This window comes from Mixophyes fleayi, chromosome 11, assembly GCF_038048845.1.
Source record: "Mixophyes fleayi isolate aMixFle1 chromosome 11, aMixFle1.hap1, whole genome shotgun sequence".
Classification (NCBI taxonomy): Eukaryota; Metazoa; Chordata; class Amphibia; order Anura; family Limnodynastidae; genus Mixophyes; species Mixophyes fleayi.
Genome location: NC_134412.1, coordinates 38,334,669 through 38,406,757, shown reverse-complemented (window position 1 = coordinate 38,406,757; position 72,089 = coordinate 38,334,669). Strand labels below are relative to the sequence as shown.

At 38.4% G+C, this 72,089-nt stretch overlaps 1 protein-coding gene and 1 non-coding gene across 2 annotated transcripts; one reads left to right on the top strand and one right to left on the bottom strand.

Moving 5' to 3' along the window:
* Positions 1-23,434: 23,434 nt before the first annotated feature.
* Positions 23,435-50,056, top strand: IL11 (interleukin 11). Its single transcript, XM_075189603.1, has 5 exons — positions 23,435-23,808; positions 42,314-42,477; positions 44,316-44,402; positions 48,302-48,460; positions 49,647-50,056. The coding sequence occupies exons 1-5, from the start codon at positions 23,802-23,804 to the stop codon at positions 49,812-49,814; spliced, it is 585 nt and encodes a 194-aa protein (XP_075045704.1). The 5' UTR covers positions 23,435-23,801; the 3' UTR covers positions 49,815-50,056.
* Positions 40,583-40,685, bottom strand: LOC142108058 (U6 spliceosomal RNA). Its single transcript, XR_012680086.1, has one exon. It is a non-coding gene; the product is annotated as a U6 spliceosomal RNA (small nuclear RNA).
* Positions 50,057-72,089: the final 22,033 nt, after the last annotated feature.

The window sequence follows — 72,089 nt, the reverse complement described above, 5'->3', positions numbered from 1 at the left end:
CATGAGAGCTAGACAGGTGTACTCATTTATACCACAATTTCACTATGTCTCCATGTTGCCCCACGGCACAGTATTAATCCTGCAATTACACCATTTGTTGGTTGTGACTAAATTGTGTGGAAAATTCTATGGTTAAGTAAAAATCAAACCTCTGCTTAGCACATAAGGAAATGACAATCATGTTATTGAAATAGGTCTGTGCCAAGTGAGCAAATATGTAAAGCACAGTGTCTATTACTAATACCTGCATGTGTGCTATTTTCTTTATTACTTTCTACCCCACATCATCCATCTTTTGTTCTTGCCATTTGCACAGATTCCATTTTTTTATTACCTGTTACAAATAAATTATTGTCTCATTCATTTTATCCATGCAAAATGTAGTTTGTTCCTACTTGCCTTTTTTCTTGTTCTGCCCTCTCATTTTCTCACTGTGATATCATTCATTTCACTCCTTTCCCTCTATTTTGTTTATCTGGTTCCCTCTGTTTGTCTTCTTGCTTTCCCTACCTTCTTCTGAGAGAGGAATTTCTGATGGAGTGTTTACTTTGGCATTTTGGTGTTACTATGGAAAGATACTTTATGACCCAGTGAAACACACTAGCACCATTCACATAGCAGCCAGGCTGTTATTTGCTGATTTTTGTATGGTAAGGTTCTGTTTAGAAAATGTTCTAGGAATTTTATCAGACTGGAATAATATGTAATTCTTATAATTGCCATCAGGAGTCAGTATAAGTGTCACAGAGTAATAAATTAAAAGAAAACTGAATTATGTGACTTTCCAATTTTCCTGCCAGTTAGAAATGTAGGGAAGAGGGCTTAAGAAAGAGATTTAAAATATTTTCAGAGCAAACAATATGAGCAATATTTATTACAGATAATCTTTTAATCTTATAATATTACAATAACATGCTTGATAATTAAATTATGTCACACTCCTAAGGTGGATCTATCATAACATTAACTATGCCTTAATGGAAACCTAATGCAAAAGAAAATCATTTGCCCCTCCATTCCCACAGAAGAAGGTTTGGCCAAAAGAGCGACTAGCATACTAATCAGCCGGACTAACACGCTAATTGCTTTTTATCAGCTAGCCCCAGCCATTGTGCTGTACATCATCTATTTCAGTGATTCAGTGAAGAGCCATGAAAGTTCTACTTTTAAATAAGGGGTGCTAGTAGAGTGAGAGTACTACCCATCTGAACAAATAGAATACTGAAGAATGGGATGGAGGAACCATTTTTTACATTAAGTTTCCATGTTTATTTAAAACCGTTTCCTCCCTTGCTGACATATTTTCTATGATGTATAAATATTTGCATTTTTTAGCTACTTCATTATTGTTTTCCACACATTGCAGGTATCCGCCAGTGGCAATAGCCCGTCATGCAAATTCAACCAACATTTTGAAAAGTAAAATGGCATTTGTCACTATAGCTGTTGGGATAAAAACTACTTTGGGGGAAACAGATGTCATTGCTCCTTTCTCTCTTTAAACCACATTCAATTACAAACATATTTATTACACATTTACCCCCCCCCCCCCCCCTCTTCTTCTTTCTGTTTCCATTTTTTGGGGTTTTTTCTGTTTTTGTTTTTTTTCCTTTATATAAAGTGTCACGTTGTTACACTCCCTGTTTGGGTCTATTCTTAATTCCGTGTTACTGTTGCTAATACATTTATATATCCCAGACCTTCACTCTACTTATACTTGGTCGCCTCAACTTGGCTATATCGTTAGATATCTTTCGTTTATTGTATTTTTTGACCTTGTCGATTGTTATTACTTTTTGTGACGAACCTCAAAAATAAAGTCTTTAAAAAAAGAGGCTATCCACTTTAGATGAACTATCCATAAATGCCTGGCCTCAGCTTCTATATTTGGTTTCCTTGTAGCTATGGATGAAACACCCCATCCAACTGCCACCTCAAATTCCAGCCGATTAACTGGTCCCAGCGTTATTGCAGGTAACTGTGATAGAACTAACAAAAAGCATACATCCAATAATGAAACATGAAATGAAGGTTTGAAATCTCCATTCATAGCTGCCTGACTTGGGGCAGCAAGGAATCAATTTTAAATGGAACCCAGGGAATTGTTAAGGGCAACATATTATATTTCCAATTACTATTGGGTAGCAATTATTCTACTCCTTGTACATAGGGAGAACTAAATGTTCATCCAATGTAATCAATCCCTTTAAAGACACCAATACATATTTAAGTGTGAATGACAGGTCCACTTTACAAGAAGTGTATTTGTTACAATTAAAGTTTTAAATTAGTTGTACTACTATTATTACGGGATCATTTTACTGTATTTCAATTCATCTTTTTAAGCAGTATATCCATCTCTAGTGCTTATTGAATAGAGCTATAGTTTGACCTCGGCAATGCATATGAGATCACCATGATTATTTTTGCTATAAACAATGCCGGCTATGTATTGAATCTGCGTTTGAGACTTTCTGGTATCAATCGTGGTGTTTATTTCCCATAAAACTGTTAAGTCACATATTTGTATACCCACTTAATCGCTGCTACTTTGGTATGTGGGTTATGATGACATTCAAGCAGATCTGGGTCTAAGACTCTCATGCTTTGTTTTTTTGGATATGAGAAGAGGTGAAAAATTCAAGATAGAGAAAACAAGCATTGATTAAAACAAAAACTGAAAGCACCAAAAGGAGATGACCCTGAGTTGCTCTTTTCAGAGACAAAACAAAAATTGATAAAAGGAAAATACAAAACACCCATACAGACATTTCTCTCCAAGGACATTTGTTCAGATTTGCTTTCATATTCCTTAAAGAGATCTGTCTGCTCATCAGACCTTGGATCATTGACAGCAGCATACAGCAATGATCCAATGGTGACAAGTCCATAGTGAAAGAATCCAAAATTTATTTTGGTAATTTCATTTTAGGCTATCATACTATGGACAGCTGGAAATATTGGGCCTGAGGGAAAGCACAATTAGATATTATTCTATGGTACCATTACACCAACTCACTCACTTTGATAACCAAATATTATGAAAAAGAATACAGGGACAAGTCATTGTCAGTCATGTTTTCTAGACAATAATCTTAAAACCTGAAGGTTGATTCAACAAAAAGATTTTGTGTTACTGTCCTCTCCTTAAGGGGAAATCAGTCGTGTCAGACCTACCTTTACGATCTAGTAAAGAGCATCAAAGCACATAATTGGTGCTATATATAGAGTCTGCCAATTGCTAAGTGGTAAAGGTATACCATACCATATTAGAATATGGTGGGGACCAAGCCTTTCCTGCTTGAAACTGTATACGCAGACAGGCCATTCCATGTCTTCCATCCTCCCTCTTTAGAGGGGCCTTAGCTGGGACAAGTGGGACAGCTCCTTCCCTTACAACTGGAACACACCCTGGTTTTACCTGGATGTGTCCAAATTTGTGAGGGAGCCCCAACTGGAGGGGGTTAAGCCAGACTTGTGGAAACCACAAACAATCCATAAGCTCCTTACAGCTAAGGACACAATAGAGTCTATTCCAGGGCTCCCTGATGCAAAGCTTGTCTGGGAGAATGTGGCCCCCTACGGGCTAACTAACATACACAAAAGCTTCACCTTGATGTCCATCCAGAGGGTCTGCCCCGCATGACCTTGAAGAAGTCCTGTGCAGATATAAATACTGTGCTTGGTGCCTCATTAATGAGGAAATATTTAAGTAAATGTTTTGGGATTTTCTGCACAAGTACTGTTGGATGCCCAGGAACTGCCAATTATACAAGTACTTTATGGAATATGGAATTTTTATGGAATATTTCCTGGCACACACATTATAGGTCAATCCAGGAGGCCTGGACTCTTATGAAATGTGTTAAGGACAATTTATGGCTTGCTAGGAATCTCCTCATATTGAAAAGGGAGAATATGTATTTCCAGGACTGTCAAGGCTGATCAACAGCCTGCTAATAGACTATTCCATCATGGACAGTCCTGAGGAAGAAGAGGACTAAGTACCTCTTTCTTCTCCCCTGTCTCCCTATATGTGTCTGCATTTCAATAAAGCCTTGGGCCTGTGACTCCACCTCCCTTATCCTGCTTCCCTTCCTCCATCACAGCGCTTGAACTTTGTTGAATGTCTTGTCCAATTTATGCACCTTTCCGTTATATGTATCTTGCAATACAGCATTAGGCCTGTGACTACCTTAACAGTTGTCTTGTTTAAGTGATGAATGAATAGTACACCTCTTGAAGTATAGTGTAGGATGTCATTTCACATGCCATATATCTTGTGTTGGAAAATAAAGTATGACTGATTTATGTTTCACAATCCACTGTGTTTAGCCTGAGCGGCGATGTAGCACACTTGAATGTAATATCATTATGTCCCAGTTTATCTTTGCAAAAAAATATACATTTTTCAATTTAAAAAAAACAAACAACTGTAGGTTGCTCTTCCTAGTCTCTAAAATTTAATGGCCAGTCTGTCAATCCTTCCCTGGAGTCATCTCACGTTAGTCTGCAAACATTCAATTTTTTCTATATTTCTATATTAATATAGTGCACCCATTGGAGTTACTGGGAGGTGGTTTAGAAAGAATTTAAGAACCCTCCATTGTACATAATATTGTAAGAGCATTCTTACAACAAAAAGTATTTACATTCTGATCACTAGTGTATTGCAAACAACATTATCCCACAAAATTGCCTCCGTTGACCGTCTGTCCAGAATTGCCGGCTTTGTAGCATGGACACAGCCAGTTACAGATCTATCAATCCAGCTTGCATACAGCTATTTTAAGCTAATTCACGCTCAATATTGTAAGATATAGGTTGATGGCTTCTATAGGGCACTGATTTGGATTATAGTGAGGTTGGGTAAGATAGAGCCTAAGACATTATAAATAATGCTGTAAGAGTTCTCTAACAACAAATCTATTTAAATTTTCAGATCCGAGCTATGAGCAAAGATAGAGATTGTAAGTGAAGTATGTTCAATAAACAATAATGAAATCATGTAGTCATTATTATATATTAACACTTATATCAGTGGAATACGCAATACACCTAAAATAACTCAATTATTTATATTTGGCTAAATCTATCCAGCATACTATCTGCCCATAGCACTGTTGCTATTTTGAAACATCTATGCTTGTGGGAGAGTTTCTAAGAACAGAAAGATCAAACCCACAAATTGCTTTTATTTCTTTTCATCCAGAAAGATAACTTTATCCTGGAGAAAAATAAGATATAAATACACAAATAACAGTAGGTATGTGGCTAAATAGATAACAGAGTTGATCGTATTGGAGTAGAAACCCTGCACAAACTGAGCTCCTGAAAAATAATATTTTGCTATTTGTTGAATGTTTTGTCTATTAATTCCTGTATTTTTTATTTTTGTGCTATTATTAGTAGGCCCGTATGACTTGGTATCTGAGGCAGCAAAATAATGGTTGGTTAAATTACTATAATAATTTTTACATTGACGATCACCTTGATACACACTTTAAAGCAATGATGCACAACACAAGGCCACTTTTGCAGCCCGTGAGAAGCAGGACAGGTAGCGGGAGACCGGGGAGGCAGGGACGGAAATACTACTGTAGGATTTACATCCTGGGTCCCCACTATAACTATCCTGCAGCACAGTTATACTCCATTCATCAGTTAGGTCTGGCAGTAAATCACAGTAAATGCGCTGAATTCTGATTCGCTGCCAGACTGCCACTGTTCTGTGGAGTTGTGGAATATGTTACAACAGGGGTGAAATGTGTTATTGAGGAAGTCATGGGGGTTGCATTACTAAAGAGGTGATGGGGAAATTGTTATTACAGAGGTGATGGGGTAAATATTATTACATAGGTGATGGGGTAAATGTTATTACATAGGTGATGCAGGAGATGCTATTACAGTATTGATGGGCAATGTGTTACTACAGAGATGAGTTGGAAAATGTGTTATTAAAGATGTGAGGATGGGGGGGTGTTAATACTAACGTAATGAGAGCATGTGTTACTACAGGTGTAGTAACAGCTGTGTGGGGTATGAATGTGGACAGACGTTCCCGTGACAATGAGCTCTTGAGATCATTCAGGGCCAATGTATTGAAAGCGGGCAACTTGATGATGTCACAGGATTTTTCTCAGGAGCACAGTGACCATGTTCCAGATAGGACATAGGCTGTTCAATCGCACTTTAATACTCATGAATCTTCATAGCTGCCCAAATGATGGCTAATAACTTCATGCTGGCATGCAAAAAGCTGAATCTAGAAGAATCTACATAGCTGTAATGCACAGTAAATGTTTAGTTATGTGTTGTCTTTTCAGATATATGTTTAAAGTGCAATTTTGTGTAGGTAACATGTCCACTTTAAAATGAAAACATAAATTGATTTACTTAAATCTAAATTACAATTTAAATGTCAGACTAAATTCATATTTTACTAGCGTAATTAAATACACAACATGAACTAACAAAAAATTACTCTAAATTGTTAACTCAGAAATGTGAGTGAATTAAGATTGTTGGTATCAACAAGTGTGTGTTTGGACTAATCAATTTTCTCATCTATCACTGTTTATCATGATCTAAACATCAAATACCCAGATGTGCAGTGTATCTGAAGTCAAACATAATGTATATGCACCAACTGGATTTACTACAAGAACATTTACTTTTACCCTATTTCATCTTCTGAAAGATATCCAGGAGTTGGAGTGGGCTTATCCCAAACAGAGGAGATCATTTTTAGGATCTGTATATAACTGGAGTATCTTTAACATTAAACAGCGGAACAAGGGATTTCCTGTTTTGCTATTTAAAGCGCTATGTGTTTATAAGCCTCCGCAAACAACTCTGCCAGATCTAGAAGAACATATACTGCAAATTAATGCATGTATATCACTTTATTAATATATGTGTATGTATATATACACCCAAACATAAGAGAAATAGCTCAATTCTTCCAAAATAAAGAAAATAAATAAGATGTATCTATGCAACAAAATTAAGAAGATGCATAATGTTCATTATTGGTTCCGACTCTTATTTTATTCTATGTACACAAAATGTTGCACTATCCCTGCCCAATCAAACTTGCTATCTATTTTTAGGGCAACAAAGCGACTTGTCCATGGTCATAACAGGCTGAAAAGGGAACAAATCAGGGTCTTCAGTAAGTCCCTGCTATTGTTAATCAGGTCATGTAACAACTGTAAATATTTAAGGAAAAATAATTTTGAACCCTGTCTCATATCAACATTGCTATGGCCCATAAAACAATTAAATAGCTAGACATATAACTTTTGGCCAGAGAAAGCTTGGGCAGAGATTGATTGTGGTATACCCAAATTGTCACTCACCGGACTGTGAGTGCCATTTCCTGTGTGTCCAGGAACCGTGGCCGTCCGCCATCCTGAGGGTCTGCGCATGTGCAGCCCTTATCAAACCTTCAGTACCTGTTGCTTTTAATTGATTGGATGATCAGGCAACCCTCCCTATTTAAACCACCTGTGATCATTACCTGGTTGCCTGATCTTGGAGTCTCATTCCCCATGAGCCTCTGAAGGTGTTCCTGTGTTCCTCGTGTATTCAGCTCCTGCTGATTCCTGTTTACTGCTATTGTGGTTTCCAGACCACTTCAACTGTCCTGTGTTCATCGTGCCTGAACTCAGCTGATTCCTATCTGCTATTACTACCGGACTCCTGTTCGTTTCAACCCCCTTGTGTTCATCGTGCCTGCACTCAGCTGATTCCTATCTGCTGCCTCCGTTACTACTACAGAGTTCCTGATCGCCTCTACTCTCCTGTGTTTATCGTGTCAGCTCTCCGCTGCCTCCGTTACTACTACAGAGTTCCTGATCGCCTCAACTCTCCTGTGTTTATCGTGTCAGCTCTCCACTGCCTCAGTTACTACTACAGAGTTCCTGATCGTCTCAACTCTCCTGTGTTTATCGTGTCAGCTCTCCGCTGCCTCCGTTACTACAGGGTTCCAGACCGCCTCTACTCTCCCGTGTTCAGCGTGCCTTCTCTCCGCTGCCTCCACCACTACTACTGGATACCAGACAGCCTCAACTCTCCCGTGTTCATCATGTTTCCAGTTTCACTTACTACTGCTTCCTGAGTATTGCTTCGTTGATTCTGGATTACCTGCCGTGCGCTGCACCAACCTCATTACCGCTTCCACCCTCCAGTGGTCTCTCCTCCTGCCGGCCTTCAGCCGTTCAGGTATCCCTGCACGTCTCTCTGACAGCCTGCTCTCCTGAACCACGGTATGCATACTTTCCATTGACTTTGCTTTTGTATTGCATATCCATCTGGACTGAGTTGTGTTCTCCTCCGGAGCCTCCTATCCACTGAAGCTATTGTTACCATTGACTTTGTTTCCTATTGCCTGGATAGCTATTGTGACTTTGTATACTTCAAGCAGTGCTTGTCAGTTATTGTTGTATTGTGGATATCATCGTGGGATCAAGTTCTGTGTGCCCCGTGTATACTCTGCTATACATTCATATCCTCGTGCCCCTCCTCACATATATATATCAGTGGTACAACTTGCTGACGCAGACCACTGACTCCTGTTCCCTGTGACACCAGTTTCAAGTATCCTCTCACATAAGCAGTGGTACAACTTGCTATACGCAGACCACTGACTTCCCCGTTACCTACTTTCACCTGGATTCCATTCCTTCACTATAGACAGCGGTACAACTTGCTATACGCAGACCGCTGACTCTCACTACCTCCTCGCTACTCCTGGACATTCCTCCTCACTATAGCAGTGGTACAACTTGCTATACGCAGACCACTGACTCTCCTCACGTTTCCTTGTCCATCTGGTTCCTCGTGTACATTCATCTACTCATTACCAGTTGCTGCTAGTCATAGACTTTCCTTGAGCATTCTCTCACCATCTGCTGTTTCTCCTGTTCCGTTGTCACCCTGCTACCAGAGAACCATAGTACCAGCTATATTACTCTGGTAAGTCCATCATCTGGTGATATCCTGGGCAAAGACTCCTAGTGCCCGTGACACAAATCTTTTAATCTCAAATTATTGTTGGGACTGACAAAATGATAAACATCCTCCAACAGTGGTTGCAGATGGTTGATTTAGTAATGCTGGCAGAAAGCCTTGAAAGGCGACTTTTGGAGGGACAGCCTGATATAAGTTAAACATATATATTTTGATAATGTAAACCATTGTGTTATGAGCCGGCACGTTACCCACTATGGCTCACTCTGAAACCCTCTGTCCCAGCTGTTGCTAGCCAAACAGGACACTATCTTTTTGGTGGCTTGATAGTGAACCGCCATTCTGGTCATGATGGCTCACACTGGTTGTTGTCCCGGCTGTTGCTAAGCAGCAGGGATGTAGTTTCCTGTCGGGATCAAACCCCTTTCAGTCCAGGCTGGTTGCCTAGCAGCCGGGACACTCTGATCAGCATTATTCACTGTACATGCATTTTTTTGAAGCCCTCTATGTATTATACGATGACCAAGGCAGGGGTCTAAAAGTGATCTGCGATCCCTCAAGCAAGTTACTGACATCTCTGCCTTCCTGGATAGGGGATCCCCTGGAAACTTTTTGAACATTGGGATTGCTGAAACCCTTAAGATTCCTTTTCTGCAAGATGTATTCTCCCACACTATATCTGATCTTGATGGTAATTCCCTAGTCAGGGGTAAAATATTTAACAAAGCTCCACTTATACATCTAGCCAAATGGAGTCTGCATTCTGAGCAGCTGTCACTGTATTTGATTAATTGCCCCTTAGGAGCAGAGATTGGGACCACAGGTGAAAGCTCAGAAAGCTGCATACAGGCCCTAGGGCCACCTGTTGCCCATTATTGTGGGTCACAGCATGTGCATCAGATGCTTTCGCTCAATAGCACAGGTTGAATGGAGCCAAAAAGGAGCCACAGGATAATCATACAAACAAACTCCACCCAAATTATCTGGATATTTCAGAATAGGGGTTCTGAATATGGTAACAAAAATTATTCCATGGGAATAGCTGCACACTTTGTCCAAGTTGTGTATATGTATGTATGTGGCAGAGAGCAATATGGTAAAGATGGATATCTTCCATGTCTATACAATTCTCCACATTCTGGGGTGAAATTGTATCAAGTTGCAGTTTCTTCACCAGTTCTGAAACTGCCACACATCGCCAGAGAGTTTCATTTCCAAACAGACAAATGTATTATCTGGCAGATTGGAGGGTCAAACAGCATGATGTTTCAACTATCATGTAATTCAAAACATTAGAGGAGGCACCATTAACATGAATTATGGGGCAAGTATTATTTATCAAAGGAGCAATATGATTTGACTAACAAATGTACTAATTAGTTATGATGGCGGCACCTGCCACTTATAGTGCTGCAGTTGCAGCACTACAAGTTGCAGCATGCAAATGGGTGCACGTTTCTGAGAATTTTAATGATTCTAGGCAGATCTGCAATTGTATTCACACATTTGTACAAATTTTAGTTTTGGACCAATTGATTCAGCCATCTCTAGTCATTATTTCATTCCAACACACACTTTCTTAAAGGAACTTCATTACTTAACAGGACCCCCCAACATTTTGTTGGTGGGGTCCTATAAACCCTTTACATAATTAGCGGCACTAACTCAGCTTTAATTAACCAGTAAAAAAGAGGTTAGTTTACTTCTGCAATCAGCACACCCTTTTATAATTATTCAACAGAAATGTAGACAGATAGTTCAATATTGGCATTGTAGGGTCCCCCTTCCACCACACCTGTACGCATTGTGGGTAATGTTTAAATGTCACGAATATTGTCCACGCAGTGCGCTATGTGCATAATGTACTTAAACATGTGTAAAAAATATATTTTAATATTTAAACTATATACCCTGGTGGTCAAGTCGAGATTGGGTGAATCCAGCTGCACAGGGAGTTACAGCAACAGCAGCTGAAAGATTGCTGGTCCGGGATCCAGGTCCTATCCTCCCGCAGACAAATTTGGCTTGGACAATAGCCGTGAAAATAGTTTGAGCAGGAGATTTAAAGATAAAATCCCCCGCCCAGACTTAGTGGAACTATGGTTAAGGGGGGACTGAGCATCGTCCCGGCAGTGTGTGGGTAAAACACACGCCTCTGCCAATCAATGTATTTTTCCATTAGGACAGCGGTTACCAAACTGTGCTGTGGCTCCCTGGGGTGCCGCAGCGATCTCACAGGGGTACCCCGGCCAATGGTAAGCTGGGTAAGCAAGGCGGTGGACTACTTGGAAATTATTTTGGCTTAGTTGGCTTAGGGGTGCCTAGAAAAAATTATGGAGACCCTAAGGGTGCCTCGAACTGAGAAAGTTTGTGATCCACTGCATTAGGGTCATAAGCCCAAATGATCCTCATGATAGGTTAGAGGATTATTTTGATAGTGTTAAAGACAGTTTGAGTACCCCCTGCCAGCATGTACGTGTAAAACTGTATCTAAAGGTCTAAAAGATTCACTTAAAGTATATAACATCCGTACTACCTTTAAATCTGCATTACTACCTACCACCTAATTTTTATTAACCTGCTGATTCCTCTAGCTGGAGTCACAAGACAAAATTACTGCACAGAGCATTTGTATTTTTTATCCCAGTTTATCTTTTGTACTTGTATTTATCACATGAACAGATAGCGGAGAGTGGGGAAATTCCCAAACTACAGGCATAGTTTCAGCTTTAAAACATAATTGGTGTGTAAAAATAAATACTACAGGTTAACACTGCTTTCTAATTATCCTTACGCAACATACAGTAACTGCTGTATACATCTTGCTTTATTGGAAGGATATGTACTCACAGAAGCAAAGTTGCACGTGAGAGTGAAAGTTCTTCATGCTCCTGTTACATTTACAATCCTGGATATCCTCTGGCTCTTACTCATAATGTTCTGAGACTGCTGACATCACATTTATGATGCAGAGCATCATTGCTGGTGAGGATCAATAGGTTTGTGATGACAAGAATTTTACTAAGATTTCCTGGTGCTGACACTGCAAATGAAAATAAGGGTCATCCATTTATGAATAAGTATTTCTTAGTACATTTTGTCTTCTCAAGAAAATTGCAACAATTGCAATCAACTTTAGTTTTATTTAGAACTAGCAAAAGTTTATATATGGGGCTACTGTGTCCAAATTTGCAACCAGATATCAGTATGGGGTTTGTTTACATAACCAACTGGTATGTATTATATTTTATTATATTTTTTATAACTCAAATTTAACAGCCAGCAGAACGATGTACATCCATTTACTTGAATAGAAATAACTCTCAAGAGTTAGATGCCAGAAGTAATTGTTGGCTATTAGGCTCATGGGAATTGTCCAGATTTGCTGTAAAAAAAACCTTTCATTAAAAGAATAAAACAAATATTTATAGAGAACCAAAACTCACCAAATGCAAAAACCGAAACATCCAATCAAATAAAACACCGCTATGTGTTGAACTATATACACAATCATCCAAACAACAAAGAATGACCCTTAATGTACATGTAACATGTAAGTAGAAACACTATACTGTAATATAAACAAAATCCACCCTTGCTAAAATTAAAATTAATCAAAAATATCTAGAGCACAGCAAATTATAAGAAATGACATAGTAAAAAAATTAAAGTATACAATATATCAGGTATCTAATTTGTGTTTCTCTGCTGTGAAATTACATGTTCCATCAAATCCTGCTAGTTTTTCCTGCAATGTCACCTCTAGCTTTGCTAGTATTGTACTGTTATCCTTTAACTAACATTAGAGGATGCAGGCTAGAGCCCCTAGGACTAGTTTGGGAACGATTCGTTTCACACCAATAGCCGCTGGCCATCACCACCACTGCTATGCACCTATATCACTGCCCTGCCACCCACTAGGCATCAAAGAGGCTGAACCCCAGAAGTAGCCTGGAGTCTGTGCATTGTGGGGCACCAGAGAAAGTACCAAGGGTGGTATGTTAGGGCAACAACTGAAGGCTGGGCCTATCAATGCACCCTCTCCTCTTGGCATCAGGGCTGGGTGGGTAACAGTCCTTTTCTTCTCTAGGTTGGAAATATTTCAGTGTCATCAACAAAAACAAAACTTAATGCAATGATGAAATAAAAATGCAGCAATGTCAAAAAAGGAGGGATTCTTATATTATTTTAACAGGGAGGGTAACAGAAAAAGAATTAAAACGCTTCCAAATTTTGACATAAAATATTGACATGGAAGAAAAATATCTAGAACACCAGTGTGTGGCCAGGGCATCCCAGTGAGCAATGGAACAGAAATGTTTCACATGCCCACATATTCTGGCAAGCTTAAAACCGATTTTCCAATAGACCACTACTTAGAGTATGTTACAAGTGCCATTTATATACATTCGGTCTGAAGCGTTAAATGTAACACTGGAAAGAAATATTCAACATACGTCCAGGTACTTGATATATTATTTGGAATGCTTGGGCCTTGATTTCCTTCTCTTCTCCAAGCTTGAAGTCTAATAAAACAAATCAAAAATATAACCTGTCCCTCAGATTGCCCCCACCATCCACTGTAGTATTAGGGATTCCGCAGCATCTGAAGGACTGGTGATCATTCATGATGATAATGTCTGTGTGTATAACAAGATCAATGGGAATGGGGGCACACAACTTGAGAGTTTGATCGTGGAAGGAGTAGGCTCCACCACCAGCACAAAGTAGTGATATCAAGCTCTTGTAATACTCATGCATGGTGTCAAACGCCCCTCTATATAAAACAGAATTCATATGCCTTCCTGTTTTTTAAAAATTCCTGGAACCCAGATCTACAGAAAAAGCATCCTATACTTAAATAACAACATACAGTAAACAACTTCTTGCCATTTGTTACATACAAGCAGTGGATAAACTAAAACTTATGTTGTTATTGCACAAAATTAACTAACTTTACTCAAGTATTGCAAGCACACAAACAGGATAATATGTACCACAAACACACTAAACTAATACACACTTGGGGGTAAATGTATGAACATGCGGGTTCTTCAACACCCGCGTGTTCGGCGATTAAATTTCAAGCGGCGCTGCATTGTAAAGGGAAGTTTCCCTTTACAATGCAGCGCCGCTTGAAATTTAATCGCCGAACACGCTGAACATGCGGGTGTTGAAGAACCCGCATGTTCATACATTTACCCCTTGGTGTCTGCCAGTAAAATCAATTCAGAAGTCAGAAAGCTTTTCATTAATACTGCCATTGTCTATAGAGACTTTTATCCAAACAGATCAATACATCTAACCTAATAGAGGGAAGATTTGGAACAAAATAATGGAAGAGGAATTTATGTCCATACAAAGGACTGGAGGTCATATACCAACTGCAGAAGCCCTGGGAGCCTAGCACATTTTATTCATTATTTTATTTTGCGCAAAACTGTTTTCGGAACCTATGTCATTCGAGTGATATAAACTGTATAAATTACATGTGACCCTATTGTATCATTGAATGGCTTTATTACATAGAAAAGCACCTACACCAGTCCATCAAGTTCAACCTATTTTGGATCTCCTGCGATCCTGCACTTATATTTGAAATTCATCCAGAGTAAGCAACCGCCAATCTGTTTCAATTGTGAAAATCCCCCCAGCATCAATATTGCAGTCCTATTTTTACCCTATATCCACTACTATCCTTCATTTTAATTAACGGTCATATCCCTGGATACACCTTTCCGCTAAAAAATTGTCTAACCCTTTCTTAAACATATCTATTGAATCTGCCATCACAACCTTCCCTGGCAATGAATTCCATATCTTGACTGCCCTTACTGTAAAGAGCCCCTTCCTTTGCTGGTTGTGAAATTTCCTCTCCTCTAACCTTAGGGGGTGACCGTGTGTCCTGTGTATAGTCCTTGGGGTAAAAAAAAAAAATTCCTTTTTTAGGGTAAAGAAAAGGTCTGTGGCATTCGCAAACCAGAAACTCTCTTGTAAATGTGCCTTAACCATTGGACATCATTTATGTAATTCGTCCCAAAAATCATGTTTTTGCACGTAGACATAACATGAAACGCACTAATGCGCCTACCTTGCAGTTCATTATGAACGCTACCATCCAGCTCCTACCATCAGAACATGTATAGTTTAGTACCGCCACAGATGCTGTTATTTTGACATGCAAAGTTCATGCATGTTGCATAAACCGTGCTCATTTGTGTAAAAATAGTTAGAAATGTCTTGTACTGCAGGACCATACTTTGGTAAATATTCTCCTATGTGTTTTCTACTGAAGGAAAATTGGGATATATTTAATATTTACTTGAATTACATTAAAAACAAAGGAGCATATACAACAAAAGCATTAAAAAAAAAAAGTTATTTTCTTCGCAGACAAGAGGCCCACACTAGAGGGAGCTCTCTTCAAGTACAAGTGTCAAAATAACATTTTAATCAAACGTTCTGTAAGTTAACATGTTGTTTGCTTGAAAGTAACACATTATCATTTGGAGTCCCAAAGCTTATTTTTATTTCTCTGAAAAATAAATTTCTGCGCTCAAACAGTAAATGAAACATCTGAAAGCAAATTTATTGTACTGCTCTGTGAATACTTTGTGGGGCCTTACAAATAAAAGATAAAAAAATTAATAATAAATATTTGCATTCTCATTGTAATAAACAAAAGTCTTATTTAGCTTATAGCAAACTAATTATTGGATAAAAAGCTGTTTTACTAAATAGTTTCTATTAAGAATAATTAAGAATGCAATACTTCCACCCTAGCAGGAGCATTTCAAAAAGAACTATACATTGTTTCATTTAAAATTAGTTATATTAAACATGTTTTTTAGTCTCTTATATACAGTACATCATTACCATACTTGCCAATATTCTCAAGTGCCAATTTTGGTATGGGCGTGATATGGTGATTCATGTCATTTTGGCCCTGCCCCCTGCAGTACGAAGCTGCAATTGCGCCATTGGGCCCAGGGTCAAGCTTGGGTTAGCTCCCAGAAATCTGGGAGCCTCACGGTCATTATTAGAGAGTAGTATGATCACTAATATTTTTTTCAGCTCTTTTCAAGCTGTTTATCTGCAAATTAGTGGATGATGATATAGTGTAAAGAGTTTACCTAAAACAGGGGTGCACAACCCAGATCAGCTATAAACGAATTGGCTGGTCTGGTTCCCTCACATTTCCTGGCAGTGGGAGACTTCATGAGCATGAAGAAACACTGACCAAGTGACTCTTATCCACACTAAAACTACTTCCTGTTTCCTCCAACTTCCCTCCCCCCTGGTGGTAATGTGATCCCAATTAGGGGTAGGGTGGGGTTGTGAAGTACTACCACTCCAATCTCCACCAACCATCTGTAATGCAAACCTTATATTCCACAATCGACCCAAAAAGAAAGAGATGCACATAAAGGTGACAAAATAGTCCACCCTTTATTCACTGCAACGGGGCTGTGGTCCATCCAAGACCAAGAGGCATAAAGCTTGGTCACATGACCAATTTCCTCTTGAACTTCTGTTCAGGGTTAAACAAATCTGTACCAAACGTGGGGGCCAACTGCAAGCGGTAGGATTCAGGAAATTGCCACAGTGGGTTTGGTTAATTCAAATAATGCTTATGGGTTATCTAAAAGAAGAGCGATATTTTACACAGAAACACTACTTAACTAAATCAAGGGAAGAAAAAAATACAATATCTGTTACAAACTATAGAAAAGTAAGTACAAAGCTGAGCCATAGCTGATGTCAATAACAATATACTGAAAAATATCTAGTGCCAATTAGAGATAATGTATCCATATCTGGGGGTATATGTATCAAGCTGAGAGTTTCCAGGTGGGTTGGAAAAGTGGAGATGTTATCATTTATTTAGTACATTCTACAAAATGACAGCTAGAATCTGGTTGCTTGCTATAGGCAACATCTCCACTTTTCAAACTCACCGGAATATCTCAGCTTGATACATTTACCCCTCGGAGTCAGTTAGAGAAGCACAAGCAGGGGATTATGGGTGACTGACAGCATTGCAGCTTCTTCGTATGATAAGATCTTATACACAGGAACGGTTCCCTGTGTCTATAATATTTTTGCTATAAGCTGCACTTACTCCTTGGTGAATGCAGCTTAACCAGCACTGCAGATAGCATTCATTGAACCCTATGATAAAAGTCCTGACAGGCTACACAAGCGTGCAGAGTAAACACTGGAACACCATGGAGTGATTAGTTGGTTTTAGATGTGGTTGATTTTGTCTTTTTCTTTTTTCAGGAAAGTCAGGAGGTACGGCTATAGGATGCTTACTCACCAATCCTGTGAATATAATACATTTGGAGTTGCTATTAAAGAAAAATAAGAATTCTTTAAAATTTTCAGTCACAAAATATAGGACGGGCCTGATAAAGTTGTACACAGGGGCCCTAGTGATAAGTTAACTACATATCTGTACAAAAAACATGACAAACCCATTGTTACCATTGCTAAAAAGACAACATATTTCCTCTCAAATAGTGTGTGTCCAGGACATGCCAGGGAGCAATGGGACAATGAAGTTTTACATTCTTATATGTTTTGTAAATGTGTTTTCCAAAATACCTCTAGTTTTGTGGCTAGGTTTTCATCATGGACATTATAGAACATTGGCCTTTTTCAGCCTAACAACTGCAGAGTCCTGAACCTCCCATAGTACACACAGCACTGAACTGAGAACTCAGTTTCCCTGTCATACAGGAGTACTCCAGCTGTGAGAGTACTGCATGAAGCATCCTCACAGTTGAAGTTATCTGAGGTGCTTCTTGTGTGTCAGGGAAAGTTTCCCCTCCACTGCTGTGTGTCACAATAGAGTCCGTATGTGCATAAAAGCCTAAGATACACATGAAGTACAACAAACCTTCTACTTTGCATTTTAGACAACAAACAGAATGCTGGGTGCTCCGCCATTCAACTATCCAAAATATTTGACTACTACTTCAATCCTGCATACTTTCAAGGTTACAATTTGATGCATCAGGCTTCTTTTGACAAGTTAATTTGCATGTGCAAAAAGACAGAATAAACTAACTCACCATCTTCTTCGAGATTCTAATGCCAGTGGAGCTTTTGAGGGAGGGAGAGCTATCAATTGGCGATTTTGTTCAGAAGTTAAATTTTTCATAAATAAATCTTTAAATGGCTCTGCAAAATCTCCAATCAATTAAAAATCAGTTTATTTTAAATTCAGGTCAGTATTTGCTCTACTGAGAAAAATTGACACTTTTCCAAACCATTTGCACAGGAAATGCAATTTCAACGGATGCAAAAAGCCCATTGAAAGGTATTGCCCATTGAAATGAGTAAGGAAGGAAAAAAATTGAACTTGCGATACAGGAGTAATCAACTTCTTTTAACTTCCTCAGGAAATTCAACTGTGAAATAAGGATTTTTTTGCACTAATCAATGCATCAATACGCATATTGCAATCAACATTATTCTGTTTATTATTGCAAATTTACTCACTATGAAATGTGAAAATTCCCATGGATAGTTAGTGAACTAACTCCAAAGACCACCATAGGTGAAGCACAGAATTAAAAAAATGATTTTGGGATGATGTAGCTGTAAAAGGCAGGGTTGTTAACCTGCCCATGACATGACTCCCTGCGGCCAGTCCTCCAGTTTGATGACAAATGATGACATATGAAAAAAAAAAAATAGTGGACATTTCACTCCAGTGATCCACAGCAGGAAAACTAACAATTAACTTTGTGTGACACAATTAAGGCAACTTTGTGATTGCATGCTAGCATTTATTTTGCATGTTTTCCTTTAAAGTAGACACAAAATCACCCCCCATGACTAAACAATTGACAATAAAAATCTGGTATTATTATTGCCATTTTTTTGATATAGCACCACCAGTTATGTAGCGCTGTACAGAGGATATTTGTCAATCACCTCAGTTGCTGCCCTATTCAAGCTTACAGTCTAAATTGGTCTCTCCCATGTATGAGCCCATCAATCTGTACAGAGCATTTCTGTACTTTAGGAAACTGCATTCCAATGACTTTTATGAAGCATAATGCTTCTGTAGACCACTTCTGCTACAGTAAAAATTCCATTCCACAGTAATGCAAATGAGAGAGCATAGAGATAGCTCTTTAAATGTGTCAAATCACAAACAAGCAAATAGAGCAGTAATAATATAAACACTCCAATTCATTGATGTTTGTTATTTAGTTGAACACACAATAGGTCTTGTACTAGCTGGTTCAACTGGTATTTCACCCATTAACTGTTATAACAGGAAAAGGTAAATACTGAATATGAGTCTTAGATCACAAGAAGGTAGTAAAAGTAACTCCAACTAGTTCACATAAAAGTAACTACATGTATACAGAGGACTGTGTGAATAATGTCATTTTGCAATTTTGTATTAACTATGGAAATCCCTAAAACATCACAGTTGGGAATGTTCAGTATCAAACGAATCAGCCACCGACGAATCAGCCACTATTGTGGATGTGGTCATTTGGATTCACTCAGCTGAAGTGGTTTGTAAATACATTACATGGGTTTCACAGATGTTTGTGATTCTATATACTTTTACAGAGGGAGAAAAATGAAAATCCATGTGGGGTGGGGTGTATCTGTCTACTAGGTCACTACATTCTGGTGGATGGAATGTAATAGAAAAGGTGAACTCTTCCAGTACACCGTCAGGTGTAACAATTTGCTTGCAGGATTTTCAGCATGTTGGAAATAAATTTTGATTTCTATCTATAATCTGTAGTATCCTTGTTTAATAGACAGCTGTCCAAATTTGGCAGAACTAGACGTTTTAAGTTGACGTTGATGAGATTTGTATCACAAAAACCTATAATCTAAGGAGATTCTCATATAAAATGGGTCTTCAAAAAGCCAGCTACTAATTGAACAGCACCATTACATTAAATATTGTAGGTAGGGGTTTAACTAGACATTTCTGGGCTCCACAGCAAAAAATTTTAAGGGCCTGCAGCTGAAGAGGAACCCAATCACACTTGCATTTAAAGGCACTTTGAGTAGCACGTGCAATAAAAGCACAGGCATTGTCATGAATGTCTGGTGCAAAGAGTGAGATTCTTTCAAGGTACATTCTCTATTGACAATATACGGTACAGATAAGACACTCCGATTCAAGAGACTTCTGAGCAATTCCATTTTTGAGCCAATGCTTTAACCAAAGAGTTTTTTCGAATATTACATGGGCTTTTAAACTGCATTACCCAGAAATCTGTTTTCCTAAATTCAGACAGCTACAAGTTGTTGTCTGCTTTTTGCAAACACACTAAAAAGTGACAGACGCGTCTGGAATAATCAATGTTAAAATCAAATTAATTTAATATTGATCAATAGTCATAAAATTAATAAATACACGTTTCGGTATAAGATGTACGATATGCTTAGGGACTTGTCATGATGCTCTGTTTAACTGAAGTAACTTGTAAAAATAAAGTTCACTTAGATTTTGAGTATAAAATAATGGCGATCAAGGGTGAAACTTAATACCATGTGTCTCAGACATAAAAAAAAAAATACTGCCAGCTTTAAAGAAACAATCTGTGTGCTTGGAGAAGTATTAGCACAGAATACACCGCAGAATACACCAACTAGACAACACGTTTCTCTGTTGCATGGATGTTTGTATATCATGTACTTAACAGCATCTTATTAAACATACAGTATGTATGAGTTCTTTAAAACCAGGTGTCAAGAGTAAAAAATGTCAAAGAATGTTGATGTTACCCTGGTCTATACCATCTTATCACAACTCATAAATATACAATATCAGATCTCCCTATGTGTTCTGTGTTATCTTCAATTAACCAGTGTGAAGAGGCCTCCTACACTATGGTCACCATTACATTGATCCTTTATGCATATATCTTGTAAAGATAATATACAAATAAAACTAACTTAAAATATGAAGTTTCTTACACATTGAGGGATCAAGATGATATTAAAAGAATAATTATGAGTAACATATCACTTTGATTTGCAAACACCCACACACACCTAAATGAAAGGTTCTAAAGGTCTAAAAGACAAAACAAATTATATACTGTATCCAATAGGGGTCCTGAGTCAGATTTCACTTTCTTTTTTCTCTGTCAAGTGTCTCACAACCACAGGATATCACTGGCAATACCTGGTTTCTTGCAAGAAAATTGCAGGCAATACTTAAACAAGCATTAATAATCAATGAAGGCTCTGAAAGACCCATGACTAATACACAAACATATTAAACTGTAGTCTACCCAAAGGCTTTGCCATTACCAAATACTTATTATGAAATCTCTTTGCAGGAATGTGTGGTGATTATCTTCTGCTGGCTTGTAAAATTCCTCCAATCTTAACTTATATTTACACCATAGTTTTATAGGTCTCAAAAACCACAGTTTTTACCATTTACATTAAAGAATCATCTCCTGGTATTTTATATTGGAAACCATTGTACCACACACACATATATATATATATATATATATATATATATATATATATATATATTTATTTATTTATTTACACCTGCGTTCATGCCTGGAAGTCTGTTGAAGAGTGCAGCAGAGCTACTTGAAGCCTAAAATGAAGAAACGTAAAAGTAATAGTTTGCACTCATATATAATGTGAGGTTATATACTATTCCAAAAACCATTGGTTCTAACATTCTCTTTACCATAAAAAAATATAAGATCGCTGGTAAATTTCCTTCCATCCTAATGTGTTATTGCACTTAAATTACCTCTACTTTTATTTATGTGATGTTTCATGCAAATAATTAAAGAGGGGAATAACAGGTCACTTTAATACATAATAAAGCAGAAAACAAATAGATACGCATTTTCTGTGTCATGTGATCCACTTTATTTCCTACTGGTAAACTTGTTTAGGTTATTGTTCACTTGGGATAACATGAACTAACCTTCACTACACAGGGCCTGATTTTCCAATAGGCTGACTAGGCTGCAGCCAAAGGCGCAAGTACTTTGGGGGTTACTAAATTGTAACAAGTTGAGGTATAAACTGAAATTCATTTTAAAACAGTTGAGAATAGTTGTTCTCCAAAATAAAAACAAAAAACATGAAAGAAAAATGTAGTGAGGTTTAAATCTTGACGTAATCCCAGGCTGAAAACAATGAGTCATCCTTGGGCTTGAGGATAAGCGAGCAGGAGAGACAAGGATGGTGACAGGAGCAGGCGTGACATCTTCACCCTCAGTAGCACTCGTTCGTGCCTCCGTTCTGCCGTACAGTTCTGATCTTAATGAAATGAGTGACAGAGATTGCCGTGACCCTTTTAAAAAGCCACGTGGAGATGAGTTTCAAAAACAAAGGAACATAAACACTGTTGGGGAGTGGGGTGAAGGAAGCCAGATTTTAAATTAAGGACAAGTTTGTTTTTATCTACCACCTATTAGACTGGCGTGGAAGGCGAGGGAGCGCTACGAGTGTATTAACACTGGGCACCTGAACCCTTAATCAGGCCCTGTCACTACAGACAAAAAAGATAACAGTATTATATTTATTATCATTATTGTGTATTTATATAGCACCAATGATATTATGCAGTGCTGTGCAGAAAATATGTAGTCATTCACATCAGGCCCATCTTCTCATATAAAAATAAAACAATACAAGTTGCCTTTTTCAACCATTTTTTTTTAAAGAACAATAAATAAATTTGGCATAGATTGTGTAAGTTTATTAAATTAACGCAAGTTAACAAATACGTTACACCACCACAACATATTTAACAGGATATCTAGGGGTATATTTAGTTACTAAGCTGCGATTTTGAAAAAGTGGAGATGTTGCCTATAGCAACCAATCAGATTCAAGTTATCATTTATTTAGCACATTCTACAAAATGACAGCTAGAATCTGATTGGTTGCTATAGGCAACATCTCCACTTTTTCAAACACACAGTTTAGTAAATCTAGCCCCTAGTCTGTAAATTTTTAAAGTTTTGTGACTTTTTTTACATTTAATTTTGTTTTCTCTAGAATATCCTCATTTCAGTTACAATATGCCATTTGATTTGTGTACTTTATTTGTTTCTTTACTCATTTAAACATTATTATCTTCACCCTATGGTAATAGAATGCTCTTTATGAAATAAGAGGCAGTTTCATGAGACAATAATTAAATTAGTGGCATAGGGACAATGCAGTGTATCTTCAATGACCTTATCAACCTTTCCCCCTGCTTCATCCTGCACACCCCTCCTTTCAGACTTACATCTTAAAGAGAGCAAGTAAATTGCAGTAGAATGTGTCATAGTGTTTAATGCATGCCGCCCATGCAAATTTAACTTTAGAAGGAGGGGTTTGGGTATGAGGTATTTTTTTTTCTCAATGGAAAAGATGTGAGTCAAGATGTGTCATCTTTGAAAAAAACACACATACACATAGTGCGACTTGCTTTCCTCCATCAGTGGTGTATATAAACCCCCAATTTGTAGTGGTGTGAGTTCACATGCTCACACACACATACCCACGTCAAGTCACTCATACTCATACTCTCTCCCTCTATCAGACATTGTCACTAGTGAATGCAGGAATTGTTATCTGCTTTGGCTGCGATTTCTACCTCAGAGCTGGGGAGCAGGTGAATTAAAGTGGGACGCTGACAAACAACTGAAGTGGCAATAGAAAGGATAAAGGCGGGAAACTTTCCTGTGATAGCCAAGGTAAACAAATACAACCAACAACAACAACAAAAATAAAACAAAAGAGCCAGAAAATACAGAACAGAAAACACCTCACAAAAAAAACAACTTTTATCCAAGGGGGAAAATATGAAAAGTAAGTATAACTATTTTAAATTTATATTCTTCCGTTTTCCTGTTTACTTTTATTATGTGCATATTTTCACTTTATTATTGCTATAACGTTGTCAGTTGGAGTGCTTTATTGCTTAGGATATACTGGAATGCCTGAGATTTACACAATGCCTTAGGGAGAATATTTTGGGACATTTTTCAGTCAGATGTTGAAAGGAGTCTGAAATGTTGTAACTTGGGACATCATTATGAGGTCTATTGCTGTATGGTACCCAGAGAATAAGAAATCACCTCTGCAGAAGCAAAGTTAGAATGCTTTCTTAACTAGTAGCGCCGTCTGGTGTCCAGAGAGGAAACTACACATTGAACTACTTTTGAAAGGAGCAAATCCCAAACTAATGTCTAAGTAAATGTGCATGCTTTACAAAAGACACATCTGAGAAAACCCTACTTATGATATATATGTATTACATGAAAATATATATTTTAAAGGCTTTTCACCCAATTGTTTATACGCTTAGAATTATGTGTTGTGCAAACAATTGATTTTATGGGATAAAAATTGTTAATTTTATCAACACTGCCTGCATGTAGATTTTTAAAAATGCCGAAACACAATCATGACAATAAAAAAACAGAAAGCATTAACTAATGAATGCCCTGCCCAAAATCTACTGCTTTCCAAATAACAGCATTCTAGTCTGAATAAACCATTGTTGTGTAGTGGACCACATTTTACTTGGCACTCTGTAATAAGATTTTAAACTGCTGTACGCTGCTTTACAATATTAAACAGTTCAATTGTGTCTGTAAGCCTATTAATTAGAGCTCCCCTTACCATGCAAAACTTTAAACAGCAACAGTTGGCATGGGTCTCTGCCACATGACATGCTTAATGCAAGAAGAACTTATAGTTTGTTCCTTTGAAACCGGCATGACCAAGTTAAAGAGACAACACCCTTGCTGGTAGGTGCATGCAAACTTATTGAGACTGATGCAAATGTAGATATTGTAGTGTGTGTGTGTGTGTGTATATATATATATATATATATATATATATAGGTTCACACAAGCTAAAGCCATCTTAATAAGAATGGTAAAAATAAATTTTTAGAGGTAAACTAGGTTAATTTTGTGTTTTTTAGCTTCCTTGTTTTACATACAATAAAGAAGAGGTAGTTTTTTCCTGCACGATACATCACATAAAGAGCACTGAGCATGCATCCATTTATGGCATAGCCTCTCACTTCTGGTTGCAAGATGCAGGTTGGAAGTGGCTGGAATTCCCATCATAAAAGTATCTTCACAGCCAAGAAGCCTTAGTAGCAAGGAGATAGATAAATTGCTATTGTTTGAAAATCAGCAAACAGATATGGGAACATAGAACAATGAGAATACGTCTGAGTAGGTTTGAAGCCTTTAAACTGCTAGAGTTGAGCACTATTAACAGATTAACTCAGGGAACATTTCCATTTTCAAGAAGAACCTAATGAAACAACTATTCCCACAGGACCCAAACCCAGGCAGCGTTTCAAAACAGATGTATTTAAAGAATATATTTGGACGATGTCTAAAATAAAAGTTAATTAGAAAAAGTATATAAATATGTGAAGCAAAACTGAAAAAAGCAGTAAGAGTTACAAAACACATTTGTAAAGCAGAGTAGCTAAACATTTCAAGCACATCTGGAGATTATTGTAAAAAAAAAATACAGTATTACAGGCAGCAAAGAACGACAATCACAACACGCTAGCTGAGCCTGTAAACATTATAACTATATGTATACATATAAGTGAGCATTTTACAAGCAAATTAAGTATCTTAGGCACCCAACCATTATTTGGATATTCTCTAGAGTAAAAGAGTTTACCCACCCTTAGGAATTCAGAGCACTGAAACTCTTTTTTATTGTAGCAGTAAAGAGTGCAGATGAAAGTATTCTAAAATAGAATACATCAGCCTTTAAAACGCTCTTGAAGTATGTTCATACAGTTCTATGGCCATTACCGGAGCTCATGAGTTAAAACGCTTATCCCTTCTGTCAGTGTACAGATGTTGCTTTAAGCTAAAGGTCTACATTTTATTTTTTAGGAAGTGTTGCACTGAACTTTGATTGTACTTTCCCATCATAAACCCATTAGTGCTGTAATGTATTCTGTTTCATAATGATTTTGTACGTCCTCCAAAAGTTTTTGCAGAGAACTACAGCCTTGTGGGTTTTCATTCTCTGTTAGCCATCAGATTTTGGCTTCTTTAGAGAGAAAACAGAAAAGACTGCAGCTTCCAGCTGCAAACTGAATATTGTTAAAAATATGAAGCAAATAGTACTGTCCAGAACTTTTTCCAAACAAAGAACAGTAGCCACCAATGATGCTATATAATCTTATTAGTCTAGTTTAGGACAAGGCAATATGTGGCGATCCAGCTGTTGTTATATTACAGTTCTCAGCATATAACCAGCTGTTTGGCAAAGCGGGATGGGAGTTGCTGTACTTCCGTACTGCTTTGGTGAAATATATACTAAATGCAATGCATGAGATATATAATGTACAGCAGCTAATCATTGCGCAAGCCTAGAATAGTAAATAAACAATATTACATAACAAGAAAGAGCAACCTAATTTTGAGTTGTTAGGTATTTCATGTAGGTGCAGCCGTTTTTGCATTGTGGAAGGTTATAGATGTATAGCACATGTAGGTATAACTACTGACCTATGCAGGGTTTATGTGCTTTCATTCAGAAAAAAAGTGTTCATGTGTGACCTTCCATTTTGCTGGTCATATTTTCAATTTTTATATATCTGTTAAAAAGATTGCACTCTTTATGGGATATAAACATATTCCTTAATGTACTGTGGTGAAATGGCTGTGATGATTTGTTTATGACGGACAAAATGTTTCTGAGACATAATTCGGTTTGACATGGTGCAATATAAATCTGTTTAAGTCGCCCATGTGAAGCTGCCAATACAACCTGAAATGTGCACAGTTTGACCACACAAGCAGGGAATTCAGCTTTTAGTGAGGTGGGCCATTAATTGTACACGCTGGTAGACAATGACTATTGACCAATCGGAATCCAGATTTTCAAAGGTTGATCAGCATTGCAGGTTGTTTTGAGAGAAAACACACAGAGATTTTTTTTACCAGATTGGTGGAAACAAGCAAAGTATCCATGCAAATTGCTGCGTACATAGGCAGTTTCCACATTTAAACTTCTTTAAGATCCCTTATCCACTGGCATAAAAAATAATGCTTGTGGTATCACTTGTAAAAGCCTATTGGTTCCAATGACCTCATACCCAACTGCACCTGCAGAATCCATCTGCTTTATTTACTCAACGTTCACTGCAAGCGTCATCCATTGCACCTCGCCCCATCAACCTATCTCAAATACGATGACCGCTCACTGGTCTTTTTCTAACGCCATTGGGAAACATGCTTAATACATAATATGGCCATACTCTGAGTCTTAAGGGCATAAACACTGCAGCTGAGGATCATGGTGTTTGGTGGAATCAATGGTTGGTTTACATCACTGCACAATGATCGGTTACTATGTTCAATAGTTTGTGTCTGACATGACGCAATGCAATACAGTGCATATATTGTACAGCAGTATAGACATTTGGCAATAAAATGGAAAGGGAAAAATAGATAGATAGATAGATAGATAGATAGATAGATAGATAGATAGGCAGATAGATAGATATACAGACAGACAGACAGACAGACAGACAGATAGGCAGATAGATAGATAGATAGATAGATAGATAGATAGACAAATAGATAGATAGATAGATAGATAGATAGATAGATAGATAGGCAGATAGACAGACAGATAGATATACAGACAGGCAGATAGATAGACATACAGACAGGCAGATAGATAGATAGATAGATAGATAGATAGATAGATAGATAGATAGATAGATACACAAATGTAAGTAAATCTTCTCTATGTTGGCTTAATGAAAATAAAAAACAAAATAAAAAATATCACTTAGAAAGCAAACTCCACACACATCTGCTACATTGTGCACTTGTTTAATGATCAATAATAATAGTTCTACAGTACATAAAACATTTTAAACTTGAAAAGTAAATAAATTAAAAATATATTTCCAACTTTTCCTCACATTATAGTATGATTTTCTTTTAACTACTGTAATTAATGGAGTATGTATGTACTCCCAACGACACGTGTATTTATCTGTTGTATGCTCTGTTCTCTGCCTCCATGCTGCCACTAATGTCCATGCTTTCAGCCTCTTGCCAGTCTCATTAGACGCCATGCGTTCACTCACACCCTTCTCCTTATCTTGTATCGCCTGACTAGTATCTAGTGACAGCTCTGTACATCCCACCCACCCTATTTACATCAACTCTCCACATACCTTGTGACTGGAGATCGGGGGCTTGTAATGACGTCCTTTAGAGAAGGACAGGAAGCTTTCTGTCGGAGTGCAGCAGGAGAGGTGGAGAGGAGCCCACCCCTGCACACAGCACTCACAGCTGTTCAGTACACACACATCCAGCACGTTTCCCTTCACTCAGATGTGATCTGCCAGTAGACCTAGTTCTACAGCAACTCTACATCATGCAGATTATCTAATACCAAAAATATTTTCCAACACAATACAACAAATATTGAAACTTGTTTAAAAAAAGAAATGTTGTTAACATTCAACATTTTTATAAGGTTTTGCAATTGTTAACATCGTGGATTTTGCACTCAGCTACAGCAGTTCATAGTAATCAATCAAATATTGCTAGTCTTGTGGTGCACTAATGAAAGAAACTCTGCTCTGGATTATAGTACTTAATAACGTCTTATAGGCTATATCACATTTTGTAAACTTGCTTTCTTCATTAGGTATACTTGACTGTGTGTATCTAACAGTATCTGTAATTTACTTTTTCTGTCAGGAACACCCTAGTGTTTGAAATTCTTATCACAAATTGCAAAAAGGGAAACTTTTAGTCAGTTAAAAGCATTCTGCATTAAAAATAAAGAAAAAGTGCACAAAAGGGGACAGTTCCTCTAATAATATGAGATGAATATAAGATGTACTTTACAGCACAGCTGTATACATTGTGTTACATTTGGGAATGTTACTGCCAAAATATATGAACTTTGCGCACTTTAATGACTTGAGGCAACTTCATTGTCTGTAGCCATAGAAAAGTATTACAGAAATATAAATCTATTTTAGCGATACATAATTGTGTATTGAAAATGAATCAAATACTTATAATAATTAAGAAGAAAAAATCTTATTAGTGGAAAATCTTGATAGTAGAAATTGTGTTTTTTTATATTTTACAACATCTCTATGTGTTTTTAAAGATTACATTACAGTGAACAAATGCTACACAACCACAACTGTTTGTACACATGCCCAGTTCAATTTAATTACATTTTTTTATTTCGTTTCCAGTAGCAAAGAACAGAAAGTAACATTATTTAATTTAGATTGAGGGAGTCCCAGGTTTTAAAACGTTGTCCATGGAAAGTATTGTCCCAGGAAATGTTCCTGTTTTTCAATATTGTCAATTGTACAATAAAATTTGTTTTTTCTGCATGTTAAATGCAGTTCTTACCAACCATTCTAGGACATTAGGAGTGAATATTTGCTGAAAAGGCGCATTTATAATTCAAAATACTGTCGGTATTCAGTAAACTTAACTAGATGGATATTGTTGTTCTCCAAGGTCCAATGAGACAGTATTGCACGTAACTAGTATAGATGCACTGGCTCGGCAACAACATGTCCCTGGACATTTACAAATGTTGACAACTATACAATAGTTAAAACAAAAACGTAAATATACTATACAAATGTAATTACTAGGATGTTGGTTTGTTTGGTTTATCAATGTATTATGTTGGGTACTTTGTATATATCAATATGGTAAGCAGCCTGTGGCTCACCAGCTGTGTAGAAAGTAGAAATGTGCCTGGCAGGGCATGCTGAAACTTGTAGTTCACAACATCTGGGTTCATAGGTTTCCTATATAAATCCTAGTCATGCTGCATGGTATATGCAGACAAAGTAACATCTTGAGGCTAGCAGCATGCTTTTGCTCTAATAGCAATTTAGCATAGAAGCATAAGCATATGTATTGGTGACATAGAAGATTTTCTTTTGATGGATATCGCAGCGATAAAAAATCTTTCTCTCCAATATTTACCAATACATTTAAATAGGGCATTTGAGCGGTGCTTGGCTCCCCAGTGATACTGGCTGGCAGCAGATCTTTCTATACTGTCAGGCCAGTGGGGGAGCCTATGCATATATGAACAAACTTGCCTGACTCGAGTTTTAAGTTCCACTTTCATTCAAAATAGAAAAAAGTTGTAAAAATTTCTAAAAAAAAATAATAAATAATAGTAAAAAAAAAACTGAAAATGCTTTATTTCAACAAAACATTTTTTCAATCCTGAGATGGTGATAGCAATAGGAGGACAGCAGCGGTATACAGCTTTGAATAGTAAATAGAACTTGGCAAAAGTGATCGCTAGCAAAAGCTATCGCTGGAGATTACAGCGAAAGCTATCACTGGGAGGGAGGGTTTGTTACATAAGGAGAACCCCTATCTCTGTGAAAACACCCGTTTTTGCCAGTGAAATTGGTTTTCTCCTATTAAGACATAGGCCCCTAAATCTGTACAATTCGTCTATTAAATATAACATATTTTTGTAATAGGATGTGATCCATTTCTTTCTGAATTGCTATCCAGACAGTACAAATTGATCTCCAACTAGCATCTTGAATAGTAGTTTTGTTAGAAACAGCCGATGTTCTATTAAGGGATTGGCTATGTTGTTCTAACATTTCTTTTCATTTGAGTTTTGTAACACTTTGTGGGTTAATGTTCATATGTAGAATTGTTTCTCTTTCCACTGTGGAGAGCAAACTGTACTATACAGTGCACTCAGAGAAATGCGTGGAGGTGTGTTCCTTGGTTATATGTTCGGATTGGCTGGAAGCCCACTCACGTCTTTCATTGGATTTTTTGATTCAAGGTTGCAGTGTCTTAAAAGCTCTATTTTATTGGATGATTAACTATTTAAAAAATTGTTGGGAGTTTGTAAAAAAAAATAAAAATAAGATCCAAATATAAAAAAAAGTAGAAATTTGAAAATGCCAAATTATGTTTAAACAGTTGCAAGATCACTAAAGCCCCAAATTAAAGTTTTGAAATAAGAATCATGAAGGAATAAAATAGATTGCTAAGCTGGTTGTCCATTGCAACTTTGTTAAAAAAATAAAGTATTGACAGACGGAGGTGGGGCCCCATCCCAGTCCCCCCATAGGCTGGATATCTCCGACTCAGTGGCTCGTGCCTTGATCTAAGAAATATTTGCTTTTGGGCCTAGGTACAAGGATGGAATGGACTAGTCTCCGTATTGTAAAGTTAAAGTGACTTATGTTTAGAGTGCCAATCTTTAGTTTTACTTGTCAACTGACTATAATTATATTTAAATACTACAAAGTGATAGATGTCTAGATTGCTGGTGTTTTATGACATATTGTTGTGTTTCGTCCCCACTATGTACCCCTTTCCCCTTTATGTCCTACCCTATTTCTTTTTTTTTTTTTTGTATCCTTTGCAATTATCTTAGAAAATTCAATAAACTTTATTTCAGTTAAAAAAAAAAAAAAGTAAAGTATACTCCCATGCATGTTCAGAGGAACAGAGGAGAGCTATGGAGGGATGGAAGGGCAGACACTGGCCCTCATGGAAGTTCTGCTATGGAGCCTGGCGATTCCATGTTCTGCCCATGGCATGAAAGCCTGGATCCCACATGATAAGCATAGTTCTTGTGGTAACCACCGCAGAGATATATTGATCTCTGTCCTGCTCTATTTCCCCAACCGTTTTCTCATGTTACATTTGATTTTGAACACAACATGAGAACTCTGGCCTGGATAAGCCATAGTTGTGGAAAGACACAAATACTACATACTTAAAAGAATACTTACTGTTTTGTTGGGTGTATGAGTCAGATTGACAGTTTTCTCAGTGATAATTACATACAAAATTATACAGCCGACAAACTGCGTTTCTACAGAGAAAATAAAAAATCCTTACTAGGCCATTCATTGAATAATATCCTCATGCAGTGTTCTGCCCTGGTTTGCAAATGTATAAAGAATATAAGTCACAAAATGTATATGTGCTTTTTGAAGTAACATGTCCATAGCATAGTGTGTATAATATGCTCAGGACCAAATAGAAAGCAAGATAACCATTGCATCAGCCACTTTGTGCTGTTGCACAGCATATCTTCAGGAAAGCTTCTGGGATTTATTAGGTTAAGATAAACGCGAATATCAAAATGTTTATTTGTGCAGTTAAATCGAGAAAGTGTTTCGTGCTTTAATGTCCTTTTTATTGCTGAATCCTGTGCAATGCTACATGACAGCAAGCAAATCCCACACTGCAAGGCTGGGCTGGGTATTTGTGATCCACCCACTCTACCACAGTGATTTCACCTACACCGTGAACTTCTTTATAAAAGCTTTCATTATACTCAGTGATTAACTATCACAGAACTCAATGTAATAAAGGATTCTCTTAAACAGCAATGTGCTTATGGCAGCCTACTTAGCAGCAGACTAACTGTCTCTTCTAGTGGAAGAACATGAAGTGTTCCAATAAGTTTTTGGTTTGGTTTGAAAAAGAATGGTCCATTCAATGGCATCCCTCTCTAAATACCCCTTCCCTAGCTCTTAACAGTCCTGTTTCCATAAAATATTTGACTTCATCCAGCCTCGTCTACTTGGAAAGCCTGAACATCATCAGTGTTTCCGAATTCCACTTTAGCCTTTCTCTATCCCTTTTTTTCTCTCCTTTACATCGCTTTACCTTCTTTCTTTTTTTTACGGCTTGGAGTTATTGCTATGGCGACCTGAGAGAAGTTGGATGTTCTCACATGGCAAAAATTTTTTGGGACGTCTCTGGTCTGAATACAAAACCCATTCACCCGTCAACCCCACCCTGCCTAATGATGTCCTCATGGGTCTGTTCTAATAGGTACGTTGACTGACTGCCTGAAAGGCATGTCTCTGCGAGCTGGGCTGACAAAAGGGGATAGAGCTTTGCTTTATTCTGTTTGTCCTTTGCACAGAAACACTCTTTAACTGAACTATAGTGGGCCATTCAAGGCTGTTACTTTCCTCTGTGGGTACAGCCTGGAGGACAAGATTACATGATTATTAAATGCATAGACCAGGAATATAGAAATTCACTGCCACAGAATTATACATCTGTTCAAAGCAGGAGTATAATATGTACTATGACTATGGGCCTGATTTTGAGTTAGGGGCAAAGCAAAGAAAAGGAGCAAATTTGCACCTTGGCAAAACCATGTTGCATTAGAGGGGAGGTAAATTTAAAATGTAGGGACATATTTTTTAGTTGGGATATGGCATGTCATAGATCAACTTTAATTTCAGTATAAAAATTAAACTATCAAGTCTTTGTGTGCTACATAGCAAAACAGACAGTATTTTCCTTGCGTGCAAAAAAAATAAGTCAATTTGTACCCCTTGCATTGTAATATGGTTTGTCCAGGTGCAAAGTTGCTCCTTCTCTTTGCATTGCTCCTAGGTCAAAATCAGACCCTATGGATCAAAGAAAAGACAGACTCTGGTTCTCTGTAAACTGCAAAAATACAAGGCAGGGCATACTTTAGTGGCCCAAATAAAATATCTGTACAACACACCTCATTCACATTCTTTTTCAAATTAATTTTAGGTCTCCATCTTATATTGAAATAGAGATGATATTTTTCTTAAAAAGGTTGGACACCCCATGAAGTAAAAAAACGCAAATCACTATATTTTATGCAGTCAGGCCAGGACACAAATAGAAACTCAATAATAATTTGGTAAAGGCCTACTGATACCAAAAAACAGAAGCGAACAACTTGATTTTCCGATGCTTTCCATGTGACCCTTCCCCCTTTATGGGGGCTGTACATTATGGTCGTGAACATAGGACTACTACTGATGATAATACATTATATTCAATCCTGAATTACCCTGGTGCACTGTGATCTTTCTTTTACAGTATTATTAAACTCCTGCTCTGAAGGGCCACATTTAGGGCCTTGTGTGGGTTTTTGGATGTGTTCATCATCATCATCACCATCATTTATTTATATAGCGCCACTAATTCCGCAGCACTGTACTGCCTCACATGCGTTCTGATGTGAGCACGCACTCACATCAGTCCCTGCCCCAATAGAGTTTACAGTCTAAATTCCCTAACATACACACACAGACAGATTAAGGTCAAGTTAATAGCAGCCAATTAACCTACGTGTATGTTTTTATATTGTGGGAAGAAACCCACGCAAATACGGGGAGAACATGCAAATTGCACACAGCTAAGGCCATGGTCAGGAATGGAACTGATGACCCCAGTGCTGTGAGACAGAAGTGCTAACCACTAAGCCGCCGTGCTGTCCATAAATGGGTGTGTGTTTGGATGTGTTCCCACTTGAAAATGATTTATGTTGTTATTAGTTGGATTTTGGTAATTAGCAACAACATATTTATTTCATGACACGACAGTGATAATGTAATGTTACCTTTAAAATAAATCTTTGTGGGTGGGAAAAAACTTGATACGTTTATTAGACTTGTTTGGGTTTATGCATCTTATTTCTCATGATTCAGACACACTCAGATAGTGATCTGTCTGGTTTCAAGAAAATGAAAGAAAGGTTTCACACTGAAATGCCTACAGAGCATATGGAACTATTTCCCCTTATTATTTATTTACTCCAAGTTTTTATTTCTTAGTTATGTACAATACATTACCACCTTGGTGTTACTTGATGTAGAGCAGGCACTTTCATTTTAGGTTTAGAAAATCCTGTAGCCCTTATGGTATTTCTTCGGCCGTCAGCACTCCTTAAAGAAAACAATGTAATGGAAAAATACATTTATAACGGTTAAAAGGCATTCAGAACTTGTAGGCCTCTAATAAAGTGTTCTGTGAGTAGAACAAACAAAAAGAAATAAAATATACTTTCTGAGTTATTGTTCACTGAAAAAAAAGGATTAGAATTGGAAGATAGCCATCCATAACAGGAGGATTCCAGGGCTATAGCCCCACACATTGCTCTATGCTGTAATCCTGACAAGTAGAACTGCCTGTCATCCCATTACTGAGATCACACACAGACTTAGAATATGCATCTGTGTCCTGGCCTTGTATACCTGCCTGGCTCGCCAAGAATCAGCCTCTGCTGTCACAATCACATACAACACACTGGGCCTTTGTCAGCATATATTTCATGTTATACAACAGTAAATGCTCTTATTTCAGCCCCAAAAAAACAGCGTTTCATGTATGAGCATTCATGTTAATTATAATATGGCATTATCCCACTAACAGTAAAAAAACAAGAGTAAAGCAAATACATGGCAATGGTCCTGACTGAGGAGTGCAAATGCCTCTGTGATAGACAGGTTTAGTAGCACTTAATAGTTATGATGCCGACATTTTTATGAGGCTCCTGGGACACAGTTAGCAAGTGGCAGGATGTAATGTAGAGGTAATTGGTATTTAATCCTATTAAGTACCGCATGTCAGAATGACAGCGGGCAATCTGAAAAATGTATTCAATGCCAGAAGTTTACCCATTTCTCAGTTCGCCGGATGAAAAGTTTATCTCACTGCTCTTGAGACTGAAATGTTGGTTCAACAGTAAACTTGGAACATTAGTTAAAACTCCAGATAGAAGTTTACCAAAATGAAGACACACAGTTTACAAAATCACTTTGAAGTGACAAATACTTAACTAATGTTATCAAATAATTACTAGCTTATTTGTGTTTTATATAGGCAGACGTATGCAAAATAATAAAGTGTTAGCATCAGACATCCAGTCAACATAGAAATTTAAACCTAAAATAGAAATTGCTTAATATAAAAAGAGTTGCTAGCAATACTTCATCTATGGAGGCCTATTGAAGAAGGAGTTCACTCAGAGCCTAAAATGGAAATTTATAATATAATTTACTTCATCCTCAGTTCAGTCAGGAAGTGCAAGTTTCACTGTGTGCATTTTACAAGAAGCCTTTTAATGTGAACTTGTAATGTCCCTTTAGAAGACATTTAATCCATTGATAGTTACATGTTGAGCCATTTATTGGCTGTTATGCATGGTTTGGTGGAAAACTTATCTTTGCAACATTAGTTGACACTGAGAGTCGGGTATAAACCAGAAAAAGATACAACACAAGAGCCATAACTTCTTATTTTGTAATGACATGCGCTCATTTTTGCACAGTTGTGCCTGTGTGCATAGTTTTTCCGCACATATTTATGTGCCAAATTATTATAGATTGGGAGAGAAGCATCATATTTTTCCTCCAGTAGATTAAGGCATTTCATGAAGAATATGGGATAGCCACAGCAATGAGCACAAACGCGAAAATTATATGCATTTGTGTGCTACTAGATATTATATGGTACTTTAAGGGATAGAGACTGGAGAGAGAGAGGGAGGGAGAGAGAGAGAGAGAGGGAGAAAGAGAGAGAGATGGAGGGGTAGAGAGAGAGGGATAGAGAGAGGAAGGGAGAAAGAGAGAGAAAGAGAGAGAGAGGTAGGGGGAGAGAAGTAGGGGGAGAGAGGGAGGGAGAGAGGGGAAGGGAGAGAGAGAGGGAGAGGGAGAGAGAGAGGGAGGGAGAGAGAGAGAGGAAGGGGGGGAGAGAGAGAGAGAGGGGGGGGAGAGAGAGAGAGGGACTTAGAGAGAGGGAGAGAGAGAGAGAGAGAGAGAGAGAAATGTTCCCCATTTAAAGGGAGTCCAAAGATCCTTCTTAGACATTCAAAATTGCAAAAAAAATTCACCACTTCAGGAGTGGTGGTAATTGAATTTTGGCTATTACATTCAGTGGGATGTCTTGCCTTTAAAGACATTGTCATTTTAAATTTGCCCTCCGTTAAATACATTTACCCCAGGAGTAAAATAAAGTTGTAATTAATGAAGAGGTGGTCCAAGCGTGTTAGTGGCTCTACTATGATGATGGTTTTATTTTTGCCTATATGTACATTTCAGTCATGGATCAAACAATTGCAAAGCAACTTAGCAAAACAAATATAGAAGCGTGGAATGTGAGTGTGCTACTGTGTATGCACATGGCATACAGATAGGTGGAGCTGTGTACAATAAAATCTATAGGTAAAAACATACAATGCATATAAAAATAGAAACTGACTTACATTTACAACTGGCAGAAAGGGAAGAAAGAGCATGTGATGGGGTTAGGAATATTAAGAGCAGCAGATTGGGAAGCACATGCAAGTGGAAGGAAACTGTATATCTACTCTGTGTACAATGTATGAATAGTTGGCTCACCTCCAGAGTTTAAGTATGATTTAAATAGCCTAGAGGGGATTCAGTGATGTTTATAGCAGGTTTAGATTAGTCCCTTGGAGTTACTAGGGCAATTTAGGCAAACTACTAGTGAAAGTAAATTTCATGCTGTTCTGACCTTAAGAAGATAGATTGATTTTTTAAAAAGGAAATGATGCAAAGAATTTACATAAATAATGCTTCCTCGGAAAAAGTAAAAGACTTGCTAATTGTGGCAATGATTATCTGAAAACATACTTCCAAATGCCTCGTACTATTTTCGACTCAATTGGAAAACCTTGGTCCCAGAACCGTTTCATTGCAAACACTTTATTAATACTTTTGCTCAGTTTAGGAATAACCTTTATAAAATTGCACAACGGGAAGTTTGTTGCATATAACGTGATGCTGGTTACTCACACTCCTTACAGAGCTATGTGATGTTATAGGTGGATGAGAAAAAGAGTATCCCAAGGTGCAGGGGTTAGGGGAGGAGGGGTATTAGGGATAGGTTAGTAACGTACCCATCTAATGCTGCAGATGCATACATTTAAATGAAACCAATATCTTTTATTTGTACTGATCTGTCACAATTTGAATGGCTGTCGACAATGGCTAATACATAATCACAACAAAATACAAATATTCCTAGTACTTCAGTAGATATATAGATAATGAAATAGTACACGATAAACCATCAGATGAGCAAAAGTCCAGCATGGGATCCACACACTTAATGGTAAATCACCTTTAGTGATCTAGTCCTAGGTATTAATAGAGTCAGTTAGAGGGCCAGTGCTCAGATGGGTAAATAGTTGGCTTTCAAGACGTTAATGAAATAATCTTATAGAGTAAAACCCTTTTTGTGATACAGTCTAAGTATATTTCCAAACAGATGAAGAGATATACAGGCTAAATGAAATGCTGTCTACACTCACCCTTTGACACAGCAGTTCCACTTCGGCTGATCGTTTATTATTTCTCCCTCGTGGGGACAGTGGGGGGTGGTGCCATTTTTAAAGAGAAAGATTAGCAGCCAAGGGTTTCCTTAAACCACAGGCTATGTGTTGATATTGATACTGGTCTTTTCTTGAAGACCTTTGATGGAGGAAGTAGCTGTGTCAGCGACAAAGTACGAGGTGGCGCTGTGCACAAATAGGTGGTATTGGAGTATAACACTAATGACCTTTCACCTATGCGTTTCAGCCCTTCAGTATGGGGCTTCCTCAGGGAGATGTGTGTGTGGTGTTATAATTAAACAGTATTTAGCATCAGAAAGCTCTCAACTGTTTGTTTCATTGTTGCTGATAAGAAGACCGACGTGGGGAAAGCTGGTTTCCTCAACTAGTGGAGTGTGATGTTAAGGTTTAAAATAGTAATACAGGGGCAAATGCAGGATTTGTAGAGAGGGTTTTCCACGCTATGCCGCCAGTGGGCGTAACCAGCACGCATGGGGGAGTGGCTATAATTTTAGACAGTGCTTGGCTGCTCTCCAACTTTTCCTATCCACATCATATACACAGGCAATTCCTATCCCCATCATATATATGGAGATCCCCATCATATACATGGGGCAAGCCACCTCAAGCATACAGTGCCCCAAGCTTGGAGCGGCTTTCCAGACACTAGGAACCCCCCCCCCCTCAGTTTCCCTATGTAATAAAAACACTTTTATAAAAGACATAGGATGACTTTGGCCTCATTTCCCCTGCCATCCCCTCTTATTAAGTGTTCCCTCAAAACAGAGCAACTTATGGGGCATATTCAATTACGACGGCAGATCGCGGTTATACGTGGCTACACACGTCCCGTTACCGCGCCCCATAGGGTTGCAAAGGGAAATCTGTAAATGTTGCCGTACCGTACTAGTCACTTTATGTGCTCTGCCCCTCATAACCCCAATCTGCCCTCTTCATTGAATATGCCCCTATATGTTAGTTACTTGCTTCACTTTATGAATTGAAGTGTGATTATTACTATTAATCTGTAACCATCAAATATCAGTTCCACTCCAGGACACTTCATAGATTACACCATCCAGACAGATTTAAACAATGTCTATAATAACACAATGAATTTGCAATATTTAGCACAAAGTATTAGTAATTTGTTGTAGCAAAGTAACTTGTGAATAAAGTATATCCCTTATGAGTGAATGATTGGGAAGGGGGTGTTTAAACTCATAGCATAAGACCAGTGGACGCAATGGCCGGAATAGCATCCCGTGATTTTAATGATTGTTTCATAACTCATCCAAACCCAACAGGACACAAAAAAACAAACAAAATTTTCATTTGTTTCCTGTTACTGTTTTGGCAGCTGAGCTTGAGTACTCTGCCAAAGTTGCCAGGAATATACGTCACACAGAGGGGGAGAGCGCAGAACAAAGGCTTACAAAATATTGTCCATTCATACATCTCTCCATTAGTTCATATAGTACTGAACAACTTTTGAGCTCATCTGTGGTGAAACATTAATTTGAGAAGCTCCAGGATAGAACACAATTCTCTTTTTATAGGAAGCAGTGATGAAACTGAGGAGGAGGGGAATGGATAGCTTGTCCTGATTTATAATACAGTAGCTCTAATATGCAGCAATTACTTATTTGAGTATTTCCAGACAGTGCCTTAATCTCTGAGTTACAGTATGTGGGATGTGTGGCAAAACATATTAGGTTTTGAGATACATTGTAAACTTGTAACTTAACATTTTTAATCAGTATATTGTTACTTGTTCAGGCCTCCTTATTTAAAATGACAACAATGACAGACTTTTGCATATAAGTTATTATAACACACAAGTGATGTTAATACAGTAGCCTTGTGGTGTGAGTTCAATTCCCGACCATGACCTGTGTGGAGTTTGTATGTTCTCTCTGTGCTTGCGTGGGTTTCCTTTCCTCTGAGTGCTCCGGTTTCCTCCCACACTCCAAAAACACTCCATTGACTTGTACCAGAATATTTCAAAATTAATTTCCCGACCATGACCTGTGTGGAGTTTGTATGTTCTCTCTGTGTTTGCGTGGGTTTCCTACCAGTGCTCCGTTTTCCTCCCACACTCCAAAAACATACAAGTAGGTTAATTGTCTGCTATTAAAATTGTCCTTAGTCTGTATGTGTGTGTGTGTGTGTGTGTGTGTGTGTATGTTAGGGAATTTAGACTGTAAGCTCCAATGGGGCAGGGACTGATGTGAGTGACTTCTCTGTACAGCGCTGTGGAACTAGTGGCGCTATATAAATACCTAATGATGATGATGTTAATAACCTTATACATTGCTGTTAACTGCTGAGTGTTTGACCGGTACAGAGTTCCTTAAGACAACTTGTGATTTACTAGGAATGCCACCCCAACTTTTACGGATATTACAAGTTACCTGGAATTTCAGTGACTTATAATACCCTTAGAATTTATATAAAAAATAGGGAACGCTACACGAATTTGCGTGTCATCCTTGCGCAGGGGCCATGCTAATCTTCTTTGGATCGTTCCAATTTTAGTATATGTGCTGCGGAAACAAGTCTTATACTTTATATAAAACACAGCTTACATGTTATAATACATGGTAAATACAAATAAATGCCTAGGTTAGCTGTGAAACAAGGGACTTCTTCTGAACATGTAAGTATGAATGGATTTTCCTTACAGCTGCAATAGCTTGGTAATTGAGAGAAAATGTGACTTTTCTAGTATGCAATTAAAGTTTTATCATGTTCCATACTTGTAAGATTTTCTTCATCCCTGGTGTTCCCTAGAATGTAGAAGGAAAGTTGCATTCTGGGTGGATGACAGCCAATATTCTGTTATCCAGCTGTTCTAGACCACTTAAATAAACAGCATGGCCCACACACCTCCTTCTCTTTTAATTAGGTGGCATGTTTATAACAGTGGTTATGGCACAGGTCCCTTATTAGTTAGACCAGACCAAGGAAGACTTTAAATCTGACATGGTCCTTTTATCATGTTACTTGTCCGCAATGTATCCGGTGGCTTTCCATCGACTTGTACCAGAATATTTCAAAATTAATTTGCCCTAGCCGTTATGAGAAAATATGCTATAAAAATACATTTGGTAATGTTATTTTTGTGTAGTGCACATGAAGCCATGGCTGGATCTGTGGTTCAATAGTTCTAGGCTATTTACACAGCTTTTGACTGGTATTTTCCTGAAGATTATTGTATATAATACACATAAGTTGGCATTTTCTATTGATCTTTCTGTAAATAATATCTGTATAATCTACACGTTTTTTCTTGATTATACGCGTTTCTCACCTCCCCAGCTGCCACTATTACAGTATATCTGTACCCACTCCTAAAACCCCAGCAACAAAGAGTCCTTTCCGGTCTTATTACCATTATTTATTATTATTATTATTATTATTATTATTATTATTACTACTTATTTATATAGTGGCAACCATATTGCACAGTGCTGTACAGAGAATATGTAATCATTCACATCAGTTTTTGCCTCATTGGAACTTACAGTCTAAATTTCCCTACAACACACACACACACACACACACACACACATTTTCGTCAGAAGCCAATTGACCTACCAGTATATATTTGGACCATGGTTGGAAACTGGAGCACTCAGAGGAAAAACACTGAGAGAACTCCACAATAGATATGACCGTGGTTATAAATGAACCCATGAGCCCAGAGGCAGCAATGCTGATCACTGTGCTACAGTGCAGCCCCAATTAAATATCTGTGATGACACACTGTACAAAACTACAGGACATTTATCATACTATGTCAGTCATATTAGCAAACCGCAATTGGAAGATTAGGACTGTTTTAGATTGGCCACACGTTAGATACAATAGGTTAAAAAATGCATGTATTACGTATCATTGGCTGACTAGGATGTGTGAAGCTTTTTAGGATGTGATCAGACTAATCTGACCAAAATTTTACTGTCCAGAGATTGTGTCACTAATTTATCGCTATTAATAATATGATGATGAATGGACTTCATTTCTAAAGGTAGAAGTCAATGTCGCTGTTTAAGGTCTAGCCTAATCATGCTAGGCAAGACCTATTATCACACTACTGTCAATATTAAAACAAAATGCCTATTGTATTGTTTTAACATTTTAATTTATAGCTGAAATATTGAGGTTTTTATTCTGTTTGCAGGCAGTTTGTACCAGATAGCTCTCGCTATTATGAGTGTATGTGAAGGAGTATGGGCCATTCCTCTCCTGAGGCCGAAGCCTTCAGACCCTAAAGCAGAATTTGACAGCATACTACACATGGCTAAACATCTACTAAGTGACACCAAACATCTATACACAAACTTTGTAAGTATTGCAATCAATGTACATTCTGAAATCTGCATAATACATCACTGAGATTAAGGGGTATATTTACTAAACTGTGGGTTTGGAAAAAATGGAGATGTTGCCTATAGCATCCAATCAGATTCTAATTATCATTTATTTAGTGCATTCTACAAAATGACAGCTAGAATCTGATTGGTTGCTATAGGCAACATCTCCACTTTTTCCTACCCGCAGTTTAGTAAATATTCCCCTAAGTGGTCAAGGAAGGTTGTTTATAAGGAATTTCTTTGGGAAAAGTTCCTGTAAAATGATTTAGAAACCATGAGATTGCTACTCTCTGGTTGTAGTAAATCATTATACATTATGATAGCCTAAATTCTACTTATGTATTGGCGTGTTATAATATCCACTGTATTGCTGATATATGATCACTGACATTTCCAATCAGAATATACAGATTTAAGATTTGTATCTTTTAAATTATAGCTTAAAAAATGCACGGAATGACTAAATGTTACAATGGTTACTGAACAAAAGTAATTTTTCAAAAAGTAGAACATTACTACACAACTGTTTATTTAGAGTTCTGCATTGATAACTCAGTGGTAAAAGGAGCCTCTACAGAGTGATGTTTAGGGCAAAGGCTTTGAAAGAGACATTATATTCATGACTGAAGCAATGAAACAGATGACTATTCCTCGACAACCAGATGTGGGATTCAGTATAAGTCACAGTCTGTGGTGTGTGCAGTTCACTCTCTCCCCATACAGTGAGGGCTATAATTCCACTAAAGGCCATCATTTACACACACATTTCTTAAAGTGGAACTAAACCCATGAAATTAAAAAAATATCTTAAAACTTCATGTATGACATCCTAATTCATAGATGTGAAAATGATAACTCGTTAATACTGACTTATAACACTTGACACTGTGAGCTGCAACAATGTAAATGCACTACATTGTATAGACCAAGAGCAAAGACAATTGTTAGATGAATCTGTATGGGTTTATCTAAAAATAAAATTAATCTACACCCAACAATAAAAGTTTTTTTTTGTCTACATATTACATCCATTCATATAGTACAGTTTATAAGAACATTATTTTGCATAATTGTATGCTTATTATTAAACAATAAAACAACAGCTGTTTATATCCAGATATTTTAGAAAACAAATAGTGAATTAACCCTTTTCAGCTATTTATAAAGCAGCACATAATAAAACAAAGATATTTTTTATTTATAATATGTATTACAGACATGTTCACAGGTGATTGCTTGGTAAAGACGATGCAATTCCTACAATATCTTGGCCACTAGATGTTCTGTTGGCCAAAACTCTGAGTTTATGGCTGATGTAGCCATTTTTTTGGGCTGCATGAGACAAAAACTGATGTCACTCATTCATAATGAAGTGATAGATGGCAACCTTCAGCCTGCACATTGTCACCACCCAATCAATCATCATCAGTTATTTATATAGCGCCACTAGTTCCGTAGCGCTGTACAGAGAACTCACTCAGATCAGTCCCTGTCCCCATTGGAGTTTACAGTCTAAATTCCCTAACACACACACAGAGAGAGAGAGACACTCAAGTCAATTAATAGCAGCCAATTAACCTACTAGTATGTTTTCGGCGTGTGAGAGGAAACTGGAACACCTGGAAGAAACCCACACAAACACGGAGAACATACAAACTCCACACAGATAAGGCCATGGTTGGGAATCAAACTTATGACCCCAGTTCTGTGAGGCAGAACGGCTAACCACTATGCCACCTAACCCTTCTGATATTTTGTTTGTTTAGTAAATCTGGAAACTCCTGTTTATTTTGTATCTTAATTTTGCAGAAATCCAAGTACCCTTATGAAGGAGAGCATAAACTGGAGAGTTTACCTGTACTGTCTATAAATGCTGTGGAATTGTCTACTATTCAGGTAAACATTTTCTTGGTGGTTTCATGTTTCATGCTGTACCTTCAAATGACTTACTCTCTCGTTCCATCGTTACCTATGTTTTTTTTATTCATGAAGACTATTATTGCTAAATTAAAGTAATATTGGCTATTCAGCTCAGGAGACCCCTTCAGCATAATAATCTGATACATAATCTGTACGTCCTCACATTAAGGGGATGATGCCGACTTGGACTAACGCCAGTTTACGTAGAGTAAAATACGCAATCATATCTAGATCACCAGCACATGTGTAAAGTGTGTTCTCACATGTGCCTGTTAGAAAATTTCTTGGGAAATGCAGATTACATTTAATGTTTTTTCGTAGGTGACATAAGTATCCATGTCATAATATCATCAATTATAAACAGAGTACGTGTACAATGTGCATGAAAAGTCAATTTAAATATGAAAGTTGAAGTCACAGTGTAATTAATCATGTAGTGCAAAGGCCAGTTCTATTTTTGCAAATATTATGCATTTCAGATGATATCATGCTCGGAAAAGAATGACAATTACAGATTAAGCTGTGTCACTGAAGTCTAACAATAAATTGCCATTGGGGGGGCAACAGTTTCCCTATGAGCAGATGATGTCACATGGATACATGATATTATCCCAGTGTTATATTTCGTGCAATGTCAGGTTCAAAGAGCTTGCCGTCATCGACAGCTGGGACCTTTTAGAAACAACTTGCAAACACGGAGCTTCCTGCGCAATTCCTAACTCCAGGAAATGAATGCTTAGCAAACCTCCCACAATTCATAAGCAATGTTCATCCGAGCAAGCAGAGGAGTAGAAATGATTTCCTGTCTCCGCTTACTATCATCCCCGGCTGTATGAGGCAAATGTGCATCTAAAATCACAACAGGGAAATAGTCAAAACAATATATCCCCATATGAAAAGAAGAGAGAAATCTGAAAAAAATGTGAACTTTGCCTGGACACGCACAGCTGAACACATCAACACAGACAGTGAGCTGTGCTGACACCATGTGGCCACAGTAAACATTTGTAATTCTCTTCCATAATGCTGTCATAGTAAATAAAACAGACATTCATAACATTTAGCTGTACATGCTCATCTAGGAATAAAAACAAATCTTCTGCTATTTATTAACCAATATGATTTGATCACCAAAGGCCTGATCCTGAGTTAGGAGCAAAGCAAAAACAAGGAGCATTTTTGCATCTGGAAAAACCATGTTACAATACAAGGGATCATAATCACCATTTATTTATATAGTGCCACTAATTCCGCAGCGCTGTACCGAGAATGCACTCACATCAGTCCCTGCCCGATTGAGGCTTACAGTCTAAATTCCCTAACACACACACACACACACAGACTAGAGTCAAGTTGATAGCAGCCAATTAACCTACCAGTATGTTTTTTGGAGTGTGGAAGGAAACCGGAGCACCTGGAGGAAACCCACGCAAATACGGGGAAAACATACAAACTCCTCACAGATAAGTCCATTGTTGGGAATTGAACTGATGACCCCAGTGCTGTGAGGCAGAAGTGCTAACCACTTAGCCACCGTGCTGCCCAAATTGATTTTTTTTTTGCACTCATGGAAAAATACTGGCTGTTTTGTCATGTAGCACACAAATACTTGATAGCTTTATTTTTATACTGAAATTAAAGTTTATCTATGACATGCCCTACACCAACTATAAATCTGTACCTACATTTTATATTTACGTCCCCCTCTAGTGCAGCATGGATTTGCCAAGGTGCAAATTTGCTCCTTTTGTTTGCTTTGCTCCTAACTCAGCATCAGGTCCCATGTAACTATAATATAAATGTATGTAGATGTGTATGCGCTCAAATGCAAACTACAGATCTCAACAATAGACTATTAAGCAAGTATATTATGTTGCATTTTAACAAAGATAATGAGAGAGGTAACCCCATACTTGCCAACCCTCCCGGAATGTCCAGGAGACTCCTGAAATTCGGGTTGGTCTCACAGACTCCCGGGAGAGCTGGCAAGTCTCTCGCGTCCCACTACTGTCTTCCCAAATTGACGCGATTTGCAGCCAATCGTGTCATTTTAGCCCCGCCCCCACGACAAACCGGCATTTTCGGCGCAGGGGCAGGGCCAAAATGACGCGATTGGCTTCGCCCAGCCCCCTCCCGCCCTCCAGTGACGCCCCTCTCCCGGAAAGAACTTTGCAAAAGTAGATAAGTATGGGTAACCCAGAGAGTTCAGTTGCTTTATATAAAGAGAAAATTCAAGCCTTAAAGGGCCTCTATAGTGAAACATTAGTTATTTCAATTGTTCTAATAATTTGGCATTTTGGGCCACTATTTGGTATGGTTATAATTACTGAACCTGCGTTCTGTGAGAATCCTATAACACTGTAGTTAAAAGTGAATGGCAATAACGCCGTTTTCTTAACAATTATGTTGCATCTGTATCATTGCAGAAAACAATTTGATTATCTACAGTGGTGCTATATAAATAAATAAATAAATAAATGATGATGATGATCATGATGATGATGATCTTACATTATTGCATAATTTGAATGTAAATGAGTTTTATAGACCCCAACATCATTCTCTGTTGCCCCTGAAAAAAGCGAACATACTTCCAAACAAATAAAACGACCATGGTTGTTTCGTGAACATGAAAACATTAAACTAATATAATGCTTCTACTTATCTTCTTAAGTTTATCAGTAGGCATATAAAACTTGTGTTATTATTATACTGGAGCTATGTTGGTATATGCTCTGAACTTCTCCCTATCCAAATCTTCTGCAGAAATATACTGTAAATCTATTAGCAGGGTCTCTAACAAAGATGTTTCAACACGGCTTCTTAATGCCTGGACTGCTACTAGTTCGTTCTGTGCCATTTTTTCCCATATTAGTCTCAGCAATGGATAAACGAAAACCTTTTTTAAAATAGGGCCCTGTGCCTTAAGATTTTCCATGTGGTTGAGTCAGTCTCTCCTTGGGCCTCGAAACAAGGTAACCCTTCATCTGCCAGCAGTTTTCTCATTTCCACCAAATGAATGTAATACTGTGTCAGTTTAATTTCCATAAGCGCACTGGAAGCATGGGAATTTTTCCCAACTTACTTTAGCAAGTTCTAATGTAATAAAAGTGTTCCACATTCTGGCTTCTTGGGAATTGGCTTCTGATCAAAGAATGTTTAAAAGCTCATATTTGCACCATTTCTGAAACTTGTGCCTTAACATGTAAGTGTGCTTTCATGGTGCAGCCCTTAACCCTTTTGGTTGGGTTCAGAACGCCGAGCCAATGTTATGCATTTTGAAAAGATTTTATGATAAGTTAGTAAACATATGGAGGGTGCTAAACATTTCAATTTAATGACATTGGCATTCGCTAGGAAAAGAACCATAAATTGAAGGAAAGGATGACATAAAGGAGGTAACTTACCATGGTATTTAAGAAGGAAAAAGAGGATATGATGTGATTTACAGAGTGGTTTGTAGATGTGATAACGGATCAGTAAACCATTAACACAATCTGAGTGCCAGTGTGTATCCAGTACAACCATGACGTAGTTGGATTGGATCACGTTGTGTCTTATAAACAGAATTAGAGGATACATTCATTTGCAGGAGTTTTCCTGTTGTTTAAAAGGTCTACTAGGGTGAATACGCCAGTAAATAAATTTGGCAGAAATGTTTGGGGTTATTAAGTGGTTTTTCTCACTAAGGAAAAAAAACCTAGGATTGGTGCAGCATTTTCCTATTTAGTGGTTGCAAGGGTAATATGACATTTAAATAAAATATGACTTTGTGTTAGATGCATGTCCTGTTGTACAGACTTTCATGCTCCATTACAGATTTGTTGGCAGTTGCGTGAGATGTAGTCTGTAAACTGATTGACTTTCTCTTTCAGGTACCTGCCGGTCTTACAAAGCTCAGCTCCGAACTCTTCATATACCAAAAGCATTTCGATTGGCTGAAGAAAGCTGCACATGTTGTCCGTCCCTTGGATCATGAGTTTACCAGCATTCATAATCGTATTGACAAACTGGTGAAAAAAGTTGACTTTTTGGTAAGAAGATGGTTAGAATCGACAATTGGTTATTATAGTGAAATGAAAAGGTTAATAGCCGCAAATAAGTCACAATGTGTTTACAGGAAAAAAAATTAATTTTATTAAGGTCCGTTTGATAGGTCTGAGTATGTTTTTGTTCTCAATCTTCCTCTCCTGCTAGTCTGTAATTTCACCCATTTAAGGGAGATGGGGTTAAAAGGACACTTTGCAAGGAATTGAAGTTAGTGGGTAATCTAATCAGGTGAAGTAAGGAATTAATAGGTACTTGTCAGGGGGATAGGTAAGAAACATTTATAAGAGGGGAGATTATTGTTGAAGCACTGAGGTTGTGCAGGAGTATATTTAGGGCTAGATTTACTAAGCTGCGGGTTTGAAAAAGTGGGGATGTTGCCTATAGCAACCAATCAGATTTTAGCTGTCATTTTGTAAAAAGCACTAAATAAATGAAAACTAGAATCTGATTGGTTGCTATAGGCAACATCCCCACTTTTTCAAACCCGCAGCTTAGTAAATCTAGCCCAACCAAGAATTTCATTAAAAGGACATGTGTGGCCTCCTACCTCTACACAGAAGACAGAAATTGGTATAAGAGCTCTTCTGATAGTGTTGATTCAGCCAGTCCAGGATGCCATTGACAGCCAAAAGATTGAGAGGGGTTGCAAAACTATTTCATTTGTTTCTTAGTGCTCCTATCACAGCACGCAAAGTGAATGTTATGTGCGGCTTCCTCTTTAAAGGAGGTAATCCTGTGTTGTCACAACAGAAGGCAGATCCAGTGTAGTTCAGGAGAAATATGCACTAAGTCTCTCCTGCCTTCTTGCATCATCAGGTCCATGTAAACTGGATCTAATAGAAACAACTCTGTGATATCAAGTTTATACTCAATCCTTTAATGCTGGCTAAAGAGAAGACACATGAAACCCCATGTTCACTAATATAAGAATTAATGAGGGTACATAGAGTAGTACTATATACTTTTACTGAGTATTACATTATGTAGTTTTTCCCTCTTTATTATGAGATTTGTACATTGTTATACATTTACATGAAATTTATAGAATATTTTGGTTGTCCAACTGAAGGCTGACAGAAGTAGTGAGCAGTACAGGCATAATGCCTTTAAAGCCTATATATACACACATCCTAATCATACAATTCTCCCTGCTTTTATTATCTCTTTCAGATGACAAAGATGAACATAGCACGTGTCAGTGACCCACCTCTGCCACAGCTCCCTAACTCAACCACCCAATGGGGAGTAGTGCAAACCGGCCATGCCATCTTCCACCACTTTCACCTGTTCTTGGACTACGCTACACGTGTTCTGGTTCTGATGAGAAACAAGTTGTGAAAATGTCTCCCTGTCTCTCCCAACTTGAACTTGTGCTCCAGGAGTGGTAGGAGTGCTGCAATAAGACCAAAATGTTCCTGCCTGAAGTAGAATGAGATATTGCTTCCATTGTGACGGTCCCATGGATTTTCCTGGACACAATCGCCTATCTCCTCTTACCGCACCTGATTTATGCCGGAAATGTGCGATGACTCTACATACTTTTTTATGCATGGTACACTGATGTGTCCTTTCTATTTATACTGCCAGCTATTTATTTATTTATTTATTTTCCTGGATACTATTTAAATAGTTTTTTTTTTTTTTTTTTAAGAAAGCGTATGTCTGGCCTCAGTTTAAAGAAGTGTATTGACTGATTTTTTTATTCTTTTAAATTTTTTTTACTAAATGTTATATTTAAATACTTTTGTTATACATTTTGAAAAATACAGTTACTGAACTTTTTGTTTAGATTCGTTTTGGGAAAGGCAGGCCTCAATTTACAAAAGTGCGTGGGCTGACACAAACTATATTTTTGTGTGAATTATTTATAACAGAATCAATTTGTCTTCCTTCCTACTTTTTTTAATCATTGTTTATTAAAACATTACAAAAATAGATACAAAAAAATATATATATTTAAGACATTGTAATTGTACGTATGCAGTTCAGCAATGAACATTCCATTGTTTACACTTTAATACAACGCTAACTATTAAGTAATGATAACAGTTAAAAAGGAAAGATTAAGCGTCAACCATTTGTGTTGACTCTGGCATGTTGAGGATTAAATAGTGAAATAAGACAACTCAAATATAGTCAACTATACCTATTTGATTAATAATACCTGTCCCCGAATATAATAATTTCAGGAAACACTAAAAGTATTGCTTATATTTCTATTAAAAATGTTATATTGCAAAGCTACTAAAACTATATTGTATAGTTTCAAACAGACAGACTTCTTTACAAAAGCTTCTTCCAACAGAGCAATTTCACTCACCTTAAAGCTGGCCAAACATGCACTGGAACACATTTGGGACCCCAAAACAGGCTAAAAATTATACGATTGAAATCAGTCATCATTTTTGACCATTCCAAAAATCGGGTCAGCAGATGCCTGCTGAGATAGCCTCTGTGTTTGGAAATCTACTGAAAAGCCAGAATGGACTATATAATCAGTCTGAAAGCCAGCATCTGTCTAATTTGGCCACCTGCTTGTCCCCAAATTAGAAACTAACCCTTACATTTTAAACTTTGCCCAAGAGGCCAAGAAATAGGATGAGTCCAACAGCATATTTATCTTATGGTAGACACTGATTCGGAGAACAGCGTTCCTATGTAAGTTTAGGGGTAGATGTAGGGATGCAGCCCTGATACCTTGTGGAAGGTGGTCTGTATCCTTCTTTGATATGAAAACTAAATGATTAAACTCAGGTATGTGGGCGCAGGCCTGAAAGGGGTTGTGGTGGGAACATCCCTGCCCCCACCCGTGCCCACATAACTGATTTTAATCATTTAATAATTATCTTATGTTCTATGAATGTCAATGTTGTACACTAAGTATGGTTGGTGAATCATTAAACAACCAAACCATAAAAATATAAATTAATAGAATGACGGGTGGATGTACTTATAGTAGCAGTTTTATATGAATAATATATTGTTTCAAGTCAGTGTGACCTTTTAGATCTTAACGAGTTGTAACTTTGCTTTACTGTTCTTTTACATTTATGTTTTACAAAGTGCCTCTCAGGTTGTTGAAAAAAAAATACCTGGCACCAAAGCAATACAGTACAATACAACATTTCAGAGTTCATTACATAAATTATTTTAATATTTATGCTTGCCTGATTCACCTAACATTTGGTTCACAGTCTTTCTATGATTTTCCTCTTATTTTCTTTCTGTCTCTCACTCGTGGACTGTTCTGAAAGGGTGTGACACACCAAACATACCCAGCACTCAATCCTTCCACTTAGAGATGTGCAGAAATATTATGCCTTGTTATAACAAGCTGTTTTTTCTCAGCCAAGCTAAGTGACAGATCTACAATGCCAATGATACTTTATGAAGCACTGGGGACACCTTGTGGCTGCTTGTGTAACTTCACATTTTTCTACAGCATGGTTCACAAGTGCCTTGATTCTTTTTCAATGTGAGCACAGCTTGTTACGCAATGTTTGGTCTTTCACATGTTGCTTGATTGTAATAGCTTTGTTGACGAGAGAGTTTTTACAACTTAAACATTTACGTTTTAACTGTCAGTGTCATGACCAAATGCCATTCATTGTATTTGACCTTACAGACTTTACCAATTGCTTGAGGTTTCCTCTAGAGAATATTTTCCAATTTATTTGTTAATTGACAAATAATACTAAGATTCCAGTACATCTCCCTTGTGTGGTGTTGGAGAAATCATATTGTATTGATTAGTGTACGCGGTAATCTGGTTTACAAGACTAAAGTTATAAGATTTTTGTAATTCATTCCTTTCATGTCTGAAAAATAATATCAGATTGTTTTGTAGTTTTAAGTTAATTGTCAGGTAACTATATGGGTATTCAGAATACTGTTAAATCAATGCAAATACATTACATCTCAGAGATTTTACTTTTTAGATATTATGGTGTTTGAATGCAGAATAGATGTAGACTGTTCAAAAACCTTTGCACACAAGTGTTTTGTAAGATTTTCAATGTTTCTTTTATATTATGTTATTTATAGTGGTAGTTATTTATTAACCAATTTGAGGTGTGGGACAAGAATCATTTCTTACTTTCCAATATACCTCACTCTAGTAGTGCTATTTATATTCCTAATTCTTTATGTAATTAGCCACAGACACATCAAACAGTATGCGCGTTTTTCAGCATATTTAAGGTCAAACTTTGAGGTATTGGTTCCGTTATTCCAACACAACAAAGGAGCTCCCTACTGTAACGTTTTCACTGGATAATATTTGTGACCAGCGTTAGAGCCAACCTACTATGGGGCCTATTTATGAAGTCCTAAACCATGCGGAAACTACTTTTTCCGCATGGCTTAGGGATTTTGTAAGTAAAATAGGAATTTAAGAAAAGCCTTACGCAGGAGATATTGAAATTTCTCCTGCATTAGGCAAAGTACTGCACAATCCAACAGTAATAATACTCAGTGGGGACTGTGGTGTGGGCAATTTTATCCCATTGGCAGTAAAGACTCTGGGGCAAAACCAGGAGACTTCATTACGAAAAATCTGAAATAGGCCCCCATATCACACACATCACAATATCAGTTGAAACTTTCAACCATACCTTCTGTGTCAGATATTAAATGTTTACAAAATATATAATTTTCCATATTTATTTTATCACTTGTTTAATATTGTTCACCTGTTTTGTTTATATTATCGCAAACGTGCCTGCCTTTTCTTCCCTTGGCTGGAATGGTACAGCATTTTGTAAGATTTTGTTTTGCCTTATTCTGCAAAAGAAAATCAATTTACAAAGTTTGATATTTATATGAAACTTGACTTGTGTTATTATTAAGGAAATATGCAGGTTAAATTCTAAATGACTTAACACTTACAACGTTCCTTTGGCTTGTTTTATGTTTCTGTTTAACACAGAAAAGTTATTTACATTATTACTATTATTGTGATGAGCAGCACTGACAATTTTAAAAAGTCACAATGGTACTTCCGTAGGAAAGATGCTCATATTACCAGCCACTTGCTTATGAGACTTATGGACTTATCAGCGCTGACTTTAACTTGCAGTAAAAGAGAACTTATGATTGGTTGGTTAGTGGGCTACGTTGTGTTTGACTTGTCAAGTGTAAAAATGTTTGAGAAACTGGGTGTGAAAGACTCACAAAGTGTATAATTTAAACAAATCATTTTTTTTAAAAAAAGATGCCTTATGTACTAAGCAAAGGAGGACTGCTTTAATTTGATCTCTTTTTTATTGTTTTTGTAAATTATTTAATTTATTACATTTTGTAATGTAGTTATTTATTGTTTGTAAAATGTAATTTTTTTTATATCTGATTGAATAAAATAATTCTTGAAATCATTGAATATTGTTTCTTCAACCAATTTGTCTCCTAATATATTGCCTGGGGCATCCTTACATCTTCTGTCTTTATTACATGCTTTTTATGTAGTGAAATCTGTTGGTTATATTAGTTAAAAATAAGCCTTAAAATGCTTACCAGTATAAAGTGTGCAAAAGGCATTTTGCTAATATTGTAGGCCTATTCCTAATTTCCAGCAAGCTTTGCAGCCACCGAGTAAACGAGGGAAAGCCTCCAAGTGCCCCTTCTCCACCCTTTGCATCTCATTTAAATAATGTTATACTTGAAGACCAAAATCTAGTTTTTGCATTTGGGTTAATAATTTGGAATATTCACATGCTTTGTCCTCACTCAGCCAGGACCACCCCTGATCAGCTCAGCTCCTCCCACCAGCAAATGCAAAGCATCTTTCACCCACGCAAAATGGAATAATGGCAAAAGCACTGTGGGGACTGTGTTTTTTGCATTTTTTGTAAATTCCCTTTAATGGAGGAAGCCATTTTGTGGGCTAAACCAATGTTCAGGAGAATGCATGTCCATAATTAATTATAGACCTAGTATATAAAATAATAAAAAAAAAGAGAAAGGAACTTACTACTGGTCATTATGTTAAAATCAGATGATGCCATTCCATAAATATTTCCATAAGCAAATATTCCAAAACCAGGGACAGTTGTGGATTAGTATACACGTATTTATTCTTTAACTGTATCCTTTGATACATTTAACACCAAAAAATAAATTCATAATGACAGTGTTTGACTGTGCTGCAATCTTGTTAAAAATAAATGGTATAAAATGGCATTTGTACAGCACGATTTTTCAGCATATTTACAGTCTCCTGATGTGGTACAACTAAGGGTCTGAAGGAATTTAATCAGAAATGCAGCTGCCCAAATGGTACAATGACTCAAACATCAACCAAAAACTGAAGATAAAAAGAGGAGCATACAACACTTTGGTTTGATGTCTATGCAATGATCAAATAAAGCCCCAAAATAAATAATTTCAAAATAAAGCAAGATATAGTCACCAATAAGATGTAATCACTCTTCTCCCAAGTTCCAAAACTTACTACCCACAGGACTGAATCAGCTATTTCAGACCAATTCAGAGCTGGACTTAACTTACAAGGGGTCTTACTGAATACAGTAATGCTAATTAAGCAATAATCAGGGAATCAAATATAGTAGTTACTTTACACAGATAGTACACAGATTAATACATATGAATATATTCCATAAATGCTGAAAAATCAATAAATTCCAAAAGCAGTTAACATGAGGGTGACAATGAGGATGTGATGAATGGACGATGGCCAGGAGACATTCACAATAAAAAAAAGAAGTATCAGGTCCAGGGTTGTGGGCACAACACCAGCTGAGATTGACAGAGTCAGAGAGCAGCTGTGGAGTCTAAGTTACTACTGGTATTCCCCAGAGCCCAGTGAAAAGCAGGGTGGATGTGACTGCGTGTAGTAACCAGGTCACCATCCACCAAACTGGTACCGTAGTCATCAGAGCAATACAGATATGTAGCTCTGGAGGCAGAATAGTCAGACAAGCTGAGGTCAGCAGGATGTAGATAAACCGAACAGAATCAGCAAGCAAATTGATAGTCAGGAAAAGTTAAAGGTCAAAACCAATCTCTCAGCGGAGAACAAAGTCAGAATCCATGTATCAGTCAGGAAAAAGCCAGGCCAATAATTAAAAATCAGGCAGTAAACAGGATAAGACGGGGAATGACAGGCAGAGAAGGTTTATATATTATTTGGAAATTCAATCCCCCCTCCTGTACGATGTCAGCAATCACTTGATTGCAACTCAGAAAACTTTAAACAAATATAGGGGACTGCGCTCCTTCTTGGGTTGCAAGAGCAGCTCTATTAAACAGGGTTTCCTCCCTTAAATGTATTATTAAAGATAGAAATAGTCGCTCATTAACTACGAAAATATTTTTTATGTTTAATATAATGACTTTTTTAACGATATAGATAGATGTCTCTAATAATGGCCAATGCTTTAGGGGCATTTAGTTTAATGGTTATAATGACCTTCACAGATATACCACTTTTTCTAATGATACATTGAAATTGGTTTTATTAACAAGAACATAAAACAAATACAGATACCCCAATATACTCTAGAATTGTTAGGAACCCCTTCAGCCGGCACAACACAACCCGGAGTCTACTCTGCCAATCAGGTGTTCACTGGAGCCCCTGCTTATTGAATTCTTTAAAAAATTCCCGGGAAAACCAGGTTAGTCTCAATATAGGTAAATCCTGATGGATAAAGTAATGTGTCATTCTGTACTCTGCCACATTAAAATAATCGATCCAGTAAGTCCCATTGCTGTCCTATGAGCTTGATGTCAAAAACGAGAATTTGTTACTAGTGTCATTAATTTACAAGAAATATACTTGCTATTAGTAGTTAGTTCACTATCGCCGAGTACCCAGTCCTTGAGAGCTGCTGCCGGATGCATCAGTTGAAGTTGCCAAGGTGCGTTCCAAGGTGGAACGTAGGCATCCCTTAACGCGTTTCGTCTGTGGTTCAGACTTTCTCAAGAGGATGATATGCACGGAATCTCCCTTAGATGGTATTAGTAGTATGGACTCAAGATTGATTGGTTTTTGAATGTGCCTTTTATCTTAGGGTGACCAAATATGACTCTCTAGGTCTGGAGAAGATATTCAAATAACTTGCTTTCTATTTTAAATGGCTTAAAATGCGAACATAGCATTAATGATCCTAATATCTAAAACATATATCACACAATAATTAATATCTAAAGTTGATGTTTTGCATTTTAAGTATATTAAGCAATTGTGGACCAGTTCTATTGTTTATCTGCTTTGATGAACATATTTTGTATAACCACAACAACGTTAAAATTATAAATAATAAATAAACCATGTTTCCATAAAAGACCTCTCACTTTTCCTGTCTCTATTGTTCTTATTAGTTTGATTCTAAGTAACCAATATCTTATATTTGAAATAAACGTATCCTTTAACCAATGTGGTAGACAATGTGTCCAAAAGGTGTTTTATATATTCAGCTATTTAACTTAATGGGGTTTAGGGCGGCAGTTTATGAGGAGATAATTATTATTGGGGTTTGGATTCCACCAGGCATTGCCTCATTGTGACTTTAGGGTAGAGCTTACTACCTGGACACATTGTCTACCACATTGGTTAAAGAACAGCAATGGGACTTACTAAATTGATTATTTCAATGTTGCAAGGTACAGACTGACACACTACATTATCCATCAGGATTTACCTATATTGAGACTAACCAGCAAGCATTGTACCAGTATGATTTTGTGACAAAACAGACATTATACATTGGACTAAGTTAGCTGTTGAATTGAATGTATTGAGCTATATTAGACATTTCCTAGCACCTTGAATGTACATTATTTTGTTTATGTGCAGTCACAATTTTATGAATGTTTTATGTGTATAGGAGCTTCAATAAGTATGTTTTATCCATTTTTATTATTCTAGGGTATATTAGGATATTTGTTATATGTTCTTGTTAATAAAAAACAATTTTAATACATCCTTAGAAAAGGTGGTATATATGTGAAAGTCATTATAACCATTAAACTAAAGGCTCCTAAAGAGTTAGCCATTATTAGAGACATCTATCTATATCGTTACAAAAAGGCATTAAATTGAACATAAAAAATATTTTCGTAGTCAATGAGCGCCTATTTCTATCTTTAACTCAGAAAACTTGCATCAACTGTGCTTGCCATGTTGTGCAGTGAGAATTGAATATTGAGTTCTGAATGTAAATACAGGATTTCTGACAGTACAACCCCCCTCTTAATGGTGGGCTCCAAAAACCCAATAAAAGATTTACCTATATATTTCTTATGAAAAGCTTTCAAGACTCTAAATGCATGTATGTCCAAGGCCTTAACCAAGGAACAACCCTTAGGACCATTTGCAAGTGATATGGGAATCCAGTATGTATGTAACCTCATTCGCCTCCTGTTGTTGAACAATTATTGGGGGGGTGGGGGGGGGGGCAAGAAGAGGAATATCTGTTGATGGCTAATGGTTTCAACAATGAAAAATGAAAGGACTTGGGTATCCTCAATGCTGCAGGTAAGTCCAACTTATTTGCTACTGGATTCATCTTTTGCAGTATCTTAAAGGGTCCTATGAATCTAGGTGCAAATTTCATAGATGGTACCCTGAGTCTGAGATTATAAGTGGATAACCATGCTCTATCTCCAGAAGACAATCAGGGTGCCTGATGTCTTTTCTTTTTGACACATACTTTATACTATCTGGAAGTCTTTTCCAGTTATTTCCTGAGTTGAGCCCAAATATCTGCAAATTTGAAAAAGCAGAATTTGCTGCAGGAACCTCAGGTGCTAGGAGAGAAGACAACATAGGTGGGCACAAATGATACTTATAAAGTGTAAAGGGGATCTGACAGTACTACCATGGTATGGAAATTACGAGCAAAGCTGCCCATGGCAACAACTGTACCCAGTACTCTTGATGAGCGGAGACATAGAATTTAAGCTATTATTAAAGTAATTGTATCGTTTTCAAATAAGCATTGCCCAAGCGATTGTATTGTGTTTCTAACGCACAAAGTGATTTATTTTAGCAGATGTAAATAGTTTAACAGTTCAATACATTATTATATTAAAATACAGTACAGTACAGCCAATACCAAAAGATAAATACATACCGCTGCGCTAACCACGGGCACCAGTGTACAGTAATTCACCCTTGAATACTGTGATCAGGCTAGACTGAGATACTGGGAGCACAGCTATGATCATATATACACATTCAGTGTTACAGAGAACAATGCAAATGATGTGGCTTGCTTCTATAGGTCCAGACTTCGGGTGGTTCCAGGGTAAACAGGTCAAAGGCCAGTTCAGACTAAGCAATCCAAAGGTGGGGGTCGTCTCTCCAGGGGATGTGCTCCAGTTACAGTTAAACCATTAGCATTTCATAGCCAGCATCATACAAAGGTTTATTCCCTAACATCAATAACTAAAGTATGCAGTGTGCGATCTCTTCGCCAAATGCACCGGACAGCTGCTGATGAATAGGGGTTTAATATGATATTAGACATGACACATTTCCTATAAGCTGAACCTTAAATATCACTGAAGTGTACATATAATCATATTATATAAACTAATAATAAACCAAATACTTTCTGCTCATAAATTACAGTGTAACGGACTAGCATGAATATGAATTATATAAATAACTAAATGTTGTAATGCGAGTGTGTAAGTGCGTATTTTACTGTGCGATCGCACCACGTGCTGTGTTAGGTGGTGTACGAATCGCAATCGCACGGCAAAACAATATTAACCAATATACTTTCGTTCATCCAATTATACGACTTCGACACTATTCCTTAGGATCTTTGTTTATTCTCTCGCTTTGCCCATTTGTGTGTGGGTGATAGGCCGAAAAGAATTTGAGTTTTATAGGCATATTTTTGCACAGAGCTCAACAAAACTTGGAAGTAAATTGTGTAATTTGTCTGAAATTATCTCCTCCGGACATCCATGAAGCCTAAAGATCTCCTTAATGAATAGATTGGTTAGAGAGGCTGCGAAAGAGAAACCCTTGGGTGGCTCACAATCACCCATTTTAGAGAATCAGTCTACCACAACCAATATAGTATTACATCCTGCTGACAATGGGAGCTCAACCACAAAGTCCATAGAGATGTGGCTGGCTCAGTCTAGGTAAGGTTGCAATGTTTCTGCAGTTTTATGATTGACCACTTTATGCTGAGCACAAATGTTGCAGGAAGCCACAATCTCTAGGATATCTTTGTGGAGAGTATGCCACCAGTAGCTTCTAAAGACAAAAGATAACATCTTCCTGACACCAGGATGACCAGACAATTTAGATTGATGTGCCCACACAGCCAATGTCTTTATTTGTCTTAAACAAAGGTGTTTTCTTGTGAAAGTTCTTTGGGTACAATAGTAGTACTTCCCACAATGCAAGCTGGATTCAATATGAGTTAGAATCATCAACATCATCTGAATCAAAGGATCTAGAGAGAATGTCGACTTTAATGTTTTGAGTACCAGGGCAGAAGGTAATCTCAAAAGTTGAAAAGCGTGAGCTGTGTGACCACCTAGCCTGTCTTGGATTCTTATGGTCAGTGTACACCATGATTTTATGATTACACTCCTCTAGCAGATATCGCCACTGTTCTAATGCTAATTTGATGACCAATAGCTCCCTGTCCCCAAACCCATAATTTTTTCATCAGGGAGAAACTTATGGGAGAAGAACCAACAAGGATGAATTTTCATAAATTCTGCTTTTTGGGAAAGCATGGCTCCAAGTTCCACAAAGGATGCATTAACCTCCAGAAAAAAGGGTTGAGAAAAATCTGTCTGTTTCTGGATGGGACTGGGCGTCAAGACTTGCATCAACCAATCAAAAGCAAGAATAGATTCCAAAGCCCACTGTTTGCATTAGCATTCTTGCTAGTAATAGCTGTAATGGGAGCTATTAGGGTGGAATAATTCCAGGTGAATTTCCAGTAATAATTGGCAAAACCCAAATACTCCTGGGTTGCTTTAAGGCCCAGTGGTTGAGGCCATTTCAGAATGGCATGTAGTGTGACTAGGTCGATACAGAGACTGGAACCCAAATTATAAACCCAGGAAGGGTACGCTGTCAAATTCGAATTGACACTGCTCTAGCTTGCAAAACAATTGATTATCTCTTAGCCGACTCAAAACCTCCTTCACATGACATCTATGGGAGGAAAGGTCTCTAGAGTGTTAGGAACCCCTCCAACCGGTGCAGCAAAACCCGGAGTCTACTCCGAAAGTCAGGTGTTCACTGTTGCCCCTGGTGGTGGGGACAGACTTGGCCGCAGACTATCGGAGGGTCGTGAATTGTGCACCGGCTGGGGAGAACCCAGGAAAGCGGAGTGAAGTCCAGGCAAGAGATCAAGGACACAGGAAGTCCACCTTGCGGTCTGCCAGCAGGGGACAGGTACAAAGTAAAGACAAAGTAAGTTAACTACTTTTCATGCATTGTTTGGAACTAGTCATGCTTGATTTAGGGGATTACTGCCTACAAGTTAGTATTCACTGCCATTTCCTGATTATCAGTGCAGTAGGTGGGGTCTCACTGGTCCTTTACTCCTATTGGCCTCCTCCACTATTTAAGGCAGTGAGGACAGAGCCTCATTGCCAGTCATAGCTCCCAGTGTAGCTATGGATGAGCGGGGTAGTTCCACGATAAAATCCATAGATATGTGTGTCCAGGGTCTCACTGGAACGGACAGCGGCATAAGAGGACCTGCAGGAAGTCTGCGAGAAGACTTATTCCTGGCACAGGATTCACAGGATAAAACAAACTCTTTGGTATCCGCTGACAAGGAGGGCCACCAAACGGAACGGGACAGAAGTTCCAACGTCTTGGATACTCCAGGGTGACCTGAGGTTTTATTATCATGGCACTCGGCGAGGACCGTCCTCCGCAGATAATCAGGTACAAATAGTTTACCCCTGGGGGTAGCCGACGGTGCCAAATGTTGAAGACCATGGAGGGTCGTGCCAAGATCCTGAGTTAGGCCAAGGACTATTTTGGATGCTGGAATAATAAAGGTAGGTTCTGCGAGGGAAGGATGAGAGGCGATAAAACTGCGAGACAAGGCATCCGCCTTAGTGTTCCTGGATCCGGGCCGGAAAGTAATAGTGTAGTTGAAGCGGGAGAAGAAATGGACCCACCGGGCTTGCCTGGAATTCACAATTTTGGCAGATTGGATATATTGTAAATTCTTGTGGTCAGTATACACTGTGATCACATGATTAGCCCCCTCTAGCCAGTGACGCCACTCTTCAAACGCCCACTTGATTGCCAGCAACTCCCAATTACCAACATCGTAATGGGTTTCTGCGGAGGAAAATTTCCGGGAGAAAAATGCACAGGGGTGCAGACAGTGGTCATTGAGATCCTTCTGAGAAAGGGTGGCATCGGTCCCGACGACAGAGACGTCTACTTTAATAATAAAAGGTAGTTCCGGATTGGGATGTTGGAGGACAAGTGCGGAGATGAAGGCCTTCTTGAGGGTTTTAAAAGATGTCAAGGCAGTGGAAGACCAATTAACAGTATCGGCCCCTTTTCGGGTAAGGGCAGTAATAGGAGCCACTAACACTGAGAATGACTGGATGAATCGCCTGTAATAATTAGCGAATCCTAAAAACCTCTGAATGGCTTTTAGATTGCTTGGCCGGATCCAATCGAGAACTGCCTGGACCTTACTGGGATCCATTGAGAAGCCACAAGGAGAGATGACGTATCCGAGGAACGTGACCTGAGTGACTTCAAACCCGCATTTCTCAAGCTTGGCTAAAGGCAGTGCTGGCGTAGTTTGAGGAGAACCTTTTTAACATGAATACGGTGCTGCTCCAGTGACTTGGAATAGATCAGAATGTCGTTGAGGTAAACCACAACGAACTTTCCCAGAAATTCTCGTAAAACATTGTTAATAAAATCTTGGAACACTGCGGGGGCATTACATAGGCCGAAGGGCATGACCCGATATTCATAATGGCCTGAATGAGTGTTGAAGGCCGTCTTCCACTCATCCCCCTTCTTGATCCGGACCAAATTATATGTCCCTCTCAGATCAATCTTGGAGAAGATTGTAGCTTGTTTGAGCTGATCAAAGAGCACGGAGATGAGCGGCAATGGGTAGGTATTCTTCACGGTAATTCCATTCAGACCCCGATAGTCAATGCACGGGCGGAGGCTCCCATCTTTTTTTGCCACAAAGAAGAAACCCGCTCCTACGGGTGATTTAGATGGTCGAATGAATCCCTTACATAGGTTTTCCTCCACATAGTCATCCATAGCCTTAGTCTCAGGAATGGACAGGGCATATAACCTTCCCTTAGGAAGCTTGGCATCCGGTACCAGATCAATGGAGCAGTCGTAGCAACGGTGTGGGGACAGAGAGTCTGTTTCCTTCTTGGAGAACACGTCGTGGAACTCATGGTAAGGTAAAGGTAGAGATTCAGGACAAGGCTGAACAACCCGAAGAGGTGGGACCAGACAGGTTGATGAACAAGCCTTAGTCCACCGTAGAATTTCCCCCGTGCTCCAATGATGTGAGGATTGTGGAGTTGGAGCCAGGGATGCCCCAGGATCAATGGTATGGAGGAACAGGGACTCAGGAAGAACGAGAGGACTTCAGAATGGAGAGCTCCCACGGTAAGGTGTAAAGGAGGAGTTTGAGATGAGATCCTTCCGTCAGTCAACAGTCTACTTTCCAGCCCACAGACTGTGATTTCCGAGTCCAAGTTAACTGAAGGAATACCAAGTGTCTTGGCAAAGTTAACATCCAAAAAATTTCCAGCTACACCACTGTCTAGAAAAGCAGAGATGGAAACGGATCTATTACCATACATGATCCGAGCAGGGATTAGGACGGAATTCTTGGAAGAGACCATTTGGAGACCTAGGCGTACCTCTTCCTTTACTCCTAGGCCTGGTCTTTTCCCGCCTTGTTAGGGCAGCTACGCAGGAGATAGCCCTTATTGCCACAGTATAGACATAGCCCCTGTGACCGCTGCCTGGATCTTTCCTCAGGGGACAGGCGATAAGCCCCTAACTGCATGGGCTCTGGCAAGTCCAGAGGAACCGGATAGACAGCTGAAGAGGACCAGGATGGCGAGGCGGCCTCCCTCTCGGACCTTCTTTCCTTGATCCTGCGGTCAATTTTAATAACCAATTGCATTAAGGCCTCCAGGGAAGGCGATGAAGGATACTGGACTAAGGAGTCCTTTATCTGCTCCGAGAGCTCTAGCCGGAACTGACTCCGTAGTGCGGGGTCATTCCACTGGCTGTCCACTGACCAACGTCGGAACTCGGCACAATGCTCTTCTGCTGTCCGCCGCCCTTGTCTTAGTGCTCTTAGATGTGACTCGGCAGAGGCCACCCTGTCTAGATCATCATATAAGAGGCCAAGGGTGTTGAAAAAGGTGTCTACGGACTGCAGAGCCGGATTAACAGGGGTCAGACTGAACGCCCAGGATTGGGGATCGCCCTGAAGTAAGGAGATGATAATACCGACCCCCTGTTGCTCCGAGCCCGAGGAACGGGGCCTGAAGCGGTAATACAGCTTGCAGCTCTCTTTAAAATTCCGGAAGAGTTCTGTCCCTGGAGAAACGGTCCGGAAGGTTTAACTTCGGCTCAGGGACAGGTGCCAGAGTTGCTTGTGAGGCCTTGGTGGCTTCTTCCTGAGCAGAAAGTCTAAGCGAAAGGTCCTGAACCACTTGCGAAACGGCCTGGATCTGCCCTGCTAGGTCTTGAGCCGGACTGGGATCCATCGGTGGGAAATAGGATCGTCCTTTTTTGGGCCAGTTATAATGTTAGGAACCCTCCAGTCAGCACGACAAAACCCGGAGTCTGCTCCGAAGTCTGGTGTTCGCTGGAGCCCCTAGTGGTGGGGACAGACTTGGCTGCAGACAAACGGAGGGTCGGGAAATGTGCACTGACTGGGGAGAACCCAGGAGTAGCGAGACGTAGTACACAGCAGCGTGGGATCCAAGCAAAGGTCAAGGGCCGGCAGCAGACAATGATACCAGATAATGGGCCGAGGTCAGGCGTCACAGGCAATACAACAAGGTCCAGAAACAAGCCAGGGGTCATACATGGGAAATCCAAATAGAATACAGCACAGGAACAGGAAGACAAGGAACAGGAGCCTAGCTACACTGGGAGCTATGACTGGCAATAAGGCTCTGTCCTCACTGCCTTAAATAGTGGAGGAGGCCAATAGGAGTAAAGTAACGGTGAGACCCCACCTACTGCACTGATAATCAGGAAATGGCAGTGAATACTAACTTGCAGGCAGTAATCCCCTAAATCAAGCATGACTAGTTCCAAACAATGCATGAAAAGTAGTTAACTTACTTTGTCTTTACTTTGTACCTGTCCCCTGCTGCCAGACAGCAAGGTGGGCGCCGCGGCCGTAGTGTTAGAGCGTCCCGGTTGTTGCCCAGGCAAGCGGGACGTAGGAGGCGGAAGTGACGTCCCGGTCATCATGGAGATGGCCGGGGCATCTGGGAGAACCGGAAGTGAGCCGTGGCGGCCCGTCGGGAAGCCGCGGCTCGTAACAGCTTGTGTGAGTGGCGATAAATATCTTCTGCCATTCATTATCAGTGAGGGGCCGGGGTAAGTCCCTATTCCAGGCATTTACAAACTGTGGAGATGAATGAGACATGTCATCTAAAAGCATTTTGTATAGGATGGCACAATAATGTCTTGGGATGGTGGGAGGTAAACACATTGCTTCATAAAGTGTTGGGTCCCTTCCAATATTATATGTCCTGAAGAAGAGATAAAATGTCTTAGCTGAAAGTAGACCCATTGCTCGCGAGAAGAAAGAGCGAACTTCATTTTTGTGTCTAGGAATGTCTACATGCCTCCACGACCAACCAACTGACCAACCTGAGTCATCCCAGCTCTAGTCTAAGGAGCTAACGAGGAGCACTGTAGTTTCAGAGGAAAATCCGGATGTGACTTAATATTGCACATATGCATGTGCATATCCTGCAGTGTGTTCTGTCTCTGCATATGGCAAGTTAAGTATAGCCAGAGCGTACTTATACCCATATTCAAAAGGAAAAATTACTTGAGATCCGATTGTACTTGGACATGGACATATGTGTGTGCAATTTACGTCCAATTGCATTCCAAGAATAATCAAGCCCATAATATGTACTTTATATGCAAGGGTGAAGCTATTTGTGCAATATCTAAAAAGCAATAGTAAAGTCTATTGATTTAAAACTGAAAAATCCCTCTAAGAATCGCAGACTTTATTCTACATATTTTGAATTCTGGAGTGGGCCAGAGTGAAAGACCTTAAACAATGGATAGTCATGTAAGAACATTTCTTGCAGTAACCATCAGAGATTACCCCCTGGCTACACAGACAATTTCTAAAATCTCACCCAACGATTTCACCAACTTTAGCCTTTTGGAAATCTGAGATTGTTTAATTACATATCCTCAATGGCTGCTCTACTCACATACATGTTAGTAAATCCAGATTTTCCCGCAGGGCTCACTTTATCTGGCAACGCTGTGCACCGAATTGATATAGCAACTGAGGCATTCCAGGTGCAGATGAGGACGCCACACCCAAGTACATAAGAGGCTGTCTATGCGCACATGTGCTAACTGCAAGTATTGAGTCTGGCAGTGTTATCCAGCCAAATACTGGCATCTGGAAACAGCGCTCCCAGTCACCCTACACCCCAGCTTACAAGCTAAATCAATGAAGGTGTGAGATACCTAACAGCAAGACATTTAAAGTACTAGCTTTAATGTCAAACCAAACAAGGTTGCTTCTAACTGGCTTTTGTGCTAAGTTTGCTGCTGTCTGTGACAGATCTTTAATGGCTGGATTAATGTAGGGTTCTTCTGAGCTGGCCAGCTGGTGAATTCATCTGAGGTCTGCCCATTCTCTGAAATTCAAACAAATTGGGACCTGCCACACTCTGAGCTTTTGAGGTGCCTAAAAATCCTGTACTATTTGGGCTCCTCAGGCCTAGCCAAAGATACTTGAAGAGAACGAACTCTTGCAAGGGTGTGCATGTGTCTCTATAAAAGTCATCATATATCATCTCTGTATTATATAAGCTAATTATAGAAAATTTGCCTCATTTCGCAAAGCCATGGGACAGGGAACTGATTGGCCTGATCAGAGACAACAACTGTGTTAAGATCTTCCAAAGCACATATGCCAGCTCAATGAGGGTGTATGTAGTGTATACTGAACACACGGAGCATTAGTATTCTGGGACTAACATTACCCATGCCCAGGACATGGTGTGTCTGGACAGAGAAACACATAGCGAATTAAGCACCTGGAATAAAGAAAACAACACGATTCCAGGAAAGCAGGATGGCTCACTGAGGCAGATTGGAAAACAACCAACACTAGGAGACAGATTACCAAGTGAATTTTCATTAGGACATCAGGATAGATTCCAAAGGGTAGAATGTATAAGGAGGCAGGGAGACAGAAAATAATATACACTATAGCAGCAAGTATAAGTAGCAGCAAATATAAGTAGCATAGCATTCTGGCACCATAGAGATGCAAAGATCATGATTAAATACCCCATCACATGAGTGGGGGACAGAGAGGAGGCACGATTGGTCATGTGGCTGCACCTATACAGTGCGCACGCGCTTAAATTCAGAGATGACAGAGTGGCAAAGCAGCGATCACTGCCAGGGAGAAAGTGTCAGGATCTGCCTTCAGCTGCACTGCAGCATCTTCTATAGGGATGCTGCTTGCCACCTGCAGCTCCTGTCTGCTAAGACCTATGTTTGGACTTTATAATTATGTGAACCTGGCCTGCAGTACCCCTTTATCACCAGAAGTGCTGCTATCTCACCATTGTATATTCCACCTCACTAGTAGGAATTACTTAATTTCCTAATCAGCACCGATAACTGTTCACTGCCTTTATAAGACTGCCTCTCCCAGTAATCTGTGGCAGTTCATAGTTGTCTTGCCTGCTGCTGCTGATGCTTCAGAGTATCCTGTGTCCTGTTTCAGTCTGACTTTCTAATATTGACCCCTGCTTGTTCCTCGGTTTTGCTGCTTATCTTTTGACCCAGACCAAGGCTTTGTTCTTGACTACGCTCCAGCTCATTCCCTGGTACCTTTGTGGTTCTCCTGCCTTTGACGCTTGCCTAGTTAGACCTTCCTCTATTCTGACAACCATGGATCGATCCAGTGCATCCTGCCTCCTGGCAAAACCTCAAGTCCTGTCTACTTCCAGTAGCTCGTGCCTCATGCCTCCTGAGTAAACCCGGTATCCTGCCATCTGTGTTTCATCCAGTACCTCATGTCTCGTGTCTCCAGAGTAAATTAGCTATCCTGCTATCAGTGGTTCATCCAGCGCCTTGTGCCACCTGAGTCTAAAAGGTATCCTGATACTGTGGTACATCCTGTGTCTTCTGCCCGCTCTGCTTCTCCAGCCCCTGAACTAGGTCTGGTATCTGGCTTCTGTACTACGAACGGTTTTACCATTTGCGACTTCCTGGGTTATTCAAGCTATATTTCCAGTCCTACTGTTTGTATCTGCTGCCTTGAACTGTTTTGCCGTTTATCATTTACTGTTATCATTTACTGTACTCTGCCTGTGAATCTCTACCTAATAGAGATACTTTCTTTTTACATTACCAATCTCCTTGGAGTTCATGCTAGGAATCCTGACAGAAAGGCACCCGGCAGTGGTGAGAACCCCACATCTGAGAGCTCCAGATGCCGGTAACTAAAGTGGTAAGTAATGTGCGTGACATAGTGGAGAAACAATATAGGTTTTTAACTAGATGGTGTAGGTACACAAGCCTCTTGCACAAAATGTTTCCAGATGCCCTTAATAACTGTTGGACATGCAATGTAGTGGACAACTTTTTGTATATTTGGTGGGAGTTCCTGAAAATAGTACCCTTCTGTAAAGAAGTTACTCACACTGCAAAACTAATACATGGTGGTGGGTATCTGTCAGTCCAGGAATCTAGCTATTGAATTTGACTAGGCTCCCTATTGCTAGGTACAAAAAATTGTCTACTGAGGCAGGATAACTATGCCACCAAAGTAGTAATACCCATCTGTCTGTTTCACAAGAATTAATTTTAACTTGAATATGTAGTATATAATGTTATCAGCAAGCAATAAATATGTAGACTTTTGCCAAATGTGGCTGCAAAGGAGAGTCAAGCGATATGAATGTATCAGGAAATAGATAGTTGTCTATCAAGTGTGGATCTAGTCTAAATATTCTTATTCCCCCATGTAGAGAATGCAAGTAAACCCTCACCGTCTAACTTTTTCTATTACCCTGTCACGTCCATTCAGGTTTTGCTTGCGGACCTCTATCAGTGCCGATTCCAGCTTCTCCCCAATGATGTCCGCCCTCATAGTTGTAGTGGAATGCACAAAGTTCCTATAAGGTGTAAGGGTGCAATAAAAAATCTGTTATGTAGCTCTGTCGCATTTCATCTGTAAAGGACTTTTTCAAAGAGTTTGTTCCAATTGTGGGAGAGCCTTTTAAAGCGTTCTCCAGCTCTATTTAAAAAAAAAATAATAATAACTACTTTATTGAAAAACTTATTTAAAAATGAAATTCACCATGGTTAAAATGATTACTTATAATTTTTCTAATTTGTTGTGCCTATCTTTTTTACAGAAATGGGTATTAAGTGCAGGTCTATTAATACTATGCTTTGATAACCCTACAGAATTAAATTTAAACTCCTCACCCTCACCTTTAAAGCTCTTAGTCAATCTTCCCCTCTCTACATCTCCAATCTCATCTCTACCTACACTCCTACCCGCTCCCTCCGCTCTGCCTCTGACCGCCGCCTCATTACTTCACTGATCACCTCCTCTCACTCTCGTCTTCAGGACTTTGCCCGGGCTGCTCCCCTGCTGTGGAACGATCTTCCACGTTCCATCAGGTTAGCATCTACTCTCAAAGGCTTCAAGCGTGCCCTTAAGACTCATTATTTTTTTCAAGTCTATCAGTCCTCCTAACTTTCTTGTCCTGGCTCTCTCCCCTAGTTAGTACCCCCATTTATGTGTCTCCCCCTCCCTCTAGGCTGTTAGCTCTCATGAGCAGGGCCCTCTTTCCTTGTGTGCCCCTTCTACAGTTCCTTCACCCTCTGTACCTCTTGGCCTGCTTCGCTAGCCCTGTTTTCCCTGTTTTATTAATCTTCGGCCTTCTTCTTGCTGATTTCTACAATCCCTTTCTCTATCTGTCAGATATAATCTGATTTGCTTTACCCATGCACCTGTGTTTGTATATATTTGTATCATGTTGTATCTTGGTTCTGTTTCTGTATATGAAATGTACGGCGCTGCGGACCCTTTGTGGCGCCTTATAAGTCAAAGATAATAATAATAATAATAATAATAATAATAATAATAATAATAATAATAATAATAATAATAAGTGACATGTGAAATATAAATAATTAGTTATACCTTCTTGTCTCTGGAATTAGATTATTAAAATGGAATCTACTTGCATAATTAATTAGAAGGTCACATAGTAAATATAAAATCATATATAAAAATATATAATTATATAGAAATACATATAATTACATAACAAATATATAATAATATATAAATATATGTAAAAATTATCTAAAAAAAAAAACCCAACTTTTAATTTTGTATTTTATTGTTTTTTCTTTTATCCACTCCAAATTAATTGTTAATTATTAAACTATATTTTTCTAGGGCTTGGTTTTTGATGCTTCATATGTTAATCATAGGTCATAAGCTTATAACCTTTTCCTTTTATATTCTCAGGAATGGACCAAGATCAAAGTCTACGTTTAGGCCATCAGGTGTTAATGTCTTCATATTGTAGATCCATTTTGCCTCTGTTCTGGATACATTTTCTGTGAAATTTCCTCCCTTCCAAAATTTATGGACTTGTTCTTTTCCCATAAATCTCGGGTACCATTGTGCTTCTTTAAAATTTTCCTGACATGTTGTGGGTTTTGAGACCTTTTTAAAGTCATAAATGTGTTAGACTATCCTAACCTTTAGGTGCCTTTTCGTCATGCCTATATATTGTAGGCCCCACGGGCATTCCAACACATATATCACTCCTTTAAATTTGCAGGATATACTTTGTTTAATTGTAAAAACTTCCCCCATTTGAGTTGGACTTAATTGGATATGTAATTGGTTTTGTATCATTCATGCTGCTAATCTTGCATTATTTACAATTCAAGTATTTGTAAAATCCTTTGTTATGTCTGACTTCTTTCTGTTTTGGTAAGTGTGGAATATAGCTCCTAGGGCATTATTCATTAAAGAACTTAGGCAAGAATTTGAGTAAGTTTTTTTACTCAAGTTTTCTGGACAAGACCATGTTGAAATGCACGGGGTGTAAATTAGTTTATTATTTTGCACATAAGTTAAATACTGGCTGTTTTTTCCTGTAGCACACAAATACTTGATAGCTTATGTGTACACTGAAATGTAAAGTTTATGTGCAAAATAATAAACTAATTTACACCCCTTGCATTGCAACATGGTCTTGTCCAGAAAACTTGAGAAAAAAACTTACTCAATTTTTTTGCTTCATTTTGCTTAATGAATCAGGCCCCTAGCCAGGATACTCTTTAGATCTTATATATCAGCCTTGGCTTTTTTGGTATCATGCCTCTACATTCTTCATCCATTTGAGGATGTGCCAATGTTTCTGGATTATATTTTCCAATTCCTTGGTGTTACTGTGTTACTGTTAAATACTGATATAAGTGGTAATGGGTTACTCTTGCTTTGTTTTCTCTTTGTATTGTAACAGTGTCTTTCTGTTTAATTTGTTTCCCTTCTTCCAAGGCAGAGTGTAGATTTCCCTCATTGTAATTCTTTTCCAGAAATTTGTTCTTCAGTTTGTCACCTTGTATTTTGAAAACCTCAATGTCTGTACAGTTTCTTTTCAATCTTATAAATTGACTCCCAGGTATGTTTTTAATCCACCTACTGTGATGATTGCTTGATGAGGGTAGGAAAATATCACAGTTCACTTTTTTCGTTTAGCATTTTGTTTTTATTTTGTTTTCTTCAATATAAATTATAAGATCCAAAAATTATATACTTTCTTGACCCATTTCTACAGTGAATCCCATGATGCAATTATTACTATTAATATACCAAATTAAGCTGTTTATACTTGATAATTCGCCGTTCCAGATGAAGAAGATATCATCTATATACCGTTTCCAAAATATTATGTTGTTTCGATAGGGATTATAAAGGCATATATTGTTATCTTCCAATTTTGCAACAAACAAATTGGCATAGCTTGACACAAAGCGTGTTCCCATTGACGTGCCTGTAATTTGGTTGTAGAATACACCATCATTCCAAAAGTAACTGTGTTCTAATATTCCGCTCATGGTGAAATTAATTTGAGCTGTTTCCAATTTTGCATATTGACACAGATAATGATAGGTATGTTCGCACCCATCTGCATAATGAGTACAGGTGCATAGGGATTTTATATCACATGAAACAAGAGTATAGGTTTCTTTCCATGTGATGTCCTCCAGAATTTGTAGAACCGCTATCGCATCTTTTAAATGACTTCTTTGTGATGACACTAATCCTTGCAAGAAGTAATCTATATATCCTGGGAGATTTGATGTTA

Bases quoted from the DNA above. Each gene is read 5' to 3' on its own strand.
- IL11 (XM_075189603.1), top strand. The intron at 44,403-48,301 runs GTAAACATTTTC...TTTCTCTTTCAG, and splicing joins TGGAATTGTCTACTATTCAG to GTACCTGCCGGTCTTACAAA. The intron at 48,461-49,646 runs GTAAGAAGATGG...TATCTCTTTCAG, and splicing joins TGAAAAAAGTTGACTTTTTG to ATGACAAAGATGAACATAGC.